The 58,924-nt window shown below is 42.0% G+C and overlaps 3 protein-coding genes and 2 long non-coding RNA genes across 5 annotated transcripts; 2 read left to right on the top strand and 3 right to left on the bottom strand.

Moving 5' to 3' along the window:
• Positions 1 to 23,137: 23,137 nt before the first annotated feature.
• On the bottom strand, positions 23,138 to 25,988 carry LOC308408761 (sterile alpha motif domain-containing protein 3-like; the record flags this gene model as incomplete). The annotated part of the gene is made up of 7 exons (XM_080901172.1): positions 23,138 to 23,745; positions 24,224 to 24,303; positions 24,465 to 24,633; positions 24,867 to 25,073; positions 25,364 to 25,528; positions 25,619 to 25,706; positions 25,951 to 25,988. The coding sequence occupies 7 exons, from the start codon at positions 25,986 to 25,988 to the stop codon at positions 23,449 to 23,451; spliced, it is 1,044 nt and encodes a 347-aa protein (XP_080757298.1). The 3' UTR covers positions 23,138 to 23,448.
• Positions 25,989 to 32,920: 6,932 nt separating this feature from the next.
• Positions 32,921 to 35,405, top strand: LOC308408643. The gene is made up of 4 exons (XR_013973821.1): positions 32,921 to 32,936; positions 33,374 to 33,580; positions 34,031 to 34,196; positions 35,163 to 35,405. It is a non-coding gene; the product is annotated as an uncharacterized lncRNA (long non-coding RNA).
• Positions 35,406 to 35,425: 20 nt separating this feature from the next.
• On the top strand, positions 35,426 to 37,193 carry LOC308408644. Its single transcript, XR_013973822.1, has 3 exons — positions 35,426 to 35,563; positions 35,700 to 35,767; positions 36,278 to 37,193. It is a non-coding gene; the product is annotated as an uncharacterized lncRNA (long non-coding RNA).
• A 2,714-nt stretch (positions 37,194 to 39,907) lies between these two features.
• On the bottom strand, positions 39,908 to 43,592 carry LOC308408760 (uncharacterized protein; the record flags this gene model as incomplete). Its single annotated transcript, XM_080901171.1, has 12 exons — positions 39,908 to 40,122; positions 40,357 to 40,512; positions 40,638 to 40,805; positions 41,007 to 41,108; positions 41,479 to 41,593; positions 41,695 to 41,786; positions 41,861 to 41,978; positions 42,074 to 42,430; positions 42,864 to 42,957; positions 43,053 to 43,231; positions 43,329 to 43,418; positions 43,536 to 43,592. The coding sequence occupies 12 exons, from the start codon at positions 43,590 to 43,592 to the stop codon at positions 39,908 to 39,910; spliced, it is 1,743 nt and encodes a 580-aa protein (XP_080757297.1).
• Positions 43,496 to 45,935, bottom strand: LOC308408835 (uncharacterized protein). The gene is made up of 7 exons (XM_080901243.1): positions 45,532 to 45,935; positions 45,023 to 45,101; positions 44,706 to 44,823; positions 44,546 to 44,607; positions 44,008 to 44,382; positions 43,831 to 43,881; positions 43,496 to 43,561 (listed from the first exon to the last, which is right to left on the bottom strand). Exons 2-5 carry the CDS (start codon positions 45,092 to 45,094, stop codon positions 44,311 to 44,313), a joined length of 324 nt encoding a protein of 107 aa, XP_080757369.1. The 5' UTR covers positions 45,095 to 45,101; positions 45,532 to 45,935; the 3' UTR covers positions 43,496 to 43,561; positions 43,831 to 43,881; positions 44,008 to 44,310.
• Positions 45,936 to 58,924: the final 12,989 nt, after the last annotated feature.

The following is a 58,924-nucleotide window of genomic DNA, read 5'->3' as shown; positions in this document are numbered from 1 at the left end:
CAGTCTGATTTGTCATAACGTCTCCGTTTTGTGGTAAGCTTTTCTTTGGCTGTCACTTCTTCACCCTGACCTGTCTTATTTGGCTCAGCAGAACTGAAATGCTTTTACACACGCACTCACATAAGCTCAGCGATTCTCTGCGCGATCAACCTCTCACATGTTTAAGCTTGCTGCGGGAGATTTCACTTGTCATGTTTGCATAGTAAGCTAACAATTAATAAGACGATGTCAGAGGAATTGGTGCGCAAATTATCATCACTCACAGATCAGTGCTGTCGCTCTCTATACACAGTTCGCGCGATTGCAAAGTGAAAGCAAAAAAACAAGCGCAAATTCAAACGCGACTTCAATATGTCACATATTGACAGTGGCTCACCGATGCCAATGACATAATTACCCAGCTACATTTCCGAAAGAATGCAAAAGCATTGACATATATTTTTCCTTCCTACAAAAGCCCGACGGGCAGGGAAGAGATAGATTTTGGTACCCCGACTGAAAAAATCGCTAGCCCCAGGACGTCGGGCTAGCGATATTGCGAGCCCTGTATCTGATTGAGGAATCACTCATCTTTGGAAAAGAGAGTTTATTACAGAGAAATGTCTCTTTCCAAAATAAAAGCTATACTATCCGCTTCTTCTGGGCTATATTCTCAGCAGCATATTAAACAGCTGTCTAAATGACTCGGCTAAAGTTAGTAGCATGCTTGCTTGTTTTTTTTCTGCTTCCACTTGTCTTTGCACTAGGATGATGTCGGCGTAAATGTGCAGTCATATTCGTTGTGTTCCCACTAGTGCTTTCAGGTTAATCTCGTTGAAATGACCTTAACGCCACAACACGGCAAATCTCCGTTAACGAGCTACCGCCGATCGCCCCGTGCATGGGGCTAGACGGCCAACACGTTAACGAGCTAACTGCGCTAACACACTAGTTCCCACCCATGTAATTGAGCATTGCATGGCACATCCAACATACTGTTTTACTTTAGTCCATGACTCGCTTACCTTCAGGGTCATACGTCACATGAAAACCAAAATAATTCCAAACGCCAGATCTGAATGAGGGTGGGGGAGGTCCATCTTGTAAGGAGAGCTTAACTTCTGTCTCGCTAGCTTGCCCTGCACTCTTTCTTCTGACGATGCTGTCTGTGTTGAGCGCTCAGTGAATCTGCGTTCGACTACTCCGCCTAGGCTGCACTGTCGACCCTAGGCGGAGCAGTCGAACGCAGATTCACTGAGCGCTCAACACAGACAGCATCATCAGAAGTAAAGTTGATAAAATAAATTACAAATTTTGTATTGTCCGATACATATGCGTACCGAACCGAAAGCACTGTATCGAACGGTTCAATATCGATACGAATATCGTTGCACCCCTAATATATATATATATATATATATATATATATATATATATATATATACATATATATATATATATATATATATATGTTTTAGTCTAAGTGCCTTTTGTTTAGATGAACTGCTGGACTTCCAGAGCAGCAGGTTTAGGGAAGCTGTTTATGTCTGACACCCCCCCCCCACACACACACACACACACACACTTACACAACGCACAGGCAAGGTACCCTTTGTTTGTATGTATGCCTCACATATTAATGAACCTTTGTATATTCATGTAACCTCAATAAAAGAGCAGTGTTACGAGGGAACGGACGAGAGCAACTGGGGTCAAGCGAAGGAACCGCGTTGTCCAGTTCTCTCCCGTGCACAAGAAACATAAAGAACTTTGCCTACTCGTGTCTTGCTTTGCTGTGTAGTTAAATTGTCTTGAACGTTCCAGCGAATAGGTTTAAGCACCAAACCTATCACATCCATTTTCCTTCACTTATCCAGGACAATGTCACGGGGCAGAAGCCCAGACCTCCCTCTCCCGAGCCATCTACTCCAGCTAATCCATGGGAATGCCAAGGCTACAAAGTGGCTCTAGCTCAGGAGGTAGAGCAGATCACCTGCTGATCGGAAGGTTGGTGGTTCGATCCCTGGCTCCTCCAGTCTGCATGCTAAGTATCCTTTAGCAAGATACACTGTAAGAAATGGCAGTGAAATTGACATAAAAACCATGTAAAATCCCTACAGAAATGTATAGTAAAACACAATTTTCCTGTTTCAATCACAGTGAATTTTTGTAAAGTATTAAACAGAATGTTTTTGTTATATTTAAAACATCAATGTGTGATTATGATCAAATTTATTTGTTAAAGCTACAAATATTGGGAACAAAAACAGTGAAATACTTTAATACAACAAAACAATTATGTTAATTTGACATGCAAATATTGTAAAAACTATAGTTTTAGTCAGTTGTTTTTAAAAATACATGAATTACATGTAAGTAACTTTACAAGTTTATACTGTAGGCCTGTAACAGACCTACTTTTAACATGATTCATGAAATTATGCAAATTCAGGTATAGGGCTAATAAAAATGTTTTCACCAAAAATGTCATTGTGAACCTGAGAGGTTACTTCTCTATTTTTATGCTATACAAAGATATACAATTATAATGACATTGTCGGTTTTTTAATCATTCAGGCTATTTGGAGCCTATTGTAGAGTAACCTATAAGAATAGTTCAGTTGATATTTAGACTAATACTTGATAACTTAGCACTAGCATGCTAGTTCAGCTGAAAAGCACGGGCAAACTTTTTAAATACTAAAAATGGTCACCTGCATCTTTTGTAAAAAGATATTGGTCACATTAAGAGGCTGTGTACAGTGGTCCCTTGTTTATGGCGGTAGTTACGTTCTAAAAATAACCCGCCATAGGTGAAATCTGAAGTAGCCAGCTTTATTTTTTACAATTCTTATAGATGTTTTAAAGCTGTAAAACCCCTCACTACACACTTTATACACTTTTCTCAGACAAGCATGAACATTTTCACACTTTTCTCTCTTGTTTAAACACTCTCAAAGTTCAAACCTTTGTAGAAAAATAAGTCCAGTATTACTGAATGGTTGTATGCATGTGTTTACAAAAAAGTAAGGAAAACGTGTAGGAAGCATAAAGCATGTTCCCCAGATGGTATTAATGACATGCACAATCTCACCCTCAGCCCCCAAATGACAGTACAGATGATTAAGAAAACACACATAAAACCATGTCATCTGCTAGTTCAGTCAGTGATATGCCAGAGAATGATAGTCAGTCTTATCTCAGAAACATGTGTCTCTTTTACCTTAAACTGCAAGGACAGCTGCTAATTCCTGCCTCTAATATACACACTACTTGGATTTGAAGGGGAAAAGGTCTTCTGGACTACATGACCACAGTTGGTGTCAGCAAAAGCAAGATGTTCCTTCAGACCGATGCAAGGCTTCAGAGGATACGGGGACTGCAGAGTGGCTGCTCAGATGATGTGAAAGAGGTGGTCCTGCTTCTGTTCAGCTACTTTGAAGAGAAGGAGTTGTTCACGCTTTTCCATGTAGAAGATACATGTCTGGCAGATGAGGTGCAACTGGAGCAAGTGTCTCTGACACCCACTAATATTCTCTTTGGTAAGTCTGTTTCATAGCTCTGTCTCTCTTTTTTTAATTGCACTGTTTATAAAATGTCATGTACTGCAGTGCTTATTAATATAACCTGTTAAATAATTTGTTCACAGGACAGTCCTGCTATTCCTTAAGAAGAGTCTTGATCGGAACCTCGTCAGCACAAACATATCCTCATTCATTTCTGCATTGTGCATCATATTTGGGAGCTACTACAATTTTAACATCCATTATCTGAGCTGGCTTCCACTCTGGAGGTTCTTCAAAGGTGAGCAAATATGTCTTTCTTATTTCTCAGACCTGAGAATCTTGCGTTACAACAATTGTGATTGAGACTCTGGGATCTGGAGTCTGGCTCTGAGGTGGCTGGAATCCAGGTCTGGCTCTGACTCTAGGCTGGGTTTGGACCCGGATTAAGACTGTTTTTATAAAATAACAGTCTGAATCTGGGTCCAAGCCTGGCTAAGATTCGGGGCCAGACCAAGACTGTTTATAGGTTTGTTTCCCCACAGGTGGTTTCCAGATGTTTTGGTATGGTAACTACACATGTGTTTTCTATGACCAGGGCCACAGTTGTTATTCTGCCCTCGCACTTAACAAGGCAGACAGACAACCATCATCCCATGTAGAAAAAAACCACACCGTTGTTCCTTTCTGTTGGATTTATTTGATTGGATGCATAGCATGGCTTTGTTGAAATACATGAATGGATGAATGGTAAAACTGTAAACAAACACAAAATATTCCATGTGAGCTAATATAAGCAAACATTCTTACAATTAGAAGATCCTATGACCTGTTACTATGCAAAGCAAAGCAGAACGAAACAGGCTAACAAGCTAACGTTAGCGGTTAGATTAGCGCTAATTAGCATCTAGGCTAATGACTAATAAAGCACATCATTGAGTGAATTTACTTTCTCAAAATATCACAAACAACACACGGCAGGTAGTGCTAAACATTCACTGGTAAAACACAACATTACTGCCAACTTACAGACTGTGCTGGCTTAAGAGGCAGCATAGGCAAGCACAGGAGTAGCAAACTGTCCTTCTCCCGTTAGACAGGAAGTAATGAGAAGTAGCACTTCCGGTAGAATGTCAAAAATAAAATGAACAGTGTGCCAGAAACGAATAAAGATTGCATGAACTTGTATAACACTACATAACGTGAGTGGTGACTCTTAAGGAGCCAGAACAGCTGTGGTGACAGCAAAGTGCGTGTTGCACGGGATGGGGATTACGGTAATTTTCGCATGTCATTTTTGTTTTAACAGGTTACTATGTAACTTTTTCTGGTAGAGGGTCTGCCACATGCTTGTTTCATGAAGATGGTTCTTGCTTTGCGGGAATGTTCCACAGTTTTATAGCATTTTGACTGAATTGTGTGACTGTTGTGTAAGTTGGAAAAAATGCATCCAATTGTTGTCAATTGTTTTATTGATGATGGCTGAAAAATAAATTTCACAAAAGTGATATTTTCCTCACTAGTCTTCTCTGAAGATGTATTTTTGCATGTTTAGATGTAGGCATAGCAGTAAAAACTTTGCAGGTTTATGATTTAAACGTTTACATTAAAACATAAAAATACAGCATAGTAATAGATTTTATGTATAATATACAGAGAAGCTTCATTTAAAATGTACAGTTCCACAGTTGTTTTACCAGTTCAAATTAGTTTTTTGTTTGATATTTCCCTGTTAATTTTACAATTTATGGATCCACGATAAGCAATTTATTAAATGTAAAAAATACAGCAAATATTCTATGAATATACAACAATTGTTGTGTGAAATTAACTTCTTTTTTTGTAGATTTAACAGTTGTGAGTTTCATTCACTGTAAATCACTTTACATATTTTGTATGTAAAGCGATCTACTCAGTGATTCTTGAGATAAGGGACAAAACATGTCCGACAGATAAAACCCAATTTTGTGGTTAAAAATATGCATACAAGTGTTAACCCAACTGCCTAAAAGACAAACCAAGGCATTTTTTTTATACAACAAAAGTATGATTTTGCATTTGTTATACATATTTATTTATTTTAAATGGTACAATACATTACCAGTACCTTAAAAATCCATTGTCCAGAAGCAGGTGTGATAATATTAAAATACAGAAAAAAAATTTAAGTAATGTAAAATTAAACATCATGGCTCTCGTCACTAAGTATTTAAGTCAATACCTTGTATAATATCAAAATATGCAATTGAAAATTTATTTTTACATATTTTTTAGGTGATTAAAATCGTGTCCAGAGTTTTTGTCAACACCATCAGATTTTTTAAAAGTACAAAAAAATCAGGAATTATTGTGGGTAGCTTACACTCTGAGGACCCCTTTACCACTTCCTGTTTGATACACATGCCATGAGGTCACTGCTGTGATAATTATTTTTATTTTTATTTCATTTATTGCACACCTTTCTGATAAAACTCTGTGTCACAACCATATTGTGTCAACACCAAAGTCGATGTAATCCAAGATTTAATTTTTTTTTTGTAAAAACAGCGTCATTTAGGTAGATTGTAGAGGCCATAAGCAACTGATGAAAAACAAGATGGCTTCTGTCAGATAAACATGTGTTATGAGAGAAAGTAGGGTATTTTGTCAACACCATCAGATGTCAACACCATCAGGATTTTTGTCTGACAGTGTTGACCCTTTTCCTAATGATGTTGACAAATGCCACAAAAGTGTGCTATTCACCATTTATATTAAGTTATTTTTTACTAATATTTCAGATATATTACTTCCTGTGTATTTTACTGATATTTCTGCTTTACAGATGTGTCAAATATTATCAAATTTGTCTTATCTTGAATCTCATTGTTTATGTATACATTATTAATCCTGCAGGAAAATGCTTAGTCCGCTGCATTTAACCTATTCACTCAGTGATGCAGTGGAAATGGCTAATGACATCAGACTTAAAGACCGGATAGCATCTCCATCGCTTAATGCATAATTGTGTTGTGAATATTCATCCTTAATCTGTAAAAAAGCATAAGGTTCAGAAAAGTTATAGTAATTACAAAATGGTACGCTAGAATAGCAAAGGGGAACCTGTCAGTAGTGGAACGAAAGAGAAGGAACAGGGAGAATCAAAAAAGATGGAGAGAAAAAATTAACAGCCAGCCCAAGTTGAAGAAAGGGTTTCTCATAAAGGAAAGGGAAAGATGGAGAAATAGAGTGAAAAAGAGAAAAATAAAGAACATCAGTGATCTGAAAGAAAGAGAAAAAAGGCAGAAGAGAAGGTTTTGGAAGAAAGCACAGAGAGACAAAAGGAGAGAAAGTACAGCAGGGTCTAAACACACAACCACAGAGTACTTTAGGAATATATATATATATCCCCACTGCTGTTCTGCATAGGCCTGAACCCCCTAAGTGAGATCATTAACAAGGCTGGCTACGGACACCAACTACGGAACGGAGCAGTTGTCAGCCACCTCCTGTACATGGATGACATCAAGCTGTATGTCAAGAGTGAACGAGACATCGATTCACTGATCCACACTACCAGGCTATACAGCAATGACATTGGAATGTCGTTCGTACTGGAGAAGTGTAGTCGGATGGTAACAAAGAGAGGGAAGGTAGTCAGAACTGAGGGGATTGAACTACCAGAAGGCAACATTGCAGACATAGAGGACAGTTACAAGTACCTGGGGATCCCGCAGGCGAATGGGAACCATGAAGAGGCCGCTAGAAAAGCTGCAACCACCAAGTACCTGCAGAGGGTCAGGCAAGTCCTGAGGAGTCAGCTGAATGGTAAGAACAAGATCCGGGCCATCAACACGTACGCCCCGCCCTGCCCGTGATCAGGTACCCTGCTGGGGTAATAGGCTGGCCAAAGGAGGAGATAGAAGCCACTGACATAAAGACAAGAAAGCTCCTTACCATGCATGGAGGGTTTCATCCCCAAGAATGACCGAGCTAAGATCCTGTGGGACTTCCAGATACAGACGGACAAAATGGTGGTGGCTAACCAACCGGACATAGTGGTGGTAGACAAACAGAAGAAGACGGCCGTAGTGATCGATGTAGCGGTTCCGAATGACAGCAATATCAGGAAGAAGGAACACGAGAAGCTGGAGAAATACCAAGGGCTCAGAGAAGAGCTCGAGAGGATGTGGAGGGTGAAGGTAACGGTGGTCCCCGTGGTAATCGGAGCACTAGGTGCGGTGACTCCCAAGCTAGGCGAGTGGCTCCAGCAGATCCCGGGAACAACATCGGAGATCTCTGTCCAGAAGAGCGCAGTCCTGGGAACAGCTAAGATACCGCGCAGGACCCTCAAGCTCCCAGGCCTCTGATAGAGGACCCGAGCTTGAAGGATAAACCGCCCGCAGGGGCGTGCTGGGTGTTATATATATACAGTGGGGCAAAAAAGTATTTAGTCAGCCACCGATTGTGCAAGTTCCCCCACCTAAAATGATGACAGAGGTCAGTAATTTGCACCAGAGGTACACTTCAACTGTGAGAGACAGAATGTGAAAAAAAAATCCATGAATTCACATGGTAGGATTTGTAAAGAATTTATTCGTAAATTAGGGTGGAAAATAAGTATTTGGTCAATAACAAAAATACAACTCAATACTTTGTAACATAACCTTTGATGGCAATAACAGAGGTCAAACTTTTACTATAGGTCTTTACCAGGTTTGCACACACAGTAGCTGGTATTTTGGCCCATTCCTCCATGCAGATCTTCTCGAGAGCAGTGATGTTTTGGGGCTGTCGCCGAGCAACACCAGACTTTCAACTCCCACCACAGATTTTCTATGGGGTTGAGGTCTGGAGACTGGCTAGGCCACTCCAGGACTTTCAAATGCTTCTTACGGAGCCACTCCTTTGTTGCCCGGGCGGTGTGTTTTGGATCATTGTCATGTTGGAAGACCCAGCCTCGTTTCATCTTCAAAGTTCTCACTGATGGAAGGAGGTTTTGGCTCAAAATCTCACGATACATGGCCCCATTCATTCTGTCCTTAACACGGATCAGTCGTCCTGTCCCTTTGGCAGAAAAACAGCCCCATAGCATGATGTTTCCACCCCCATGCTTCACAGTAGGTATGGTGTTCTTGGGATGCAACTCAGTATTCGTCTTCCTCCAAACACAACGAGTTGAGTTTATACCAAAAAGTTCTACTTTGGTTTCATCTGACCACATGACATTCTCCCAATCCTCTGCTGTATCATCCATGTGCTCTCTGGCAAACTTCAGACGGGCCTGGACATGCACTGGCTTCAGCAGCGGAACACGTCTGGCACTGCGGGATTTGATTCCCTGCCGTTGTAGTGTGTTACTGATGGTGACCTTTGTTACTTTGGTCCCAGCTCTCTGCAGGTCATTCACCAGGTCCCCCCGTGTGGTTCTGGGATCTTTGCTCACCGTTCTCATGATCATTTTGACCCCACGGGATGAGATCTTGCGTGGAGCCCCAGATCGAGGGAGATTATCAGTGGTCTTGTATGTCTTCCATTTTCTGATGATTGCTCCCACAGTTGATTTTTTCACACCAAGCTGCTTGCCTATTGTAGATTCACTCTTCCCAGTCTGGTGCAGGTCTACAATACTTTTCCTGGTGTCCTTCGAAAGCTCTTTGGTCTTGGCCATGGCGGAGTTTGGAGTCTGACTGTTTGGGGCTGTGGACAGGTGTCTTTTATACAGATGATGAGTTCAAACAGGTGCCATTCATACAGGTAACGAGTGGGGGACAGAAAAGCTTCTTACAGAAGACGTTACAGGTCTGTGAGAGCCAGAGATTTTCCTTGTTTGAGGTGACCAAATACTTATTTTCCACCCTGATTTACGAATAAATTCTTTACAAATCCTACCATGTGAATTCATGGATTTTTTTTTCACATTCTGTCTCTCACAGTTGAAGTGTACCTCTGGTGCAAATTACTGACCTCTGTCATCATTTTAAGTGGGGGAACTTGCACAATCGGTGGCTGATTAAATACTTTTTTGCCCCACTGTATATATAAACCTCAGTAAATTAAAAGTCATGGCATGCTGAAGACCAATTTTGTTGGGCATTTTAGCCTTAATTTCACAATAGAGCAGTGAAACCAGACAAGTAGGGAGAGTGAATTGGAAGGCACACAGCAACTGATAGCGCATCAGACTTGAACTTGCACCACTGCAATCTAGCTATATGGTTTATGGTCATGTGCTCACCTACTGAGCTAAACTGGCTCAGGGGTAGAGCTGGTTTGAGTATTCACTATGACTATTTTTGTTAAGTAAGTGTTTTGGAAACAATGCATCTTTATCTCCCAGCATACATAAAAACAAAGTCGATAAAAAAAGAACAAAAGATGACAAAAATGTTCAGAAGGATCTCTCCTCCACACAAGGGCACTGTGCTTTAAAGCTACACCAGGTTATAGTGTACCCCTGCCCACCCATCTCACCTACTTCTCGTTGAAAGGAATCAAATACTATTAGGTATCCTATGTGAAAAATTAGTAATCTTTGAATGTTTTATAGTTGCTGATACACGCTATACTGAAACATTTGCACCAGCCACAGACACCACCAGATAATCCACAACAAGGTTAAGGGGTAGGATGTAGGCTGCCATCCAACCTTTTACATGACATTTTAAACTATTTAGACTCAGTTCATGATACAAATGCATAATTGGAATTTCATTTGAAGCTAGAGCTTATGGCTTCTGAAAATGTACTTGTTTATCATGTGGCTAAAACAACCATAACCCACTCTGAACTGGTCACTGGTAACCTGATAATTGTTATGGGATTATAACTCTGACGTACGGTGAAATATGGAAACATTAAATGGTGCTGAAGAACACAGCTTACTGTGACTTTATCTGGCAGGTGTTGACCAACAGCGAAATATTTCTAACATGGCTACTGTCAATCCCCTGGAGACATGAAGTACACTCTGAAGATCATAGTGAGAGGCTGCAGGGAGACAGACCCATGAGCTGAAACCCACAGAGAGCTGGTGACATGTTCCACCCAAATGTCAGCATGTACAAAGCGTATTAATGCACCAGCTTTGTTTAGTCTTTGTCTTTTTTAGGGGTGTAGTTAGCAACGTGCACATAACTCACATTATACATACAAAAACACACTCATATATTAATGAGAAGATGACAGTGGAATCACAGAGGCCCTCTTGTGCTGTGCTGCATCTGTTCAAGTTGAACAAATGAGCAAGACTGGCATCTATGTGCATGCAATGTGATAAAAGCAAACAGGACTGCACTATTATATAACAAGAGGTAAACTATTTATGATGAGCTCACTCTAGACACCCGACCTACATACTGAAATTTACATCTTTCTTTTTCTTATCTTCTCACACCAGTTAAGTTTTTCTCTTTAATGTTTTAGTGTTTATTCTTCCTGCTACTTAATATGAACTTTCAATATCCCTTTGTTTTAAATTTTAACTTCAGTAGGTGAAGCAAAGTGCCTTCTCAGGAGATCAACAAAGAACAAGATGAAAACATTCTCAAGTTCCTAAAAATAGTTTGTTTAATCACCTTATATGCATGAGAGTTGCAACTTTGCTGAAGAATTTTTTACTTAGTATGATGAGCTTCCATTTTCCATTTTCTTATCATGATCATCATCACCATCATCACCATATAGTACTTTAAAAACACACCTGGTAGACCAAAGTGCTGAACAATACAGTTATAAATAGTAATAATATAAGAACTAAACAAAAGAATAAAACTAGAAAAAATTAATTAAAATGTTAGTCACCCACAGAGTTAAAAGCCAAAGAATAAAAATAGGTTTTAAATCTGGAGTTAAAAACCTGTACTGATGTAGCTTGTCTAATATGAAGAGGAAGATTGTTTTCAAAGCAACGGGGCCAATATGGAGAACACCCTGTCTCCTCTGAGTTTCAGCTGTGACTTAGGGACTGAAGCAGTTGCTCAGCTGACCGGAGGGAACGAGTGGGAACATAAGGCTTCAACAAATCGGATAAATAAACGGGTGCCAAACCATTTAAAGATTTAAAAACCAGTATTCGATTGGAAGCCAATGTAGAGAGGCCAAAACTGGAGTGATGTGGTCGAATTTCCTTCTACCAGTTGTCATGTATTTAATATATATTCTTAGTGCTTATTTGCTGATTATATTGTTTTATGTTTGCTTTTATAAACTAGATCCAGACGAGACAAGAACTAGGTTAAGGGTGACAAGTTGCCCTGGCAACAGACTTTAGAAAGAGGAAGTTAGTGCAAAGCTGCACCGGAAATTTCACACAAAGAATACAATACGGCAGCAGTGATCAGTGAGATGCTTGGCTACAAGTTGAACAGCCACAAGGGGCAGTACCCTCCATGGAGAAGGAGGCTAGAGGGTAAGATCAAAGTAGCACGGAGGGAGGTTAGCCAACTAACGGAGTTGCAGAAAGGTGCGACAAAGAAGGTGCATAAGAAATACAGCAAGCTGTCCATACCTGAGGCCTTGGAAACTGCCAAGCAAAGACTCACAGCCTTGGCCAGCCGCTTGAGGAAGTACACCAGAGGGATAGAAGGCAGGAGAATAAACCAGCTGTTCTCCACAGAACCAGCAAAGGTGCACTCTCAGTGGCAAGGGAACAATAATAATAAGAGAACAGCACCACCAAGGCTGGAGACGGAGCAATACTGGAAGAGCATATGGGAGAAGGACGCAACCCATAACGGCAATGCTCAGTGGCTAGTGGATCTGAGGGCAGACCACAGCGACCTCCCTGAACAGGGTCCAGTAACCATCACAGTGGCAGATATCCAAGAAAGGGTCTCTAGTATGAAGAGTTGGACAGTACCAGGGCCCGACATGGTTCACGCCTACTGGCTAAAGAAGCTGACTGCCCTCCACGAGCGTCTGGCAGCACAAATGAACCAGCTGCTAGTTAACGAGAGACACCCGGAATGGCTAACCGAAGGTCGGACGGTCCTGATCCCCAAGGACCCCAAGAAGGGACCGGTCCCCTCCAACTACCGACCAATAACCTGCCTCAGTACTACATGGAAGCTCCTGTCAGGCATCATATCGGCTAAGATGAACAGGCACATGGGTCAATACATGAGCGGGACACAGAAAGGAATTGGCAAGAATACCAGAGGCGCAAAACACCAGCTACTGGTAAACAGAACAGTCAGCCGAGACTGCAAGACCAGACTGACGGATACCGACTACGGAACGGAGCAGTTGTCAGCCACCTCCTGTACATAAATGACATCAAGCTGTATACCAAGAGTGAACGAGACATCGATTCACTGATCCACACTACCAGGCTATACAGCAATGACATTGGAATGTCGTTCAGACTGGAGAAGTGTAGTCGGATGGTAACAAAGAGAGGGAAGGTAGTCAGAACTGAGGGGATTGAACTACCAGAAGGCAACATCGCAGACATAGAGGACAGTTACAAGTACCTGTGGATCCCGCAGGCGAATGGGAACCATGAAGAGGCCGCTAGAAAAGCTGCAACCACCAAGTACCTGCAGAGGGTGAGGAGTCCTGAGGAGTCAGCTGAATGGTAAGAACAAGATCCGGGCCATCAACACGTACGCCCTGCCCGTGATCAGGTACCCTGCTGGGGTAATAGGCTGGCCAAAGGAGGAGATAGAAGCCACTGACATAAAGACAAGAAAGCTCCTTACCATGCATGGAGGGTTTCACCCCCAAGAATGACCGAGCTAAGATCCTGTGGGACTTCCAGATACAGACGGACAAAATGGTGGTGGCTAACCAACCGGACATAGTGGTGGTAGACAAACAGAAGAAGACGGCCGTAGTGATCGATGTAGCGGTTCCGAATGACAGCAATATCAGGAAGAAGGAACACGAGAAGCTGGAGAAATACCAAGGGCTCAGAGAAGAGCTCGAGAGGATGTGGAGGGTGAAGGTAACGGTGGTCCCCGTGGTAATCGGAGCACTAGGTGCGGTGACTCCCAAGCTAGGCGAGTGGCTCCAGCAGATCCCGGGAACAACATCGGAGATCTCTGTCCAGAAGAGCGCAGTCCTGGGAACAGCTAAGATACCGCGCAGGACCCTCAAGCTCCCAGGCCTCTGATAGAGGACCCGAGCTTGAAGGATAAACCGCCCGCAGGGGCGTGCTGGGTGTTTTTTTTTTTTTTTTTTAATGTGTGAATGTATAAATGAAGTGTAAAATTGTTTTTGGATGAATGATTAAAGGTGCACATTGTTTTGAAACTGGGTGGGTGTGTGTGTGAGACAATTATCTTTTAAGGAAGTTCAGGGAAGTGTGCAAAATGCTGATGAAAGTATTGTGTGAATGATGCTACAAAACTGAGCTGAAAGAATGGTGATGGAAAAACTGCTAATTATCCTGAGGATTTGTGCCAAACGAGCTCTGTTAAGCACACTGAAGATTTTGATGTGAATACTTGCAGATGCAAAGAGCTTAGTATATTTAAGGGTGTGTGTGTGTGTGCGTGTACGGAGGGTGCATTCTTTTTAGATCAACACTTAGCAGAGATACAGAGGGTTTATAGACTGTAAATATAAAATAAGAGTTCGGTTAGGCTGTGAAAAACAGGTGGACTCTTCTTAACCTGAAAACATGAGTACAGCAGCAAAATGATAGATTAACAGAATTGGGATGAAAACAGGAAAGGCTTTGGCTTAAAATTTTACAGCTTCACCTCTCATTCTGTCCTTATCCTGAGAAGAAGCTTAAAGGACAGATAGAGCAACATCGTGTACTTGAAGAATTAACAGCAGGCAAAAGAAAGTGCAACTGAACTATAACACTGAAGACTCCAGCAGCAGCATGTAAGAAAACACTTGATGGAACATGCACTCTGAATTACAAGCTGGGAAGTTCAACAGTGAGATGACTGTGTGAAAGCACTGGACAGCACTGGACACTGGGTTTTATATTTGCCATGCTGGGAGTTAACCTCCAAAAAAAGACTGAAAAGATCAAAAGAGAAGGAATGAAGAGAGGAAACAGTTGATTTGGCCTGTGTTGATCTGGGGGTAGTGATGCGCGAATCATGAACGAATCGTTCAATACTCGAGAATCACTTTACTGACTCATGAATCATGATTCACAAGCCCAACTGACTCACTGACTCATCCCTGTTGGTGTTAGCAGCAATATATCTAGCTTATAATTAAAATTGTGGAGAAAAACACAACATCCAGTATCTTAACAAAAAAAATTCTGCTCAGAACTGGAAGAAAAACCCTGATTAGAAGCTCACATCAAGACAATAGCTCCTCGGTTCACAGTAGCATCGCTCTGCTAACATGCTAACAGCACATTTGAGCTACTCACCCCCGTCCTGTGCTGAATCGTAGGGTAAGCGAATGACTCAGGACTCACTAACCCCCTCCCTCCTGTGCTGAATCGTAAGCGTAAGCGAATCACTCAGGACTTGCTCACCCCCTCCCTCCTGTGCTGAATCTGTGGCTGTATCTCAATTCAGGGTCTGCACCTATAAAGGCTGCATTTTAAGGCTGATTACATCACAGTGGCGCGCCGAAGACTGTCCCAATTCAAAGGCTGCTCGAAATGCGGCCCTCAAATGCGTCCTTCATTTCCCTGAATTTTAAGGCTGTGGCGGTAGACTTCGTGGTCCCATATATCCCACAATTCATAGCGCGGCAGTCAGTGTGGATAATTCTGCCGCAGACGGCAGAAGCGGAGCGGCCGAAGAGTAAACTGTGAAAAGTAAGTACTGAATATTATGTCACTTATTTATGTGCAAATGTTTAATAATGAGGAACATTAAAACATTACTGTTGGCCACATGTCGGCAAAGTTATTTGCCATTAGCGATGTTTGTACGTTCAGCTTTTACTTGCTTTTAAAGCCTTTAAAATATAATAATACAATAGTCGACCTTAATCTTGCAGAGAATGTGATGATTTTGTGGATAATTAAAGTCAGTCATATATCCACAAACACAACAAGCTGAAAGTCAGTGATGCTGCTCGGTTTGCAGTCCTGAATATCATGGCACAAGCACGATTCACTGCACTGTTAATGTTAGCTATATTATATTGCTGCCTCTGTTCGGTGGTGTCAAGCCAAACGGACTTTAACATGTGTTTGAACGAGCTGACGGTTCACTCGTTAAGCTGAAAGAAAGATGCTTTAATCACAGGAGTCACACATGTGTCCACTGTACCAGCTGGGAACTCTTCTTGTTTAGCACTCGTAATAACACAAACACTAAATCCTCCTGTTTGTAGCAGTGTATACACCTGAGACTGTCACCTGTCTGTATGTCCTGCATTCTCTCTCTTTTTCTTTCTCTCTGATTGTGTAATAAAAGTATGAACATGTATTTATAAGTTACACTTGTGTTTGAATCCTGCAGCTTATCACACATTTGATTTCCATGTGTGACAACTTCAAGTGTCCAGAGTGAGGACAGACTGAGGCACCCGCTGCTGCACATCATCTGTGAGGCTTTGCACCCCTGATGATCCACCAGGACAAACTCAGCAGTGTGTGAGGAAGAGGAGGAGGAAGAGCCAGCAGCAGCTGACAGATGGAGGGAATAGACAGACTGTTCCCTGTTTGTGAAGGACTGCTAGAAAAGTTTAGAATAACTAATTGTCTGTCCTGAATCAGTCTTATTAGGTAATGTTCAAATAATTTTATCATTCCAGTGTTTGCAGTGTGGGAGAAAGTACTCGAGGCCTTCAAGTTACACACTATGAAAGGCAGAAACACGTTTAATGTTCAGAAACCTAAAGTATGTATCAGCAGCAGAATGGAGCTAAAAATAAATGTTTGTTTCAGTTCTATGAAGCTTTGTAATACATCTATATATACACTGTCAAAGATACTTGAGTGTCTTTGAGTGAAGATTTAAACAAACAAACGAACGAACAAAATATGTTCTCCTTCATTTCTGTCAACCACACGTTTCCAGCTATCATGGTTGCTAGGCAACCTGGGCAGCGCAACGGAGGCTAGACTGTCCCATTTCACAAGCCTCACACTTCCGGCCTTAGCGGTCTTTGAGTACGCGGCCCTTGAGGATCGTTGAGGCTGCGTACTTTAAGGCTGCAGACCTTTTAAGGCTGCAGACGCCACAAAGATTGCGCGGCCACGTCCAGACGCTGTCATGATCCTGGGTCGTTGAGCCAGCGTTTTGTGTTTCTTTTTGGTTTCATCTTGTGTTTGGTGTTTCTTCTGATTCTGTATAATTCTTTGGGTTGGTTGTCGTGTTTATTATCCCTACCTGTGTCTCCCTTCTGTGCTCCGTTCAGGTCCCTGCGTTTTGTTGTAAAACAGTCTGTGTGTTTCCGGTTTTACTTTGTAGGTCTGCTTCTCATCATGTCCATTAGTGTCAGCTGTGTCCACCCCTGCATGTCATCTCCTCATTACCTAGTGTATATTTATAGTGTGTGTTGGCTTCTGTTCATCGTTGGATCGTCTGTGTTTCTCGGTGTAACTACGTCTCTCTGCATTCTCAGCCCATGTTTCATGCTTAGGTTTGTTATTTAGTTTTTCCAGTCTAGGTTTTTTTCAGTCATTCGTCTTTTCTCACTGCCTGTTCGGTCGCTCCACTTCTGTAAATAAAACATCACTTTCATCACCAGTCCACTGCCTGCATTTTGGGTTCTTTTTCTCCTACACCACACGGCTCACCCCGCCAGCCGTGACAGACGCCTTCCTGACCACTCCGCTCCGACTATCCACTTTTCTTGTTTTTTACTTATCTTTTGCTCTGGTTTACGTCCCAAAATCCTCTAGTCTTATAGTTCATGACAGCGGATCACTTGTAAACATCAGTGCCAAGGTTGCACATCTAATCTTGGACACTTTTAAACCCCACCCTTCCTGCCGCCAGAGATTCTACACGGCGCGGAGAACAACAAAGGACGGGCCGCTCATCCGAGGCGCAGAACAAAGAAGCGCCGGGGGAAACGCGCTGGTATTAGGAACAGACTGAGACAGCAGGCGCATCGCGCACCACTGCCCAGTATCCTACTGGCCAATGTACAATCCATGGAGAACAAGCTCGATGACCTAAGAGCAAGGGTCACCTTCCAACGTGGCATGAGGGACTGCATTCTGCAACATTCTGTGCTTCACGGAGACATGGCTGACCCCCACCGTGCCGGACCAGGCCGTAACTCCATTGGATTCATTCTTTGTGCTCCGTGCGGATAGAACGGCAGAGTCGAACAAAACCAAAGGTGGAGGAGTGTGTTTCATGGTAAACAGAAAGTGGTGTGATGCCAGGAGCATTTCTACTCTTTCCAGCGGCTGCTCGCCACATCTGGAGTTCCTGAGCATTAAGTGCCGCCCTTTCTATCTGCCCCGTGACATCACCTCGGTCATCGCCACGGCGGTCTACATCCCACCCCAAGTGGACACAGGTATGGCTTTGTCCGAATTACATGATGTGCTGAGCTCGCTTCAAAACAAGGACCCGGGCGCAGCCCTCATTGTAGCAGGAGACTTTAATAAAGCGAACCTCAGACAAGTCATGCCAAACTTTTATCGGCATGTCTCGTGTCCAACGAGAGGGGATCGAATTTTAGATCACTGCTACACGTCATACAAGCAGGGCTACAAAGCTGTCTCACACCTGGCTTTTGGGAAGTCTGAACACAACGCCATCTTTCTCATTCCCCAGTATAAACAAAACATACGGAGGGAAGACGTGACCACGAGGGAGGTAAAACGGTGGACTGCCCAATCAGAAGCTACGCTACAGGACGCACTCAACGACGTCGACTGGGACGTGTTCAGAGCATGCGCAGTCGACATCAACGAGTTTATGGAAGTAGCAGTATGCTTCGTCAATCTGCTAGCGGAGGAGATTATCCCCACTGCGAGAGTCACCACATTCCCAAAAAAGGAAACCGTGGATGGACAGATCGATCCGCACTGCAGTAAACGCCAGGACTGCCTCCTACAACGCGGGTCTCGCCACTGGCGATATGAGCGCCTACAAAGCGGCCTCATACGGCGTGCGGCACGCGGTGAGAGATGCCAAACGCCGGTACAGGGAATGTGTGGAGTCCCGCTTCCACCAGGGCGACACATGGAGTATGTGTCACGGACTACGCACCATTACGGACTACAAAGCCAGGGACACTGCGCCGATCAACGCCGACTCTGCATTCACCAACGAGCTGAATCAGTTCTACGCCCATTTCGAGGTTAGCTAGGCGGCTAATGCTATCTACCACTTGACTACCGAGGACAGTGACGTCATCAGCGAGAGACCAGTGACCAGCATCGCGGAGCATGACGTCCGAGCGGCATTGAGGAGAGTGAACACAAGGAAAGCGGCGGGGCCAGACGGCATCACCGGCCGTCTGCTGCGCTGCTGTGCTAACCAGCTAGCAGGTGTGTTTACTTACATCTTCAACGAGTCCCTGGCGAAGTCTGTGGTCCCCACATGCTTCAAAAGATCCACCATCATCCCTGTGCCCAAGAACAGCAAACCCTCATCCCTGAACGATTACCGGCCAGTTCCACTGACCTCGGTAGTAATGAAGGTGTTTGAGAGGCTGCTGAAGAACATCATCTCCTCCTCCATCCCAGACACCACAGATCCGCTGCAGTTCGCCTACAGATCCAACAGATCCACAGAGGATGCCATCGCCCACATCCTGCACACCACTCTCAGCCATGTGGACAAGAAACAGGGTAACTATGTGCGGATGCTGTTTGTTGATTACAGTTCAGCATTTAACACAATAGTGCCCTACAGACTGTTCACAAAGCTCAGGGATCTGGGACTTAACAGCCGTCTGTGTGCATGGGTGTTGGACTTCCTCACTGGCAGAACTCAGGTGGTGAGGGTGGGTAGATGCGTCTCTAACAGCATCACCATCAACACAGGAGCACCTCAGGGATGTGTCCTCTCGCCACTGCTCTACTCCCTCTGCACTTCAGACTGTGTGGCCACCCATGGCTCCAACACCATTGTGAAGTTTGCTGACGACACAGTGGTGTTGGGTGCCATCTCCAACAACGATGAGGCGGCCTACATGGATGAAGTGAAGAATCTGGCATCATGGTGCCAGGACAACCACCTCCAGCTGAACGTCGGCAAGACCAAGGAGCTGGTGGTGGACTTCAGAAGGTGTCAGCACAGAGACTACAAGCCCATTATCATCAATGGAGCTCCAGTGGAGAGGGTGCAGTCCTTCAAGTATCTTGGTGTCCACATCTCCTCAGACCTGACATGGGCTGCCCACATTCAGGTCCAGACCAAAAAGGCTAGGCAGCGCCTGTATCACCTACGACAACTGAGGAAGTTCAGGGTCTCTCCAAAGATCCTCAGGATTTTCTATACAGGCGCTGTGGAGAGCATCCTCACACAGAACATGACATCGTGGTTTGGGAACAGCTGTGTGAAGGACCAAAAAGCTCTCCAGAGAGTTATCCATACAGCAGAACGCTGCTGCAGGATTGCTCTCCCCTCACTCCAGGACACCTACACCAGGAGATGCCGGACTAGAGCAGCGCAGATACTGAAGGACCCGTCCCATCCTGGCAACAAACTGTTCCAACTTCTGCAATCTGGTAGAAGGTTCCGCATCATCCGGGCAAGGACAGAGAGACTAAAGAGGAGCTTCTATCCCCAAGCCATCCGGGCCCTAAACACACACACCCGCCCTCTCACATCATCTACAATTGACTGAGACAGGACTCTCTTCCAGACACTCTAAACCAAGGCACAATGTACATTCCAAATTCCTTTAATTTTAAATATGTTTATATTGTCTACTCTGTAAAATAGTCAGATGTCTACTCATATTAATGTACAGAATTCACCTGCTTGCTGCTACTACTGCACATTCACCCAATGTATATACTATATATATATATATATATATAATGTTCTTCCTCTACCACCACCCCCCCCCCCCCATTTTTGCACATGTCGAGGCTACATTTCACTGTGTGTTATACTTGTATAACTATGCATGTGACAAATGAAGAACCTTGAACCTTGAATTGGGATACAGCCATGGAGCGAGTGAATCACTCAGGACTCACTAACCCCCTCCCTCCTGTGCTGAATCGTAAGCATAAGTGAATCACTCAGGACTTGCTCACCCCCTCCCTCCTGTGCTGAATCATAGAGCGAACGAATCACTCAGGACTCACTAACCCCCTCCCTCCTGTGCTGAATTAGATGAGAAAATATATATTTGACACATTTAAGGAAAATACTAATGAAGTAAAAATAAACAAAATAAATGTTTATTAAGCAATTTTGATAGGAAATTGCTTAATTTTAGAAATGTTTTTGCTGTTTTTGTTCTCTATAAAATAGTTGTTTTCTTTTAGAATCACTCATCTTAGCAGTAGGATATACATGAAAATGTACATTTTTTGCACTCCCTGGTCAACTGACTCAGTGAATCAAATGACTCAAAAAACCTGATTCACTTTGGTGTTTGACTCATTAAAACTCGATTCAGTAAAAATAATCAAATTTACCATCACTATCTGGGGGCCCACACAGGAAACTGAAAACAGAGACGAGGATCAGTGAAAGGTGAACCTGGATGTAGTACAGTGAAAGCATATGGGAAATTGGATTGAAGATTGAGACTGAACTCATGGAGGTTTAGAAAATGTCCAGAACATAACAACAGAAAGGTAAAAAAAAAAAAAAGAAAAAAAAAGGAGAGAGATAGATAAAGAAATAAATAAACTAACAATTACATGAATGAATAGAAAAGACACACACACAAATTGTTACATGTGAAATTATTTTTGGAGAGAATCAGAAGTGAGACAGTTTGAATCCACAGCTCAGTGCAAAGATGCATACATTACACCTGATTATTAAAAAAAAACACATGCAGTGAAGATCAGCTTACACTCAATATTAATATGAACACACAACATACACGCAATGAAGACATGCTTACATTCATGAATGTGAATACATGACATAAATGTTAGATTTAACATACTTAAAGCTTGAAGTTGAAGAATAACTCAGGGAGTTCCAAGATAATAGAGTGGTTTTTGTGAAAAGGAAAAAGGATAAAGCAGTGATTGAAAGTTTAAAGTAGTTTTAGAATAGTGAATTAGAAGTACTTTTGTGCCGATTGACCAAGACAAGTGATTATTCTAAAAAAAAAAAAAATAATAATAATAATAATAATAATGTGGTAATGTTTTTAATATGCATTTCTCTTGTCAAGGCAACTTATTCTGAGAGGAGAGAGTATGCAAGTTAGCTCAATGTGTGGTGACAAAAAAGAAGAACTGAAGCTTCCTGTCTATCTGTGAATGTAAATGTAGAATTTAGTGATGATAGATTGTTAGAAACTGTGTAGAAAAGGCTTAATGTGAATATTAATGTTGTGCAAAACTGTGTGGCTTTTAACAAGATTTTCTGTGTAATTAGCAGGTGAAATTATGTCAGTTGATCTCAGTCTCAGGACGCTGAAGAACCTGAGACCACTGAGATATGATGCGGGGAAAATGAACAGAGGGAGTGATTTTAAGTCTGATTTTAGACTATGTAAGTATTAGTTAAGCCAAGAGTTGGGCAAAACCTTTGTTGCCCTGAAGTTCTAATCCCCACAACATATTAATAGATTAATAAGTAAAATTTTTCTCTGATTAAGATTTTTGGGGTTGCTGTTTTAGTGATGGGTTGATTCTGTCAGTTAGGTTTGGGTTGTTTACTTATTTCAATAGTGGGAGTTTTACTAATCATGGAAACGTTTATAACTGGGCCCTTTAAAATTGTAACAGTGCACTTAGAGAAATCCTGTCAGGTGATTATGTTTTGTGTTTTGATGAACTAATAATCAGCTCTCTTTTTCTCATTTTTGTTCTAAGCAGGCCTGCAAGATTGAATTAACAGCGCTGTAAAAAATTTCGGGAGAACAAATTTAAGGTGACCTTTTCCAGATTACAACTGTGCCATCTGTGGGGATCTGATCAGGTTCTAAGATAATAAAGAACTCTTTTTCTAAAAACAAAAAACTAAATAAAACAAATGAATGAGCTCATGTTGCTGAGGGTGGAGAATTTGATTACTAGTCAAATTAGCATTCAGTCGTTCAAGGGTCAGAAGCTTCATCTGGTGAGAGTGTCCAGATGACACATCGGGAGAGGTGACTTAGAATGAAATAAGGTCAACGCCAACACGCTTACAGACACAGACATGACGTAGATTAGTTTCTGGGGTAGAGGTGAAAAACATTTTGCTTTGTCTTTGCTTAGCAAGAAGTAATGCAGAAGGTGTGAAAATAGGCATGCCCTGAATAGGTCGACAGGAAACATCTGGAGGCTGAGACAGCCATACACTCTCAGAAATAGGGGTGCCAAAGTGTACCAAAAAGGGTACAAATGCTTGTCGCTGGGGGTGTTCCTTTTTGAAGGACATTTCTGTACCCTTTAGGCTTGGTACATTTTTGTACCTTATGAAGTTGTACCATCTGAAGTACAATCATGTACTTTCCTAAGACATAAATGTACCTTCAAACTATAGTACAGAAATGTTCCCTTGAAAAGGGTACAATAGGGTACCTATGAGGGTACCCCCCCAGCGACAACCTATTTCGTACCTAAAGAGACAAAAATGTACCCCAATAGTCCAAAATATTTGGTTATTTAACCATTTATTTTCAATAATAGAATCACATCAAAGCATTTAAACAACCACAGGAATACATCCTTGATTACATTCGTATATTGCCATAGGACATGTCAAGAAAAATACATTCATTTAAAAAAAGTAAACAATCACATAAAGACATTAAACACCTGAACACAATGTTTTGACGGATCACACATGGCGTTGAAAAGAGTGATACTTGGAAAAAGCTGCCTGGCAGTCATTTATTCCACAAGTGATGCCGAAATGAGGCTCATGTGCGTGTACTAACCCAACATGTGTAATCATCTTCCTCAGAGTAAATGCCCTTTTTGAACATTTTGAACATTTGTGGAGTGGGGGCATATTTAATAGAGTTGGTTAAGTACCCTGGTGACACTTACTGGCAGGGGTTTGTCTCCCTGGTCTCCTATGTTGACAATGCAGTTCTGAAGAAAGACAAGTGTTTTCTTGAAGTATGCAGGGTAGGTCATGTTGAACACGAAGAAGGTGGAGAATGCTGAGATGTAGGCCTCATCCAGCGAGCAGCATGAGCAAACATCCACTCCTTCAACTGTGACAACACAGCGACACTGTCTTGAGAGGGCAGTTGTCCAACTCTTATCCTTCATTCGAATGGTTGGGTATGGACTCATGGGAGTATTCTGCAGAAGAGGAAGAAAAACATTAGTATACAGTATGTTTAAGCAATATGTGCCAAGTGGATTTTCAACAGATTCCTCAAATTACCTTCTTTTTTTTGCTGCAAAACAAAACTGTCTATTCTGATAACCTGTAAACATGGCCCCTACTCCAAACAAAAAGCTTCTTGACCAATGACTGTTGTGGTAGTGTTTGATAAGCTGCTAAAGTTTGACATAATATTCAAGGGCAAAAGCAATCACCCCTGACAGTGACAGTACCTGTGAAGAAGAATTTCCCTAAGGGGACAATAAAGGTCAATCTATCTATATAAACACCAGACAAAACCCAAGAGCACAGCAGCACTGTGGATTAACAGCAGTGTTTCCCCTACATTAGCTTAGCTGTGATGCTGAACCGCAGCTGAATTCAGCTCCATGCCAACAAAACACAGAAAATGAAACTTGTGGCAAAAGGCTATGCATTGCATCATGCATTTACCTCTCCAAGGATGATGAAATCTTCTATCTTCTCCTTGAAGATGGATGACAAGAGGAGAAGTGCCCCCTTGAAGTCAATTCCTAGGTCATACAGATGCAAATACACTTCATTAGATTTTGATAGCATGCAAATTCCCATTAACATGCTCTTGACATGGCACTATGGTACATCAATTATCTTTGGAAGAGAGAGCAAATGAATTGTCACAAAATTTACTATTTGTATGAGGTCAAATTAGCACCTGTAATGTCTTCAGCCAGTGCATTCTCTCTTGCCTCCATGTAGACCTTCTTCAGTGGCAAATCCTTGGTCATTTGAAGAACATTTTGAAGAACAGCAGTGAAGTTTTCGCTAAAGCGGCGACAGATGTTGTCTTGGCAGGGATGCATTAAATCAACCTCATCACACAACTGGAAATGAAAAGAGCAGAATAGACAAAAGAATGACATTTTACATTGAGGATTTAAACTTTTGACATGTTTAAAGACACAGACTGGAGATAAATGTAAAGTGCTTTAACCCTTGAACAAAAATTCTAAAGATAATGAACAGATTGATTAATCAGTTAGTACAGAAAATAATAATCAGATTTAGAGACAAAAAAATCATTAGCTGTTTCCCCAATCATCTTAACAATTCTTACCCCTGCAGATGTCCCCAGGAATGGATATCTCTTTAATAGGTCCACAGTACACATTCCTTCAGCTACCTCTCGACGTCTCCATGCAAAGGTTTTTGTCATGCGGTCTTTCACCAGTGCTGTGTCAGGATGTAGCTTCTTGTGCTGATCATTTAGCACCTTGATATGAGCATCAACGGAGGCTGCATCTTCCCCCACAAAGCACGAATCCTTTGTCAAAGCAGATATCAGTATTATCATAAGTAAACTCTGATAAGTTAATGTTACTCGAAATGCGGTAATTTGTACACCAAATGCTTTGAAAAAAATGCAAAAATGTTGAATAGGAATTGCAAGTTGAGCTGACTTTTGTTAAATCAACTGTGAAGTTCCTTTTTCTATGTTAATGTTATCTGTTAACATGTTTCTTTCAATTAATGTTTACTTTTAGCTTTACAGTGAACATAATAAGACTACATATGTTACCTTAGCTCTTAGAGGCTGAGGGTGTGAGGACTTACGAGAGAGGGCTTCAGTCTCTTCAGACAGGAGCTGCTGGATTCCTCTGTGGTCCGATGTTTCTGCGTGCGTCCAAACTTTTCTTTAACCCGGTTCACTTCTTCGTTGCTGATTAGGGGAGCCCGTTCTGCTTTGAACTTTCTCTTGAGTTGGCTGTGCCAGGTGTCCTAGTTGTTTCAAATGTATATAAGTAGTTAATTATGGTTACTTTATATTAATATAATCTATAAAAGAAACAAAAAAGGAGAGGTACTCACATAACCATTTCCGTGTACATCTCTTGAGAAAGGATACTTCACAATCAGGGCTTTGATGACCTGGATGTAGTCTGAGTGGGTTGGGTACCTGTTTCAAACATAAGAAAAACAACCCACAGTACACTGATTACTCTTATCCTTTCCTGGGGGCTTTTCTGTTCTTCAATTCTTCTAATCATATTGTTATTACCGTAAATAGTATGTTGTAGACCAATGTCAAATCAATGTAGCTAAAGTTGATTTTAATTTTTTAAAAATGGGTGTGGACAAACAGCCACACCTCTCCCAAACTTCATTAATTAATTGACTGCAGTCCTGAATTATTAATTTACTCTTGAGCAAATTCGAAAATGAACACTTTGGCTATCATAGTCCAGACAAGGTCTGGAGACACAGGATGTATGGTTTTACCACTATTGCCAGTTCATTGGAACCGTGTGTCACACCAGACTCGAACGCTGGTCTCCAGATTGGGAGGCAGATGGGCTAAGCATTTGTTCTCTGCCTCTCTTACAACAGCAATATTAATATTAAGAAATTAATGTAATTATTCAGAAAGGAACCCTTACATTGTGTACTGTGACAGCATTTCATAAAGACTCCCAATTATTTTGTTTCGGTACTTCTGTTCTTTCTGGACTGGTTCTTTGAGATCCAAGCGACTCTGGACATCTTGTGGGAATTTTGGAATGGAAATAACTGCAGGCAGTCTACGGCAAGAAGGTATAGAACTGCAATACAGTAGGAAAACAGCATTAACTAGCCATTTTGCAAGCACTTAAATGCATATGCAAATTTAGACATTTATCACAACCTACCTCTGGTTTGCTTGGGACACTGGACCTTCAACTGTACCTTCAAATGGGTCGACCGGTTGTAAAGTGATGATGACTTCCTTGTAGCGGTTTGTGAAGTCTCTGAACTTCAGCTGCTTTTTGAAAGACTTGTCAAAAAGATATGCAACCATGGTCTCAGTGAGTCCACAGTCTACCGTCTCTCCATCTAAATCGTTATCTGAAATATAAAGTACAGTATGAAATAAAAATAAAACCATTTTCAAATTTAGTTTTAAAGTGACATTATGGTCAATACATAATAATAATAATAATAATAATAATGATAATAAGGTCAAGGTCAAGGTCAGATTTATTTATATAGCACATTTCCAACAGCCGATGCTGCACAAAGTGCTTAACAATAACAATAAAATTAAAAACTACAGTGTGATACAATAATAACAATAGAAACAATAAAATAGAAGAATTGAAACAATACTAACTAATTCAGATAAATCCAAAATGCTTGGGTCATAATGTGTTAAAAGCCAGAGCGTAAAAGTGTGTCTTTAGTAAAGATTTAAATTGCTCAAGAGTTTGAGCAGATCTAATATTAAAGGGGAGACTATTCCAAAGTCTGGGACCTGCCACAGAGAAGGATCTATCACCACGAGATTTGAGGTTAGTCCGTGGAATGGACAACAATAGTTTTGAACTAGATCTCGTGGGTTTTCCTGGAGCATAGGCAGAGAGGAGCTCTGACAAGTAGGGGGGGGCTCGGGCGTTGAGTGACTTAAAAACAAAAAGTAAGAGTTTAAATTGGATCCTGTAGGGGACAGGGAGCCAGTGTAAAGAGGCTAAAATTGGGGTTATATGCTCTCTCCGTTTGGTACCGGTTAGCAGGCGAGCAGCAGCATTTTGAACCATCTGAAGGCGATGGATGGTGGCATGATCTAGGCCATAATACAATGAATTGCAGTAGTCCAATCTGCAAGTAAGAAAAAGGTGGATGATACGCTCGAAGACGTCAGCCGGAAGGTATGGCTTTATCCTGGCTAGCTGTCTTAGCTGAAAAAAACAGGACTGAACTACTGCACTCACCTGCTTATTCAATTTAAAAGAACCATCAATGTAAATTCCGAGGTTTTTTACATGTGTTTTACAATACGAGGAGAGGGTACCCAACGTGCTGTCGATATGATTGAAATTGCCAAAAATGACAACCTCAGTTTTGTTTTCGTTTAGCTGTAAAAAATTTAATGATAACCACTGTTTAACGTCGTCAAGGCAGCGTAATAAGAGCTGCGGTTGATCTGATCCTGATTTTAAAGGTAGATAAATCTGTAGATCATCCGCAAAGCAATGAAATGAAATGCTGTACCGCGAGAAGATGGAGCCCAATGGCAGCAAATAGAGTGCGAAGAGGGCGGGACCCAAAATAGAGCCTTGAGGAACGCCGTATTTAAGAGGAGCTAATTTGGAGTTGTGGGGGCCCATATTGACATAAAAGAACCTTTCTGTCAAGTAGGAGCGAAACCACTGAAGGGCAGATCCTTTTAGGCCAGCATGCGATTCTAGCCGTGATAACAGGATGTCGTGGTCAACCGTGTCAAAAGCTGCTGACAAGTCCAACAGTAAAAGTGCAGCAGGGCTGCCAGAATCCATAGTTAAGAGAATATCGTTAAAAATCCTTAAAAGTGCTGTCTCAGTGCTATGTAATGATTTAAAACCAGATTGAAATTTTTCTGAGATCATATTAGAATCGAGGTGTGCCTGCAACTGTAGATAGACCACTTTCTCCAAAACTTTAGATAGAAAAGGAAGCTTTGAGATGGGCCTGTAATTAGACAGAACAGTTGGGTCCAGGTTTTGTTTTTTAAGAAGGGGCTGAACTACAGCTTGTTTGAAGCATAGTGGGACGCAGCCTGTAGTAAGGGACGTATTAATCAATTTCAGAATAAAAGGGCCAACAATATTAAAAATGTTTTTGAGCAGACTCGGGGGAAGAGAATCAGAGGGGCAGTGTGATGATCTTAGGCCACTAACTATCGCGGTCAGGTCCTTAAGGGAGACGGGATCAAACTGCTCTAAGACAGCTGAACACACAGGTGGAGGGCTTTGAACTGAGACAACAGACAACGAAACAAGGGCCCTAATCGATAAGATCTTGTTATTGAAAAATGCTAAAAAATCATCGCACATACTTGGTGAAGAAGTAACTCCAGGATTATCACATAAACTAAAAAAGCGATTAAGAATGTTAAAAAGTACCTGAGGCCTATGACCGTTTGCTGATACTAAGCTATCATTGTGAATCTGTCTATATTCCCCAAAAGGAAGTTACAATTAATTCTCTTGATTAATTGTTAATATAAATTAACTGGTAATATAAAAATGTAAGTAAGTGTCCCTGCGCAGAGCTTACAGCTCTCATATTCGAAAATCCGACTAAGTAGGTGGAATGGTACAAATGTGTACCTTCCATTGTTTAAAATCCCTTTGAGCGGGAAACAAGTTAGATGCGATAAATTTTGCTTAGAAAACGATTTTGTTAATAGCTATATTTACATACTAGCATGTTTTGAGAAATTATTGATTTTTTTTACATTGTTGTACACGGTTCGTCACTATTTATTGATAAAACACTCGAATACCGCAGGCAGACAGACGTTGAACATTCCACCAACAGTCTAAATAGTCCACATTTGTACCTTTCTTTGTTTAAAACTTAGCTAACTGCTATCTTTCGCCCATGTTAAATCTAGCTCTTCGGACTTTTGCTAACTCTACTGTAAAATTACACGTTGTAATTTTTATAAAAACACAAAATCACACCCGACTTACCTCTAAATCTTTGCGCCTCGTCGTCTGACACATCAATGCCTTCTTCCATCAACCTTTTAAGGAGCTCCTCCGTGGATAACCCCCTGAGAGTCATTTTCTGCGTCAACGCTAGTCAGCGCGGAGGCGGAGCACTCATCGCTGCTGCCTTTTCGGCCTTTGGGATTAATGCGCGTTGCGAACTTGACACATGAAAATACAACATTGTGGTATTAATGCGCAGTTGTTTAGAAACCGTTATGCTGTCTTGGCGAACTATATTTGTAACTTACAAAATGTAGTCACCGTAACATAAAAATCTGCTTGACATTTTAACTTCCAAAGAACCTCGGTTTAACTTGATGTTGCAAATTCCATAAAAACATCACAATTAATGAACAATTCTAGGATGTAGTAAAAGCAAAAAAGTAAATGGCCAAACATAACAGTAAAATGATTTCACGTTTTTGAAAGATTTAAAACATTAAAAAATTATAACTGGAACTTAATAAAATGGAAATGGACCAGTTTTTTTTTTACATCATTTGGTTGTGCCTGCATGTCATTGTGTGTGTGTGTTTTTTAATATAATTTAACATAACTTACACAAAGGTAGGTTACAGATATTCTTTGCATCATAGGATAATTTACGTAGAGAGGAGAGGACCAACAGATTTGATTATAACATGTAGCTTTTATGAGCACACTCACATCTCATATGAATTTTACAATTAACCAGGCCCATCCAGATTTTCCCATGCTGACCCATTACCACATTCTGCCACTGTCACTGCAGTACAGGTCAAAATGGTACAGATTTGTACTTTATTTCAAATTGTACCTTTAAAGGGGCGTTTCTGGACTTTTAAAGACCAGTATTGTACTTTTAAGGGAACATTTTAAAAAAATGTACCTATAGGTACAAAAATGTTCTTCTCTCGTACCTCTATTTCTGAGAGTGTATAGGGCAAAATGTGGTTGAGCTTGTAACTGTATGTGTGCCTGCAAAATAACAGTTTTGTACAAGATGTGCTCGAGATGATCAGATAAGAGAAGAAGAGAGCTTATTAAAAGGGTGTCAAAGGTTGTCAAAAGTGTTGTTTACCCAAATAAATAAAATTGAAGATTATATATATGTATAAATGATAGACCCTAGAACATGATAGGTTGAACCAAGTTTAAATAATTAAGAGAACAATTGATGAACATAATTATGGAGGCATAGCAGGGAGAGGTGTTTTGTTGATCCTTTACAGGAGATTTCCGGACCATAGCGAAAATCACGGAGCGGTTGGCAAGAATACAGGAAGGACCAGACCGAACGGAACTAGAAGAAAGGGGCACCCAAAAGAAGAACAGAGAATCGCACAGTTTCAGAAAGTTTGTTGTGTAGGAGATTAAAAGAACCGGAGTCAATTTTTAAAGAGGAAACAGGTTAACGTTATAGAGGCATTTTCCAAAGAGTGACAAAAGTAATGTAGGACCTTTTACCAGAAAAAGTTAATTATATCTGTTTGGATTCTACCGTGAGCAGTGAGGGAAGTCAGAAGTGGATTTAAACTCGGATTCTACTTAAAAAGGGGGTAATACTTAAGGGAGGACAGTTCACAGCCCGCCACAAACGTGAGGTGCTCTCTAAGAGCTTGGTCTTTGTTATATTTTAGCTATTAGTGTCACATGAAAGTAAAACTTAATGGGATAAATTAGGGTGATGTGGTAAATGGGATAAATTCCCCTGGCTGGTGTACTCCCTTAATTCAGTAGTCCAGGACTTCCTGCTCTCAACTCTCCACCTCCACTCTCCTAATCAGGTTGCTCACCAGCCCGGTCAGCTGGTGGATGCACAGCCTGACACGCCGGCCCCGACGTCTACCCGGAAACGACGTTCGCGCCTCACGTTCCTCACCGCAGTCGACTTCCCGGACATCTCAAGAGCCGGCTGTGGTGAGTAATAAGGACACTTTTTCATTTCTCACCTCATCTGCTTCTTTGTTTACAGTGGGTGGTGACACCGCCGACGCTGCTGTAAGGCAGCCAACAGTAGCTAGCGTTGCCTCATTCAGCAATCTCCACACTGCTCACTTCTTCACCATCTGTAGCAGTGCCACCTGCTACAACGCCACCCGGACCTGCTCGGCCCGAGCCGGAGGAGCTCGCGCTGCCAGCCGAGGAGCAGCTCAGCGAGCCGGAGCTGGAGCAGCTCAGCGAGCCGGAGCCGGAGCTGGAGCAGCTTAGCGAGCCACCAGCTGAGGAGCCTGCACCGCTGCAGCTCAGCGAGCCACCAGCTGAGGAGCCAGCACCGCTGCAGCTCAGCGAGCAGGAGAAGCCAGCGCCGCTGCCGGTGGAGCCAGCGCTGCTGCCGGAGGAGCTCAGCTTTACCACCCCATTCACGTGGTCATCAAAGGTAAGTGCAGAATCAATCTTTACTCCAAGAGTTGTGATCAAATTTTTCAAATGAAGGGTCAGAACAGCGAAATCAACATCTGGAGGGTCGGAAAATCGATTTGTGCCAAATAAAATCGCTTTTGCAATTGTTAAAATTTAAAAAAAAAATTTAGCCATCCATGACTTATCATCACTAAGACAGTCAAGGAGAGGTCAAATTGGGAGGGTATCCACATGACTAAAAGGTAAATAAGGCTGGCAGTCATTAGAATATAAATGAAATGGCACTTTGTGTTTTCGGAAAATCACGTCAAGAGGGAGAAGATTTAGCAAAAATAAAAGTGGCCCAAGATCCCTGCGGCACACCCCAACACAGAGGGGCCACAGAGGATGAAGCCGACCCCAACATACAACCCGTTCTCACTCCCGACGCGTAAAATAATGACGATTTGTCACGTCCCTTAACTTCTCATGCTGACGCCTAAGGTACCCTTCCACGTTTTTATGTTACGCTGTGGGTTGTCAATTCATTCCAATATGAACCCGCTCGCGGCGATCAGAGACGCTTCGAGCAGAGGCTCCAGCCATCCATTTACTCCAGTAATAACCCCGTCACGGCGAAACATGACGCCGTGAAGCACAATCTAACTGGAGAACCGGGGACCCTCTCCGCGAACGGGTTTTTCTCCCTAATTTAATGCTTTCTTTTAATGACATCGTTAACATTTCTCAACAAAAACACGTGAAAGTATCACTGATAATTCAACAATAAAATCGCTTCATGTTGTGGCCATCACACAGTGTTTTCCAAACTGATTCACGATCTGAAAGTGCGCAGATTTAACGTACATAATCCTTTGTTAGGTTTATTATTTTCATTTCACACGTAAAACACATTTATAGATTCATTCACCACTCTTGTTAGTTTTGGATGCGCTCGGCTCCAACCAATCAGACCAATTTACGCAGACGCACTAATCCCGTAACTGCACACTACCCATAATCCTCAACCGCCATCGCTATGGAAATGAAGATAACAACAGCTTGGTGCTACCCGTTATTCCTTTATTTACTCTAAAATAATAACCAGCGATAATACGAAATTAAACTGGCCCAGTGTTTAATTATGTAATTAAAAATTGCAAATTTTAGTATTTTTTTTTTACAAATTGCAATATTTATCTACAGCGCACCTTTAGCGACACGTCAACAGATCTTAAGCAAGGCGATTGGATGGTTTTTACTGCAATGCATCTTGGGAGTCGTAGTAAATGTATCTTTCAACTCACGGTCCTGCAGCGAAGTTTTCGAGTGGACACAAGGCAGATCCTAGCTAAGTAAGTTGTGATAAACTGTGGGTAATTTGCATGTTCACTGAAATATTAATTTCAGTGATATTAAACTGATATTAAACTTGAAATGTTTTCACAGAGCAGTCTGTGTACCAAGAGAACTACTTCTGCAAAAGTTTATTTAATTTTTTTTGTGATGTATTCTCATGTGTAAGACACTTGCTTGGCCACCCAGCTAATGTTAGTACTGCTCTATTTTAGCAATGTATCTTTTCTGTAATCAATTCAGGTTTTTTTTTTAACCCTATTCACGTAATTAACTCAATATTAATGACTTTAATCTCATAATTGATTTTTTTTTCTAAATATGGTGTAATACTGCCTCGTAATATAAGTTATTTCTTTGGTCATAAATTATTTTTGTAATCGTTTCACCAAAACAGACCTGAAATAATCCCTACATGTTCCATTTTCATTTGCAGAAATGACAAAGCCAAAAACCAAACCATGCCCTTCCTGTCAGGCCCCAAACACCTGCAACAGGAAGACATGCAGTGGATGCCTGGGCAGCCTGAACGTAAAGGAGGGATTGAAAAAAAAACAGGAACAGTTTAAAAACAGTAACTGGGCTGCCTCTGTTAAAAAAAAACAGAAATGCGAGCAGGGTGGTTAATTCAGCCCAGTTGTCAGTAAGTTTAAAAGTTCTGATCTAATAAGTGGTTGGTCTGGTAGACAATTCTTTATTAATCACAGTTGTCAATGTTTTCTTGTATATCATGAAGTAAGAAACTAACAAGACATGTATATACACATAAAATATTAATTTATAAAAGAGCATAAATAAAAAAGTTATTCACATCAGAATAACATCATCACACTAAAGACATCCAACTAGAAAAAACTTGTTAAAAACTATTTTTATTCAAGCTACTTCTGATTTTTAATTTAATCGGCTATTAACTGAGAGACAAAACATTTCAAGATGGATTTTATCATACATTTACAGGTTTGGTCACCATAAATACTTTTTAACTATCGACAACAATAAAACAACAAAGATGTGAAACTTAAAGGTTTGTTATACATCAATTTGCTTACATGAAAGACTGGCTGCATGTTTTTCTTTGTTGTTCTTGCAGGTTTCAAAGCTACATGCCCTGGGCTACCAACCAATTCTGTTTCTTGGACAGTTTGACCGTAAGGGCCGTATAGTAGGGGACGTGATCACTCAGATCGAACCAGCGGAAGGTGCTGCACGTGACATCCTCATGAAGATGAGGAAGCTTTATGAACACCTTCTGAGAAGTAAGATATGCTTTGTCCATTATCTGTAACCAGGTGTCCTTATCAGATAGCCTATCCTAGCTGTCTTTGGGTGATACTCATGGTACACCCTAGATAAGAAGGCAGATCATCACGGGGTACATAGAGACAAACAAGATGGTGAGGATGAGGATAGTTAACAGTCACCAGCTATTCTATTCTACTCTACTCTATTCTGTTCTATTCTATTATTCAGCCAAGGTTCAGACCAGTAACCTTCTTGCTGTGAGGTGACAGCTGCCCTACATGTCCTGTTGCTAACATGAAAATAGTGTTATATCTGCCTTATTACCTCCCCATGTGTCGGTCACATCACCAAAGCTAGCCATACTGAACCTCTGGTGTTACCCACCTGAACAATTTTGTATGTGTGTGTGTATAGTATGGTCTTTCACACTCATGTATATACAAATGTAATTTTAAAAATCTTCACGAAAACCAGACCTGATAATTCTCTTCGAGACTTTCTAGTATAACAAATGTTATATAATGTTACCAATATGAACACCAAGATTCTTAAATAACTTATATACTTCTTAAGAGGTTACCTGATTACCTCCCTGAGGTAGTTAGCATCACCATTGTACAAAACTCCTAAGTCACAGTACTAGCTTGAAGTGTCAAATGTTATTCACTACAAAGTCAGGAAAGTAGTGTCATCCGAGGAAAAAGTCATTATCTATCTGGATTTATAGTCACACTCATTAATTTTTTAATGTACAATGTAGAAAAGCACTACAGATGTCACACTACCCTAGAGGGCACTTGTACTGAATTATTTGGGTCAGTGAGTGTGCGAGATGACTTATTTGATGCCAATATTTACCAGTTGTATCTTTAGTAAAAACTTAACTGAAAACATGCAAATCACTACTTATTATGTGTTTATGTGTACTGTACATTTTTTCAACCCATTTTAATGAATGTTTAATATTTAAAATTTTTCAGAATTACAAGCTTCACCTCCTGCTAAAAGTTCTACACCAGCAGCTGGACCATCCTCTGCTGACAGTGTCGATGCTGGACCAGTCCCAGACCCAGAGGCTCTAAACGAGGAATTTATTCTTCATTTAGAGCCTGTACCAACATCTTCCCTCTGTCAGCCTCCTGCATCCTCCTCTTCATCTCTGCTTCCTCCTGCATCCTCCTCTCCATCTCTGCTTCCTCCTGCATATTCCTCTCTGTCTCTGCTTCCTCCTGCATCCTCCTCTCCATCTCTGCTTCCTCCTGCATCCTCCTCTTCATCTCTGCTTCTCCTGCATTCTCCTCTCCATCTCCACATCCTGCATCTCCCTCAATTTCTACGGTGTACACCTCGGATGTCCCAAACAAAAAAAGGACAAGGAAAGGTTAGACGTTATGGTATTGTAAATGTACGAAACACATGACAGGTTCGTTAAGTTTGTTAAGATTTCTTTTTCTTAATTTTTGCATTTTTTCCAGTTTTACAGAACTCATGTAAATATTTCATTTGTTATTTTTCAGAATGCCGAAAACACCGTACACAGAAGATTTTCAAATATGAAGAGATAGTAGACAGGAGAGTTGTAAATGTAAGTAATTTAGCCTGCTGTTGTGCAGATTTGTTTGCGTCTTTGGACTTCCCGGATTTGAACTGTGCCTGACTGAATATCCATAAGCTTTTGTATTTGATGAATCTACACTAATTCAGCCACTGAGTCAGGATTTCACTCCAAATAGGACATTAAATAAGAACAGACCACCTGATACGACCTGGTCGTGCTGCCTTCCTGATGTTTACGTTCTTTAAAGTCCTCCTGACATCATGCTCAGAAGGAGTGATTGATGTGGAGGTGCTCCTTCCCATTCAGTAACATCTGCTTCAGTTAGTTTTGCTTGTGAGCCACAATGTAAGCAGTGTTGCTTTGCTGACATGCACTCGATGCTGGCAGTACACGCATTGTAGTGGTTCTTATGTTTTTGTAAACTAATTGTATAATATATTGAGCCATTCAATAGTACACAAATGTTTATAAGCTCCTTTTTGTATGCAACTTGCATGTCTTTCTTAATTAATTGTTTGTTTATATCATGTTTTTCAGGAAAAAGAAGAAGTTAAAGTCAAGTGGAAGCCTTGCTCAACATGGTATGTAGTAACAACTTTGTTGGACGGGAACAGACATTCATATTGTTGATAAATAGTTATCAACTCAATTTGAATTCATGTATTTGGACTAGAGTAAATTGGGAGCTTTTAGCTATCGAGCTCCTCTTCTGTGAGGAGCTTGATAGCTGTCCACCTCCAAAGTCCATTATGAGTTTTGGAGGTGGACATGGTCAACACTTTTAAGAGTAGGCATAAGACTTTACTTCTTTATAGAGCTTATAGTTAGGGCTGGTTCAGCTCAGCCCTTAGTTATGCTGTAATAGGACCAGACTGCTGGGGGTTAGTGTCCCCCCCCCCTCTCTCTGTCTCTTTCAGGGTTATGCAGGCTCAGTATTGGTTGAAGATGCAGTCACGTCTCCTTTTACTGAAAACTCTCCCCCTCTCCCTCACCACCATCTGTAAACATACATGTCTCAGTAATGCAGTTCATGCATGTTACTAACTAAACTTCTTCCCTGGAGTTTCTGTGCTCTCTCATCCAGCAGGTTCCAATGGATCGTGGCTGCTGCTGTGGTCCTGCTTGACATCTACTACATATATTAATACTCTCTGACTTGATTTGATTAATTTATATTACAATGAAGGTGTATAAAGCATGACATGAATATAGAAGATATTTCATCCTAAAAAATTGTCATATGTCACAACCTAAATTGTCCTATTTTGTGTGTGGTTGTCGTTGTTGTTTGTTATGTTTTTCTCCTGACAGTGGCAAAGTGTGGGATGACACATGGGAACCTGCGCAGTTTTACACACAGTAAACCAGGCACCACAGGTCGCAGAGATCGCACAGTTCACAGCTTGTAGTTCAGCATAAAAGTTCAAAATAAAATATTTACTATACATTTCAACCAGTGTCAGTCTCTGTTTCACTCTCTAATTGTGGCTTAAGTACCTAACACATTCATGAATCTGATCGATCAATAATATCTTCCCTGCACTCGACATCTCATAGTTTTACATATCAGCCAACATTATTGTCTACATCCTCATAAATATAGAAGTGACTTGCTTATTATAACATATTACAAGGTAAAGTAATACTGCACTGCACGTATAGTAAGTAACACCTACTGTGTATGGGAGCCTAAAGTGAAGTTAACTGCACCAGTACCAGCTTCAGAACATATTGTATATTATATGTTTCTACCTTTTTGTAATATGTCATGTTTAGATGCAGTGACAATTGCACATTTGGAGTTGTGGTCATATGTGGTCTTTATATACAGGGTATTAAAAAAAATTGACTTTTTTTGCTATTTTTCTTGTTTGTTTGCACAATATTATTGTGTACATATTACATATGTAACATTATTGTTAATATTATAGATATCAAAGATACAATTTGATTGAGGGTTTTCCTGTCATAATTTCAATAAAAATGCAATTACACACGTAAACAATAGGATCAAAATAAACTTTTAAAAAGTCTGTTGATCAAATGCTGATTTTCAAAACATTCTAGAGGAAAACAGAGATAAAATAATCTGAACAGTAACAGTGATTGTGGATGATGATGGAGGCTTCAATGGATTATTCTGTTTCAATCAATAGGTTCGTATCTATGACAATAATTTGATAAGTTTAACAGGTTGGTTTAGGCCTGGCAATACAGCAAATATTCACAAACTTTTGTTTTTGAAGAATGTTTATCTTTTTTGGGATGAAGCTATCTGGCAAAATGAGACAACCCTATTAACCTCATCTTTATGTCTTTTTTGTGGCTATGATACTGGATTTTGGTTTGATGCATATGCAGGTTACAGCTGGGGAATGGCAGTATGTTGTGGATTGATTTGGCATGTTCAACCACTGTTACACCAAACTCTCTCACTTATAACATGATAAAGGCCTCTTACTCAGTGTCATGGATTTTCTATACTTTTGGGGACACAGGGCCAAAGTCTGAGGCAATAACTCAGATCAAAGAAGGCAATGATTCTAAAATGGGAGTTTACTTATGTCATTATATATATCCAGGAATATGTGCCTGAGGATAGTTGTCATGAAATCAATATTAAATCAAAGTATTCCTTAATTACCACAGCTGACACGAGTTCTCCATAGCTGCCTGCTGTCTCAGGATCTGTCTCCAAAAAGGACCAGGGAGCGCTAACATGTTATGTTCTAAACTGATGAAGAAAATGCACATTAAACATAGTATAAACTTACTGAGTGAAGTAATGTCAAGAGGATTCCTTTAGCTCCTATTGGGTTGGTTCCTTGATCAATGCAATACAGAATCATTAATCTGGTTTTATGTAATGTCCTCAAAACATGTCAAAATGAGGCTCACTAGTCTGTGTGGCCTCCACATGCCTGTATGACCTCCCTACAACACCTGGGCATGCTCCTGATGAAGTGGCAGATGCTCTCCTGATGGATCTCCTCCCAGACTCCAGGACTAAAGCATCTGCCCACTCCTGGACATTTTGTGGTGCAGTTGGTGGATGGAGCGAGACATGATGTCCCAGATGTCCTCAATTGGATTCAGTTCTGGGGAATGGGCGGGCCAGTCCACAGCATCAATGCCTTCGTCTTGCAGGAACTGCTGACACACTCCAGCCACATGAGGTCTAGGATTGTCTTGCATTAGGAGGAACCCGGGGCCAACCGCACCAGCATATGGTCTCACAAGGGGTCTGAGGATCTCATCTCAGTACCTAATGGCAGTCAGGCTACCTCTGCCGAACACATGGAGGGCTGTGCAGCTCCCCAAAGAAATGCCACCCCACACCAAAACTGACCCACTGCCAAACTCATGCTGGAGGATGTTGCAGGAAGCAGAAGGTTCTCCACGGCGTCTCCAGACTGTCACAAGTGCTCAGTGTGAACCTGCTTTCATCTGTGAGGAGCACAGGGCGCCAGTGGCAAAGTTGCCAATCTTTGTGTTGTCTGGCAAATGCCAAACATCCGGCACGGTGTTGGGCTGTAAGCACAACCCCACCTGTGGACGTCGGGCCCTCATACCACCCTCATGGAGTCCATTTCTGACCGTTTGAGCAGACGTACACATTTGTGGCCTGCTGGAGGTCATTTTGCACAGCTCTGGCCTTTCTTTCCTACCTCACAGTACCTTCCCTTACCATTTGTTTCCTACTCTTTTACTTCTTCTTTGATGACGGTTGTCTTTCTAGATAAGCAATTTCATTTGCTCTGGGGCGAGTCAATGGTTCGGGTGCATTCTGGGACTGTCAGTTCACCAGTGTGCTGGCATGCTTCTTAACAAACACACCACTACAGCAAACATCTCAATTGTACTTGTTGATTTCTTCAACAAAACACTGAACAAAAAATTTACTTGTGAGTGTGCTGCCTGGTGCTTTTAAATTTTGTGATAATTTGAGCAGCCCAGAAAGCATCCCATAAATTAAATTATGTTATTGTATCTGAACATGTACACTAGTCATTAAATTAGATGGGAAATAATGATTCAGGGTAAACAACTGCACCAAGGAAATTCCATTTTTCTTCTCAAAATGTAAAATGTCTGTTGAAAAATCACATTGAACAGAGATGTGATTAACTTTTTATTTTACCAAACATAACATCAATGATGACACAATCAGTCTTCATCAGAAGTGCTCAAATCACTCTCAGTGGCATCGTCTGGAATGTCCTCCTCCTCCTGCGAGTCCATTTCCAGGAGTGGTTGGTGGCTGAGGATTCTCTTGTACACGTCCTTTACTTTGAGCATTTCAGCTTTCAGTTCACTTTGTTTTTTTAAAACCAGGCTACAGAGTCCCTTCTGTGCATCCTCCGACATGCCAACAAAGGAGGCTGTAAAAAGAACAAAACAAATAAATATGAGAAAAGTAAAAAAAACAAAACAAAAAAAAACCTCACCTCATAAACACAAGGAATTAGGATGCTGTAATTAAACATTTTTTTAAAAGGGAGAAGGCAGTGTTAGCTAGCAATCTAGATATAGGTAAAAGATCCAGTAAGACTTTAGCATCTGCTCTTATTTTCAATCGATTCATCAAAAAATTAATAAATAAATAAAGTGCTTACAGTCTGAGGAGATTGTCCCCAACACCACAGAACGCATTCGCAACACTGTCCAGTGATGCCGCATCTTCCTGCAAAGGATCATCTCCTCCTCTCTCAGGCGCCTCACAGCCATCACCTTCTCAAAGACCTTTCTCTTTGTCCGGAGGTCAGCAGCAGCTACAGTTTAACAACATCAGATGGGAAAACATAGTAGCATATTATGATTCAAGAACAAAACATTCAACTACTGCTCAGATACTGGGAGTTTGTTTAAAAAGGATATTTATAAATCAAGAGCTTACGTTCACTTGTGCTCTGCCAGGGCCAAATATCGGTCTGCATGAGGGCATCACTGGATACGATTTGCTTTGTTGGTTCAGCGAGCTTGTTGTAGTCGTCAACAACAGCCGCCAAGCGTTTCTTCTCAACTAAGATGACCTTGCGAATTCTGTGTCGCCTCTTGTTGCTATCTGTAAATAATCATAAAAAATTCACACCTTCACATAATGTATATAGTTTCATTTTAATCTACACTCATCAATTTGTTTGCTAGAACAAATCACATCCAGCTTAAACAAACCTGGATCTGATTTTATTCTGTTTACAAAGTAGCTGCACAAGCTGTACAAACTAAGTATCAAACGGTCCGTTTCAAAGAAACTGGGACGTACCATTTTGTCTGTAAAGACTTTGTGTTCGCACTCTGATGATGACGACAAGCTCCTCTATTCGTGCCTGCAACGCTCCAAGGCTGCCATCAGTTTGATCACTTTCTAAGTGAGAGGAATATTAATCAGAATACAGGATGAGTAACAGTCACCAAACTACAGTGGACTCTGTAATCACTGACTTGATGACATTCATTATAAGACATCTGGAGCCTTCATGTGCTGCTATCTCATGATAATCATGAGATAACAAGTATGTTGGTGTTCAGGTTTATAAAACCAACTAGTACGACATCATTTCAACCCAGGTTCTATCCAATTTGATGAAACGCAACAACTCTGCCATAAATTTGCTTTTACAAGGCTTATTTTTCATTGTTTGTTGACACTGTCAGAAAGATCTTAACTCTAAGTTCTTTAATGAGGCCATGGTGGGTCCTATTGTTATACATGAGTGCATTATATTGAGACTCACCTTCAGCCCATTTCTGCACATCGGCCACCCATTGCTGCAGTGTGTCGTCATCCACTCCCAGCTCATTTCTGGTCGCATTCAGGCTCTCCACTTGTTCTCTAAGGATCCTTATGATCTAAGAATGCATTCATAAATGTCATTCATATTGACATTAAAAGAGTACTGGTGTTTTCCCCCCATTACCACACACATTAAAATGGGTGTTGAAAAAATGACCTTTAGATATCGCTGGCTCAAAGTGCGGCCCAGTTGTTCCACTTTCCTTTTGTTCCACCCCAAAGCCAGGAGGGTCAGCATGTCTGTTCGCCCTGCATTTCAGTTAGTATACAAATTAGAATTAATGAGCAGGAGACTGAGTGGAATCTCAGACACGGACACACACCTGCTTTAGACATGTACTTCGTTGTGATGGCCGCCCTAGACAGGAAACTGTTTACTTGTTCCACCTCTTCTCCAACTGTTGAACCGGCCCCATCCTGAAACGCACCTCCCCATTTGATCTATAGAAAGGAGGTCACAATACATGACTGCTGAATTCATTCAACCTTATAACAAAATGTCTCAAACTAATCCAAAACTACAAGCTGCAGTATACCTCGCATTTCCAAGTGTGAGCCTTTGCATGCATGATGGAGAGAAAAGGACGCATTGACAAGAGGTTCCTCAGCTCAGGGCACTGCTGAGCCACCTTGGTTAAATAGGGGAAATATTTACAGGCCACATCGGAGCAAAGGAACGTAATATGTCCTGGGACGTTAGCTGCCAACTTCCTCTGGAGAAAAAGGGGGTAAGCAAAGATCTCCCCTCGAAACATGTTCAATGCAGCTAAGAGGACTCCGTGGCGACAAACAGCTATTTCCATGCCCTCCTCATCCAACTTCCCAGTGGACTTTTTGGACGACTCCTTTGCTGCAGTCCAAGATGAAGATCCGCACAACCCTTTCCCCGGGACCTATACACTCAAAGATTTTAACATAAAAGACATGACATGATTAAGCCCTATCAGGGACAAACTTTTTAAAACAAATGCATAACAATTAGCTGAATTAGCCTCGAGTCACACAAGACCTCATATCTCCCCAGGACAGCACTGATAACACAAAATAAAAATCATGTTGTTTTTTTTAAATACACATGGTGACAAAATTAAGTACACATTAAGATAAAGTAAAGTAAATAGTATTACGACAACACCAAGAGAAAAAAAAATATCGACCCATCCATATATGTCTACACACACACACACACACACACACACACACACACACACACACACACACACACACACACACACACACACACACGTATGTGTATATGGTTACGGCATTAACGTCATTTTAACAAGATTAACGCTAACAGCACTAATATATATATGTGTATCTTACATGATTTGTGTGTCTCTGGATGTATTTCACAAACTCAGCAACTTCCTCATCTTTTTCAATGAAGACACCTTCAAAGTTCCCCTGCTCTGAAGTGCTGAACGAACACAGTGACAGTTGTTTGAAAAGAAACATTAAAATACATTTTTCTACAAATCCATATTTGACTTATGTACACAATGCATAACGTACCTTGCATTAGACTGAAAGCGATAAAGCTTGCGGTTTCCATCAACTGAGACGGCAAGCATGTCTGGAGTGCAGGCAGGGCAGCTAAAGCATGGTTCCTTGCACATCCTGTCCACCTCAAACTTTACAGCACTCCACTCCAAGAAACTTTTACTGAAGGCATCAGCTGATATTCGGCCATTCTTTTACATAGAGGACATACAACAGAATATTCAAGGACAGTCATCATAAACATTGATTTGCACAATTTCCTTAAACTTAGCAAATTTAGAAACTCACCCTTCCAAAATGGGCTGTTCGTTCATCCAGCATTTTGACAAATGCCTTGAGTGACATCCCTGGTGCAGCCTTCTTAATGTCATAGAAAGACTGAAAGACATCCATTGAAAACAGGGTGCAGAAATTTAAGGTGCCAGGCCAATATCCACTACCCAGGATGTCTTTAACTGAGGGGGACCACATTAGGCCACAGCTGGTGCAGCTCACCACTGGCAGTGCAAGGTTATAACGGCCTTTAGAAAGGATAAGGATAAATTCAGTCATGGCTCAAAGCATTCATTTTTTTCATGTTGTTTTCAAATCGGTCTGGTAAATCCAAATGACCTTTGACAGGTGCCCACATATACTGCGGGCCGAGGGTAATTAAAACCAAGATAGCAATGCACAATTTGCAATAAAACCTCCAAACACATCTATTGTGTATGTAGTGTGTGACAAAAGGGCAACTTACCATTTATGGTTACAAGAGCCACAATTGCGCCGGGTGAAACCTCAACCTTACCTGCTGGGCAGTCACACACATGGTCTGGCCTTTGCACAGGCAACAGCCGAACTAACATTAAAACACACAATATATATAAAAAGAATTAGAAATTAACTGATACACAATAAATATACAATAACAGCACCCACTCATACTCATACATAGCAAGAAATGCATAAGACTTCAAAACTGTACCTATTGGCTTGTGAAACTCTGATGAAGGCTGCAAAAACCCTCCTGTTACTGCCTCTCTGTTGTGCAGGACAAAGCGTGTGTGAACTGCAATATCACAGTCAGCACAAAGGAATGGAAGAGGCAGGCAGTCCAGACACCTCACAACTACTTGTTTGCCACACTGACACACACGGTGTGACTGTGGATCCAGAGTAGCTAACATATTGTCTATAAGACAAGGCCTGGCCTCTTTCCACTTTTGCGAGGACACCATATTTCTGATCGCCCAGTGAGTAGCAGCTGACTCAGACGACGTCTCACAAGTCATGGCTGCGTCCTCTTCTCCATCCTCCAACAACTGAAGGAGCTCCTGACGAAGCACCTCAGTTCCATACACTAAAAGAAAAAAAAATAAAGAAAGGAAGAAACTCTTCCACAAAGTGAAAAACACTCTAGGCAGTATGTTTCTTAGGACTCCACAAAAGCCCTGCATAACTCAACTATAACAACAAATATAAAAGTAAACAGAAATCACAATATATACAAGAAGGTAAAGTACCTTTTGTTGGGTTGACACTGGCAACATAACTAGGTTCTTCACGTGGACATTGATGCTGCTCTCTGGACACGGGGGGGGGGGGATGAAGAATATTTACTTACTGAAATTCTTTGGTGAAAACAAGTTGTGAGATAAAATCAATGGTTGTGTGAACACTGACCACGTGGCATGCAACTAGTACTTCGACTGGTTGATGGTCTTTGAGGAATAAAAGCTCCCTGTCTGTCACGTTTTTTCCAGCGCACTGGTCTTGGCTGAGGTTCACTCTGTGCATCATTCTACGCAATTAACAAGGAAAAAAGGGAACACCTAAAATACAGTCTATGATTAAAGCAAAGATTATCAAACATCTTAAGTTAACCAACTTAATTTGACATAAACTTTAAAAAAAAATTCAAATAACATAACGTTTACTCCGTACAAAATATTAGACAAGCATGTTCCCTCTTTAACAACTGTTTCCACTAAAAATGTTACCTGCATATCTTGAAGGAGTTCGTCAGCAGCCTGAAGCTCTTCCTCCAGCTCGGGATCCTCTGAATCACTCATTTTCAAGCTAAAGAGGAAAGAGATTTTTGCAGAACTCAGTGACATAAACACATAACTAACGCAATTCAAATGATTTTCAGTCTTGGCGCTCCGGTTAATGTTAGCAATTAATGTTAGCATCATCAGTTTGTAAAGAGCTAGCAGAACTCTTAGCGCAAAAACTGCTTTACGCACCATGTGAGGGTATTTTGCAGCACACAAGTCCTTTAACGTTTGTAATAGATTTAATCCATCATCGTTGGATTAAATGGCTAATGCTGCAGTAGACACGTGTAGTTGTTACCTAGCAAGCATGCTGACGGTAGCTGTAGCCATTTTTAAATACATTACACAGTTTCCGAGATCAGTCACCTCTGTTTGTTTGAAGCTTTTATGAAAAAACAAACTTTGAAACACACATCAAGGTATTACTTTAAATATATGTATTTTTTACATACCTGCATTAGAATCAATCAGTTCCGCCTCATTTTCTTATTCTTATAAATGGGTCTCTCCGTTCTCCCATCAGCCTTTGCTTACACAGGTTGCGTCTGATTGGCTGGAGCCGAGCGCATCCAAAACTAACAGGAGTGGTGAATGAATCTATAAATGTGTTTTACGTGTGAAATGAAAATAATAAACCTAACAAAGGATTATGTACGTTAAATCTGCGCACTTTCAGATCGTGAATCAGTTTGGAAAACACTGTGTGATGGCCACAACATGAAGCGATTTTATTGTTGAATTATCAGTGATACTTTCACGTGTTTTTGTTGAGAAATGTTAACGATGTCATTAAAAGAAAGCATTAAATTAGGGAGAAAAACCCGTTCGCGGAGAGGGTCCCCGGTTCTCCAGTTAGATTGTGCTTCACGGCATCATGTTTCGCCGTGACGGGGTTATTATTGGAGTAAATGGATGGCTGGAGCCTCTGCTCGAAGCGTCTCTGATCGCCGCGAGCAGGTTCATATTGGAATGAATTGACAACCCACAGCGTAACATAAAAACGTGGAAGGGTACCTTAGGCGTCAGCATGAGAAGTTAAGGGACGTGACAAATCGTCATTATTTTACACGTCGGGAGTGAGAACGGGTTGCAACATAACACGAAAGCTCCTGTTAGACAGATATGATTCAAACTACAACAGTGCCAAGTCAGAAATTCCCACACAATCGTGAAGGCGAGAGATCAATAGATTGTGATGCACTGTGTCGAAGGCAGCAGTCATGTCCATTGAGACCAGCACTACATATTTACCACAATCAGTAGCTACCAGAACATCATTCATAACTCTTACAGGGGCTGCCTCCATACTGTGAAAAGGTTTAAAACCGGATTGAAAAATTTCTGACAATTGCAAGTCGTTCAAGTAGTCCATCAACTTAGTATAAACAATCCTTTCCAAGATTTTTCTTAGAAAAGTTAGCTTAGAGATAGTTCTAAAATTTGACAAGACTGCCAGGTTTCTTAAGCAAGGGATGTATAACCGTGTGCTTAAACTCACTAGGTACGCGACAAGACAAAATGTGAGGTCCAATAATAGGAAATGCCTTTTGGAGAAAGCGGGGAGGAACCACATCATTCGGAGAATCACACGGTTTAGCATTTAACACTAGTTTCTCTAAATCAGGCAGAGCAATTGGTTAAAAAAAAGAAAAAAAGTATGCCAAGTATGCCTAGGCATTATATCAGTATACCCCAGTAATCATGTTTCAATAATGGTAAATGCCTCAAGATTCACCATCGTAAAAAAAAAAAGGACACATGGTTTACTGGCTTCAAACTTAATTTTCAACAAGACCTAAGCTCTAGCTATTAAATTTGAAATCTATTTAAAATCTGCATCTGTGTTTCATGACCCTACCATACACCATTTCCAGTGTACCATGCGGGCTAGCTTTGCAATACCTTAGATCTTCATCAGTACAACAGCAAGGATGTGGATATTGGCTTGACCCAGTGTATTGGACTACTGACCAATGAGCCAGTTTACCAGTAACTCGGAAGGCAGAGTAAGGCATCTGCTGATCGAAAGGTTGGTGGTTTAATCAGTGGCTCGAGTCTGTATGCCAAATATCCTAGGGCAAGACATGATCCCCAAGTTGCTGTCTGATGAATCTATTGGATTGTGAGTGTTAGATAGAAAGCACTTAAGCATAGACAAAAGTGCTTGAATGAATGGATGAATGAGGCATATTGTAAAAAGTGATTTGAGTGTCCTAGGGCCCCACCAGTCATGAAGTCACCGAGTTTACAAAATTGCCATTGCCATTATAAATGCACATTGCTACTTCTTTTTCTTTCTGCTGTTCCATTTAGGAGTCACAACACCTCCATCACCCTATCCCCAGCATTGTCCTCTGTGGTACCTACTCTCTGCATGTCCTCTTCACTACATCAGTGAACTTTCTCACTTACTGCCTTCAAACACAATTCCCCCCTTTCCTCTTCCTTTGTCTTCGATCAGCAGTGGCACAGTGTCCACTGGCACCTTGTTGGCCGCCAGCACCAGAGCCCATATCTGTTAAGATGATCAGCATGTTTGATTTGGGAATTATTTTATATTGAATACCCTTCCTGACACAACCCTCCCTATTTATCTAGGCTTGGGAACACCACTAGGAATACAATGGCTTGTTTCACTTCATTAGTTGAACCAGTAATGTACCAGTCTCTCAACAAATGTGGATTCAGAGTCCACCACTGCCATAGTTTTACTTATCTGGCAAAAAGAACAATGTTGTATCTGAAGGCTTCCCAAGATATTGTGAGATGTGTACAGTGTTGGCTACTACAAGTGTTTTCAGTTGACATTCTATTAAAATTCAGGATATTTCACATCTTAAAAGGACCAGTCGCCAAAAGGCAGAAATTGAGGAAGTTATAATGTAATGCATGCTGGAATGGGTTCAGCAGGAGTCTTGACAATGAAGAGGCACTTCAGTCAAGGGTAAACTAAAAGCATTAGAATCTTCACAAATATCATAAGGGAGCTCAATTGGATTTTCATTACTGAAATTGACCTGGAACACATCATATCATCCTGCAACATACAGCACACTAGCTCACAGACTGTGTGTGAACAAGTGTAATAAGCAGTGTAAAAAGCAGAGCACGTATAAAGTCTTAAATGGTTTCTGGCATGTCCTGGTTAATCAGTGTCCTCACAAACTATTAACCAAGGACTGGATGTCTAAACAATGTGAGGACCTCATGCATAGTTGAGTGTATACTTTGTTTTCTGCTACTGATGATAAGGTGAAGCACATATGAAAATTAAAGTCCGGCAATTTAACATGACAGTCAATTTCACAGTGCTTGAATTTCTTATTATAATTTTATATATTTTTTCCTTCTACCCACATTAATATACTCAATTTGCCATTCACAAGCTTCATTGAAAATAAGTCCGTGTGCATTGAATTGTATCTACCGTCTTATTATTGGATAACTAATTGTGGATGTTATAAATAACTGAGTAATGCTCTCCTCCTTCATCAAAGAAAGCAACATCTAAGTACTGGGCAAAAGTCTTGAACTACCCAGCATTATATTTACCTTCAAGGAAGCCCAATTTTCATGTACTTTGGTGATTATGAAGAGACAAAAAGACACGGTAACTGTTGAGTATACAGTACTGTTACTGTGCCAAATTCTTGAGCCAACCCTTCTTTATATTTTCCATCCATGGAGCCAGACTTGTTTGTAATTCCTTTAAAGTGGTATTGGGCAGCAGTTCTCCGGCCTTTCTGAAGGTCATTCAAATTTGGAAACTGTCTGCTTTTAGACTTGTTAGTTCAGTCCTTGCATCTTACGATTTTCAGAGGAGTGCTTTCTTTTGTTTGTTTGGTCACCCACTTAACACTGACCTATGAATTATTAATTATTAAGCATTAAACAAGGCAAATAACTGAATAGATGGACCAGTGTTGTGTCAACACATAATTGATAATGTAGGAAGGAGCCAATTTTAAATTTGATCTATTGGTACTTTGTTACAAGTGCCGTATTTATCCTGCTTTTTACCTTTGGTTTAGAAAGGTATTTTAAAAAATAAAGGTTATTATTACTAGAAGTCTGTTGCAAAAACATAAAATGTATTTCATAAAATAGTATTTTTGTTGGTGCCCATGGTCGTCTACATGCCCACATCTGTGAGCAGTAGCAGCAGAAAATGCCATTAAGCTTTACAATGTGTTTGTTGCTTTTGCTACATGTAACGTGTTACATATGGCTTGTGTTCTATGTCCTCTGTGCTGTTTGTGTTATTTTCAGCCTCCATAGGAACAAATGTAAAATTCTTTGCTCTCAGCAACTGTGGCAATGCTGTTTGCTGTACACACATTTTGATAAGCAGACTACTATGCTACATTATGAGCCAGGAATGGCGATTTTAATGCTGATGGGTGGGGGGTTGTTTTGTTTTTGTTTTTGTTTTTTTGGGGGTGGGGGGTTGTCATGTTATATATACCTAAAAGGGTATGTATAACATGATAGACCGGTACTGTTCATAGCTAATATATTTATATATATTTATTTATTAGTTAATATTGGACGGGCATGTCAAGACTATAAAAAACATCAAACACCAGCACTTACTCACCTACAAACTAACAGGTTTGCAGCCATAGCTCATCCACACACTGTATTCTGACAGTACTTTTTTGTCACTGTGGTAACTTCTCTCACACACCAGGAAAGCTTCATTTCACTCAGCAAAGTAATTAATTTAATTTAGACTTAGTAACTTACACGCTGGTGCAATTAAGCTGTTGTTTTGTTATTGTTTGATTTTTTACATTAATTTCTGTTTTGTTGTCTTTTGCCATAGCTCAGAGCCCTCCATGAACCTGGCATACTGCACTGTGCTTTGACTTGAAGGTTTCTCCAGATTTGTGGCTGATATGATTGAGTCACTGTAGTTTGGTGCTCAGGTTAGTTTTATTAAAGGGACTAATAAAGGTTTATTTTATTATACTTTTTATGCAAACTTTCAGAGATTTTTTATACTGGTTAAGCAAGTTCTTTTTAAAATATGTCCTTAGGCATTAGATAACACTTTTGCTTTTTTAAATTGTTTTTAATAACCATGCTACAAAGAAGTACGTATGTCAGTAATTACACAAACAAACCGGGAAGCAGCTAACTGCTGTATGTCAGTCAAATTATCCTGTGCTGTCACTGGTAGTCACTTGAATTGCTCACTTTTAAGCTTGCACGTTTATCTTGGGATCTCTGGATGCCACATTGCTATGAATCACAGATATATTCATACTAACTAACGTTAGCATGCATAACAAGTAGGATCCACTGAAGGAATGCTAATATATACAAATAACACATTCATGGATCCCCTTTTCTACCATCAGTGAAAGCAGAAGAAGAATAGTGAGGATGGGGAGATAACCTTTATAATGATGTTAGGTTGTGAGGAAATCTGGAAAGTGACGCTGCTCTAGGAAAACGTGTATTTGCAACAGTGCCTGTTTTAATACCATTTAGAACTGCAAGAGGGCCAAAAGGTAGGTAAGTTTAACCATGGGCAAAAGTGAATGTTACGTCCCCACTTAAAAGTCTAGGCGATGAGGGTGGGGGACAGTAACAGTTAGATCCAGGTGGAATGAAAAGAACGCCAGGCAGAGGTATTTAACATAAAATAGATCTTTATTGTAGGCAAACACCTCAATAATCATGTAATGGCAACAACAAAAGGAGACAGCACCGCTGCTTTAATAAGAAATCAGGGAGGTCAACCCAAAGTGGTAATGACCACTCAACAAAGAAAGCAACAATAAGGCTTCAACAGAAAGAGACAGCAACGCTGCTAACAAACAATATCCAGGCAGGCCACACAAACTAATGAAGGCCGCCGTCACTCATGGGCAATCACTGCTCAGTTAAGCACTACTCACACACCAGAGCCACACACCAGAAGGCTGGTCACACGCAGCAGGCTGTTCCACACCTAAGTCAGTAGCACACTCTGACCAGCACAGAGGAAAACCACCAGAAACCTCTCCCTCCTCCTCCACACTGCTCTTCTCCAGCTTATATCACCCCTGAGGGTAATTGGTTGTAATGAGAGCAGATGAGCAGCAGGTGTGACCTAAAGGAGAAGGCAGGAGCAGAGAGAGACAAGGGGAGGGGCCAGAACGAAGGAGGAGGAGAGGGAGAAGACAACACCACGCCCACACACTCCCACAGCCTCCCAGGATGTAACATTCCCCCCACCCTATATCCACACTATACAAAACACAGAATAGACCCATCACTATGCACTGCGTGAGAGTGCATCAGCCACCAGATTTTCAGTCCCTTTCTTGTGCTGGATAACCAGATCATAATCCTGCACCAGCAATGCCCAGCGCATTAGTCGCTGGTTGTGGTTGTACATGCGCTGGAGGAAAGTGAGGGGGTTGTGATCTGTATACACCGTTACCGGAAAAGAGCTAGAGCCCACATACACAGTGAAGTGCTGCAAGGCCATCAGCATCGCTAGAGCTTCTTTCTCTATGGTGGAATAGTTTAGCTGATGGCGCTTGAACTTTACAGAGTAGTAGCAGACTGGGTGACACACACCCTCTGCGTGGTCTTGTAACAGCACCGCACCAGCTCCGGTGGCACTGGCGTCGACTTCCAGCTTGAAAGGCTGAGAGAAGTTAGGGGCAGCCAGAACTGGGGCGCTGCAAAGGAGGGATTTTGCAGACTCGAAGGCGTGCTGGCATTCCCCTGACCACTCAAAAGGGACGTTGGGGCTACATAGCCTTGTCAAAGGGGCCACAACTACCGCAAAGTTCTTGCAAAAACAGCGGTAGTATCCAGTCATTCCCAGGAACCGTTTTAACTCCCGCCTAGTGGCTGGGGCCGGGTAGCTGAGGATAGCCTCGACTTTTTTCTCCACTGGGCGTACCCGCCCGAAACCCACCTGTTTCCCCAAGTACATGACTGTCGCTTTGGCGAACTCGCACTTAGCGAGATTTAGGGTCAACGAGACGTCAGCCAGTCGCTGAAATACCGATCGTAGGATGGCCACATGCTCTTTCCACGTGGCTGTGTATATCACTACATCATCCAAGTACACATTACATTGAGGCACGTCTCCTAAAACCAGCTGCATCAAACGCTGAAATGTGGCCGGAGCGTTTTTCATGCCAAATGCCATCACAGTGTACTGCATGAAATGGTCGGGTGTGACAAATGCAGAAATGTCAGAGGCACCTGCCAATATCCTTTAAGAAGGTCCAGTTTGGAAATAAATGTGGCAGGACCTATGTTGTCAATGCAGTCCTCCATACGAGGAAGTGGAAAAGAATCGGCGACAGTCACTGCATTTACCCTACGGTAATCGGTGCAGAAACGTGGGGTGCCATCAGACTTGGGCGTAAGTAAACATGGAGAGCTCCAAGGGCTGTGACTCTGTTTCGCCAAACCATTCTCCACTAGATAACTGACCTCCTTCCTCATCACCTCGCGCTTTCCCATAGGGCAGCGGTACGCGTGCTGTTTGATTGGGGTTGCGTCACCAACATCGATATCATGTTCACAAACATTAGTACGCGAGGGCACATCACCAAAGAGAGAGGGGTAGGAGTGCAGTAGATTAAGCACGTCTTCGCATTGTGAAGGGGACAGATGAGACAAGTGGGCTGTTACTTCGGCTAAGTAAGCTGAATTCGCCAACCGTCCACACTGTTGTCCCTCAGAAAGTATATGCAGATCGTCGTCAGCACTGGCCTCTACACTCAGCACGGTGGCAAAGACAGAGCTGGAGGTTGCCGCACTGGCAACAGTCTCATGGGTTTCCCTATCATGGTAGGGTTTTAACATGTTGATGTGGCACAGGAGTGTTTTCCTCCTGCGCTCTGGGGTACTGAGAACATAATCCGTCTCAGACACTTTCCTCACTATGATGTACGGTCCCGCAAAACGGGCCGTAAGAGCAGAACCAGGCACCGGTAGCAACACTAAAACCTTGTCCCCAGCCTGAAAATGCCTTTTCACAGCCTTTCTGTCATGCCACGTCTTCATGCACGCCTGGGCAGTACACAGGGCCTCTTTCGCTAATGAGGTAGCACGTTGCCAACGATCCTTACATGTCTTCACAAAATCTGCCACGTTAGTTTTTGGAACACCCCCACTAAGGAACCTCTCTTTCAACATCTTTAGCGGGCCCCGCACCTCGCGGCCAAACACAAGTGTAGCTGGGCTGAATCCTAAGGACTCTTGCTTAACATTGCGTATTGCAAACAGTACAAAGGGGACACCCTCATCCCAGCTTCTGCCCGTGTCATGGCAGTACTTTTTTAGCATGGCCTTAAGTGTTTGGTGCCAACGCTCAAGTGCACCCTGCGACTCTGGGTGATAAGCACTAGACACAGAATCAGAGACGCCCAGGGAAGCTAAAGTCTGTTTAAATGCTTGAGATAAGAAATTAGTTCACTGGTCTGTTTGCACTGTTTTTGGAAGACCAAAGGTGGTGAAAAACTTGATTAGCGCCTTAGTAATGTTTGCAGTGGTGACCCTCCGCAGAGGAATTGCTTCAGGGAACCGCGTGGACAAACACATTATGGTCAACAAAAACTGATTGCCTGCTCGTGTTCTTGGCAACGGACCAACACAATCGACCAAAACATGCTCGGACGGCTCACCAACAGCAGGTATTGGACATAGTGGGGCGGGGGGCACAGTTTGGTTTGGTTTGCCCACCAGTTGACACGTATGACAAGTATTACAATACTTCGCAACATCTGCCTTCATCGCCGGCCAGAAGAAGTGCTGCAGAATACGGTCATATGTTTTAGTTATCCCCAAATGTCCTGACCATGAATGGTCATGGGCTAATTGTAGCACGTGCTGACGCAAACTAGCCGGGACCACTATCTGTTGGACTACACTCCAGTCCTCCCCTGGCTTTGAAGTCCACCTGCGCATTAGCAATCCATCACATACAACAAATGTCTGCTTCCTGTCTCCTGTCAGATGATCACTCTCATCTACGGCAGCAAAACATTTGGTTAACGATGGGTCTGCTTTATGAGTGATAATAAGGGCATCCCATGTGAGGAGAGGGGGGGCTGCGGGTTCAGGAGCAGGCTCAGCCACTTCTTGAGCCAGTTCCTTGGCATCAGGACCCACCTCCCCCTCCGAGGGCATCACATCCATCCCCAGCATAGAGCCGACCACTGACCCTGACAAGTCAACCACTTCTCCCTGCCGATGGGCCTGTGACCGGGTAAGAACACCTACGGGAAATACATCCGGGTGCTGCCGGTTTAAAACATCTGGCAAGGGGCTTGGGTCAGGGGTCTTTGTGACCTCTGGGGCAGGATAAACCTTCCCACCTGCAATGTCATTGCCCATTATGAAGTCCACACCATCAATCGGGAAACAAGGACACACAGCTACAGGAAAAATGCCACTTACTAGGTCACTCTGCACCCAAATTTGATGGAGGGGGGCTGGCACATAAGTCATTCCAATGCCCCTAACAATAACATCAGTGCCGCTGGCGGTCTTTTCATCAAAGGCAAGTGCACTAGCCAGTATGAGGGACTGTGAACCACCTGTGTCGCGTAGAATGGTCACAGTACGCCCATCTCCAGGCTTACCAGAGAGTGACACCGCTCCTTTGAAAATGAAAGGTTTAAAACATTCATCAGGCGTTTCAGTGCTAAGTGGTCTGCTACCAGGAGAAGCGTTTTTAATCAGCCCTATCCCTTTTGGTTTACGTGGTGTTGAAACTGGCTGTCTCCGCCTGTAGGCCTCGCAGTCTGCTATTAAATGGCCGGATTTAAAACAGTAGAAACATTTCCGGTCTGACCTGGGACGAGGCACAGGCACCTCTCTCCTTGTGTCTTGCTCACCACTAGCACCGCTAGCCTTTGCTAGTATGTCGCGTCGCTCATGCTTAACAACACTGGTTTTATGGACGAGTGCAAACTCGTCAGCCAGGGTCGCGGTCTGCTGCAACGTAGAGACCTTCTGCTCGTTCAGATATACCGCCATCCGCTCGGTGACGCAGTTTTTGAATTCCTCAATGAGAATTAATTCCCGTACCGAAGCTAGGTCTGCAGCTTTACAGGCCATACACCACCGATCAAAGAGGACACTCTTTTCTCTTGCGAAATCCAGGAAGGATTGACCCTGCACCTTTTTCAGCCCCCGAAATCGCTGCCTGTAAGCCTCGGGGACTAGCTCATAGGCTAACAGGATTGCACTTTTCAGTTTGTCGTAGTCCAAGCTGCATTCAGCGGACAACGAGGAACAAACTTCCTGTGCCTTGCCCACCAGCTTGCACTGTAGCAGGATGGCCCACGCATCCCGCGCCAACGCAAGGCTGTCGCTATCCGCTCAAACGATTCAAAATAAATCTCCACCTCAGTGTCACGAAATGCCGGGACCAGACGACTATTCCGTCCTACATCAAACTGTACGTCTGTCTGTGACAGCGAAGCCACCACAGGAGGGGAGGAGGCCTGCTGGAGTTCTAGCTGTCGCAGCTTGACCTTCGTCTCTGCCTCCACCTTCATCAGCTCAACCTCCCTAGCCCTAGCAAGTTCCGCGTCCAAACGCCTAAGCTCTATCTCCCTTTTCAGCTGGAACTCTCTCTCACACTGCTCCTTCTCCAGCTGGAGACGAGCCAGACGGATTTTGAGCCTAGCATCCTGCTTAGAACCCTCTGATGACTGGATGGAGAGTGGATCAAAACGGGGCAGCGTCACTAGCCCCCCCTCGGGCAACCCCTGGTCCATAGGTGTAGACACTGATGGTTCTACAACCTGGCCTGGAACGTGAGGCGCCGCACTTGGTCCAGCCGGACCGGGTGTGCTCGGGGGTTCCTGCAGTACAACCACCCTCTCCTCCAACAACCCGGACACCAGAGCGGCTTTCAGCTTGGCTTTGCGTAGACCAGTGGAGACACTGATCCCGTAATATGTAGCCAGCTCATGCAGATCCCTCTTCCTACAAACATCCAGCAGGGCAAGCGACGGCTCTGCCGTAAACCCAGCAATATCAAAAGTGGCCATGAAAACTCAAAACGGCCTGCAAAACACAAGCAAATCACTAAAGGGCCACACACACACACAACGCCTTCACTACAGAACCAAAAAACAGGCGAAATAAAATTGTGTTGTGTCAAGTCAACCATTAATTAAAAAATTCTACCCACACTCCCCCCAGTCCTGCCTACTCAGACTCTAGCCTGTCCTAGCTTCTGGAGCGTACCAGGCTCGAGGCCACTTTAAAGGCAAATCATCAAGCGCCACAGGCACCGACAAGCCTACCCCCAACAGAGAATTAATCCCCACCCGGGTTTGCTCCGAAAATAAAAAAGGCAAAACAAAAAACGAGTGTCCGAAGGAAGAGCAAATGCTCAGCTAGACACTCCCCTGTGCTAGCCGGGGAGAGCAGCAGCTAGCCAAATGACCTTCACACAACACACAAACACCTGTTCACACTTGTAATCAACCCAATTCCTTTCATTCCGATCCCGGACGAGCCCCCACTTTGTTACGTCCCCACTTAAAAGTCTAGGCGATGAGGGTGGGGGACAGTAACAGTTAGATCCAGGTGGAATGAAAAGAACGCCAGGCAGAGGTATTTAACATAAAATAGATCTTTATTGTAGGCAAACACCTCAATAATCATGTAATGGCAACAACAAAAGGAGACAGCACCGCTGCTTTAATAAGAAATCAGGGAGGTCAACCCAAAGTGGTAATGACCACTCAACAAAGAAAGCAACAATAAGGCTTCAACAGAAAGAGACAGCAACGCTGCTAACAAACAATATCCAGGCAGGCCACACAAACTAATGAAGGCCGCCGTCACTCATGGGCAATCACTGCTCAGTTAAGCACTACTCACACACCAGAGCCACACACCAGAAGGCTGGTCACATGCAGCAGGCTGTTCCACACCTAAGTCAGTAGCACACTCTGACCAGCACAGAGGAAAACCACCAGAAACCTCTCCCTCCTCCTCCACACTGCTCTTCTCCAGCTTATATCACCCCTGAGGGTAATTGGTTGTAATGAGAGCAGATGAGCAGCAGGTGTGACCTAAAGGAGAAGGCAGGAGCAGAGAGAGACAAGGGGAGGGGCCAGAACGAAGGAGGAGGAGAGGGAGAAGACAACACCACGCCCACACACTCCCACAGCCTCCCAGGATGTAACAGTGAATCAGTAAAGTTTTAAAAGAAAATATTTAGTGAAACTGTTAATTTTGTAGATCTTGTGAGATTATCAAAATTCTGAATTTTTTTTGCAGTGATAGATAATCATGTAGCTTTCCTGTGTTTCCCTCTTAATGTTATTATTTAGGTTAACATTTAAAACACAGTTCTTTTTCTGTTGCAGTTTTTAAAAAATAAATATTACATCAGTAGCTCAGTACAGAGACAGCTAGTGAGGCCTCACACTTACATATAACATAACATAGCACTTAGTGCTACAGAATCAGGTAATTCGGGGGATATTTGCTTTTCAGCAAAGTAAACACTCCTACATATGCCTGAAGCTACAGTGTGTTTGAGTCTGTGTGTAATCTCAACTTTTAAAACAATGTATTCGGCACCTTTCAGACATTTCTCCGTGTGTGTGTGTTTGAATAACTGAATAATGAACATGGTGGCGGCGTGTGTTTGTGGGCTAGTAATAATTTGAATAACAGCATGTGTGTTCGCACTTGTTAAAATAAACATCCACCTTCCTCTCATCTTTCAAATGAGTGCACCTCCTTGTTTGTTGCATGGAAACATTAGGCAGTAATTAGCCCCACTGTGCTGTGCAGGGCTGCATACATGTGTGTTAATGGCACATTGATTATTAAACAGTTTTTTTGTTTTTTTGTTTTTGTTTAACAAACTAATAGAACTTTTCATTACTGAAGAAACCTTCCAGTTGTCTTCAACTCTTTGCAAAGAGCTCATAAAGATGTCCATGACCAACAGTTAAAGTCAAGAAAAGCAATTAAAACATGCCACTTCTTTCATTTAACAGTGGCCATATTTCTCACCTAATCAGGTTGGTTTGTGCTGTTGCTATAACCTGGTAGCTCTGGGTTACAACTTAAACCCTTCCCTGTGCATAGGTTTCTGACCCAAAACCAGATTTTAGCTGTCAAAGATAAAACATAGGCTACCACCAATTTAGGACGTTTCCAGGCATAACACATGCAGTAAGGAAGCAGGCTAGTACCAGTATGTTGAAAAAGGATGTATTGTAGCATCAGTAAGCTTTATTTAAAATTAGGCAGAGTTGGAATAGAAAAACTCCACAAAAAATGACAGAGAGGTTTTTATAAAAGGAGTTGTTTGTTTTTACTGTTCTGAAGGAGTCACTGCTTTGAAGACGCTTTCTCAGGTAAAAGCTTTAAAACACAGCCTAAGGCGTAAAGCATTAAGATGGCTTCCTGCAGGATACCTCCATCCTGACAAGTTATTATGCGTCTTTTATTTATTCCTAACTGAAGATTTATGTAAAGCTGTCACTGCATGTATTATATTGAGAATGCGTGCACAGCGAGATGCAGGCCAATGTTTAGTTAAAGGTCCAAGCCATTTTTCTTAATGCAGTGATGATCGTGTGTCCAATACGCAGAGATGGAATTGTTTGTTTTTGGAATAGTCTCTGATTCATTTCACTATTGTGTTACTACTTTATCTCCTACTTGAAATCTGTCAAAATGCACAAAAATGTGCAGTCTTCAGTTGCTGGATGTCTTATGACATCTGTTTAGCTTGGAACTGCACATCTGAAATACCGAGCTCTTGTCTGTTAGAGCTCAGTAAGTTCTTGGAGTCCGTCTTTCCACAACCCTCTGAGGTCTAGGTTATCCCTACCGCTAAGC

Source organism: Rhamphochromis sp. 'chilingali', assembly GCF_963969265.1.
Source record: "Rhamphochromis sp. 'chilingali' genome assembly, chromosome: 13".
NCBI lineage: Eukaryota > Metazoa > Chordata > Actinopteri > Cichliformes > Cichlidae > Rhamphochromis > Rhamphochromis sp. 'chilingali'.
The sequence above is the reverse complement of the archived record's forward strand: the minus strand, read 5'-3'. Positions and strand labels throughout refer to the sequence as shown.

Coding starts and splice junctions, on each gene's coding strand:
- LOC308408835 (XM_080901243.1), bottom strand. CDS start 45,094: ATGAGTGATTCAGAGGATCCCGAGCTGGAGGAAGAGCTTCAGGCTGCT. Junction 44,824..45,022: donor AACTCCTTCAAGATATGCAG/GTAACATTTTTA, acceptor TTAATTGCGTAG/AATGATGCACAGAGTGAACC. Junction 44,608..44,705: donor TACTAGTTGCATGCCACGTG/GTCAGTGTTCAC, acceptor CCCCGTGTCCAG/AGAGCAGCATCAATGTCCAC.